This window comes from Hibiscus syriacus, unplaced genomic scaffold (assembly GCF_006381635.1).
Source record: "Hibiscus syriacus cultivar Baekdansim isolate YM2019G1 unplaced genomic scaffold, ASM638163v2 tig00111715_pilon, whole genome shotgun sequence".
In the NCBI taxonomy this organism is placed as follows: Eukaryota; Viridiplantae; Streptophyta; class Magnoliopsida; order Malvales; family Malvaceae; genus Hibiscus; species Hibiscus syriacus.
The window spans coordinates 6,500-63,279 of NW_024063160.1; the positions used below are offsets into that span (position 1 = coordinate 6,500).

Consider the following 56,780-nt stretch of genomic DNA (forward strand, 5'->3'; position numbering starts at 1 on the left):
CTCCCATCTCTTTCTGTTTGTACAACAACCAACATTCATTCATTCAACACCTGCATTGATATGGAGGTATACAAGTTTCAACCCTGTTTAAATCTCATTGCATTTTTCGATAGAGGGGGTTCTACCATCGTTATAGATATATGCAAGAACACAACTAACCTGCGTAAATGGTAGAACAGTTTCCTGTCTGAGTCCATGCTTCCCCTAGATGAAATTCTAGTTGGTTAAGACATTAATATAGCTCGTCCTCCACTACCAGTAGTCCGCGTCATTTTAAGAATGGCGAGCAGGTCATAAATAACAGCAATAGTAAGTAGCCTAAACTCAACCATGACTCAGGTACTAGTCCTAGTTCTAGTTCAGTAGTTCTAACGATAATAGATGAGGAGACACCTTGAAAGACGATGAAACAAATTACTTGAACCAGTGAAAGCCATTCGTATGATAATCTTCGAGTAATATGATGTTGTCCATAAATGAATACCCCAAAATATAAGTTTGATCCACGCATGAAAATAAAAACTTTCGTAACTGGTCTAACTTAATATTCAAGTGACAGTTTTGTGATAATTAGATAATATTAATGATCAATATAACATTTCAAACATAAGTGACTAAATAAAGTTTATTAATACTTTAATGACTATTCCCTGTTTTACCCTTAAAATGACAACAATTCAATGTAAAGGAGAGAAAACATAGCCAAACTCTTGTTTTTGACGGAGGAGCAAATAGTTGTGATGGCGGAAGATCTGGTGCTGGATACTGCGATCAGAGATTGGGTGCTGATACCTCTATCAGTGGTGATGGTTCTCATTGGCATCCTCCGCTACTTTGTTTCTAAGCTCATGCGCTCCTCTCAAGTTCCCGATCCTAAGATCGTCAAAGAGGGGTATTTCTCTCCCAGCTCTGTTATATATAGAGAGAGACATACATATATAAAGAAAATTCGATAAAGATAAATATGTCTCGGATTCATCGATTCCCGATTTTCTATTTCCAGGCAAGTAATTGTTCGGGCTCGGAATTTGCGAGCTGCTGCTAATTTTATCCCTCCCAAGTCCTTTCGCTCACGTAGGGTTTATTTCAGCAATGAGGTTAGCTTTTTCTTCTTCTTCTTCTTCTTCTTCTTCTTTTAAATCTTCTATGACCATTATTTTTACTAGTAATTCCTCTTTTTTTTCGAAATTTGTCTTTAAATTTCTTCTTCTCTTGTTCAGAAGCTTATTATGCTGTTACCAGATTGCACATTAGCAGTAGATAAATTATGATTTTGTTGGGATTGCAACTAGTCGATAGACTATAGATCCGCTAATATTAAGCTTCGTTAAAATCAGTTTAAATTGATGAAAATGATCCATCAAGTGTATGTTCTTCCCTCTCAGAAAAGGATAAACTAAAGGTAATTTTGTGGCATTTTGTAGGAAAATGGATTACTGTTTGTCCCCAAGGGGCAGGCTCAAAACGCTCAAGCTCAAATGTTCTCTGACCCTAACATGGCTATGGATATGATGAAGAAAAATCTCTCTATGATTATACCTCAGGTATTTTATGGTGCTTGAACTTTTGGTTTCCGTATGCTTTGGTGTAATTGCTCATGATAGAGAACTGACTCTTTTTTTTAAAAACTTGTTGTTGTCAGACTCTCACTTTTGCTTGGGTCAACTTCTTCTTCTCTGGGTTTGTTGCAGGTTTGGCTCTTTATTACTGATTTCATTCCAAATTTCTGAGTATTTCCCCTTTCATGCTACATTTGAGATTGAATTGCAGATCTATTTACAAAATTGATTTAATGCATCTGATGTACGGAATTTGCCAATGTTAACTCTTTTCCTATTAGATTGGATCTGTTCCATTTTCATTCTTTTTGCATGGTGATGGACATAATCTTTTGTTGTGTCATAACATAATCAAAGTCTAACTTAACTGAACACGTAGTGGTATTAAGCTTTTTATTTATTGATACTGTTGTTCTGTTGGTAAATGGTAATGTGGTTGTCTCTTCTATTTGCTTTCTCGTTTGCAGCCAAAATACCCTTCCCATTGACTCAAAGGTTCAGATCAATGTTACAGAATGGAATTGACCTTAGCACAGTTGATGTGAGCTACGTTAGTAGCCGCTCATGGTAATGGTCTTATTTTGTATGCAAGAAGCTTTACATAAATGTCCTAATTGGTTTTTCTTTCTGAGCTCTTCTGTTTTTGAGAAATTTTTTTGACTAAGTATTACACCAATTATTAACAAATTCTTTAATGTCCAGGTATTTCCTCAATTTGTTTGGTTTGAGGGGTTTATTTAGTCTGATTCTAGGAGAGGAAAATGGTTAGTATTGGAAAACAAACTTCCTATCATGTTTTATATTAGATAGCAATCGGAAATTTCTTCGGCTCTTGGATTTATCATCTCTTGTGGGTTTCACTACAAAAGTTGTAGTTTTATTTATTATTATCATTATTATTTTTGCAGCAACCGATGATACACAGCGTATGATGCAGATGAGTGGATTTGGCTTTGATCCATCAAAGGTATCAATTCAATCTGTTTTATGTTGAGTGTTACAGCTTCAAGAAGTCTTAGATGTTTCACATGGTCTTATATTAGTCAAAATCCTGTTATTTATGTCTTTAATGGAGATTATTTTCCTTAAGTGGCATGTATAGTAAGCAAATTAGAATTTTTATTTTAGTAACACTTGGGTTTTAGTCTAGTTTAAATCCTTTTGCAATACTTTGTTTCTTAGGGTTGTTTTGGCAGATAAGTTTAGGATGATGCCTTAAAAGTTATTGAGTAGGGAATTTAGAATAATAGTTATAGGTTTCAGCCTCAGAGTTTGAACAATTTGTCTTCCAAAGAGTCCTTGAGCTTAGAATTCGATTGGTCCTACAGGCAACAAAGGTTTGCTACCTTTTACAAATACACTTATGAGTTATGACAAGTTCTCTACTTATTCCCAAATCATTTTGTTGATGTTACATTTCTTGAGCATGTAACTTGTATAATGTTTGCCCCACGATCTTGGAGGTGGGAAGATGTTTGATATTGTATCCATATATATATATATATATATATTGTGGATAAGCTTTGTGCTTGTATTATATCCAAAAATTAAGCAGTGAACTGCTACAAGTAAGAGCAAGTAAAGAATCTGTACATGCCCCTTTACAACCAATTAAGTTATACCACAAGCTAAACATAATTGTCTATTTACAATATCCATCTTTTTTATTTACGAAGAGCTCTTTATTTATATCTCTTAGGAGAATGGCTTGTGGAATATATATTAGATTCATCCTTACATGTGGGAGAGACATGGCTGTTAAGCTTTTTAGCCAAGGGAAAAATGATTGCTGTTGCTGTTGGCTGGCCAGTTTGTTTATGATTTGGTCTTGTCCGCAATACTTTCTTGTCAATTAGAAAAATTGTTTAGAGAGGGAATTTGGCATTCCATTCCCATGATGATGTGCCCAATACTGCACCAGCAGTGTGCTACCTGCTATTGTGCTGCCACAATCTTTTGTGCTTCTGATTTCTGTGCTGCTTGGGTGCCTGATTCATATAGGTTTGTGCTGATGTGCAAGCGGGTCAGGCTTTTCATCATTTCCATGTTCTATTGCTTCATTAAAAAATCATGCCTGTCTCTCTCTTTCAGGCATTATTGTGAATGACCCAACTTTTTAGGCTAGAGCTTTAGCTTTTTTCTCCACGACTTTAGTAATTGCCCATGATTTTGGGGTTTTGATATTTACCTGTTTAGAATCTTTGTGGTAGGAATTTCAGCCAATGCTTTTCTCAAGATCACCAGGTTGTGTCCCCCTTCCATTTTGCTTTGCTTTGGGGTCAAATCAATAGCGAAAATGATTATAACTACATGAAACTTTTAGTTCAATGAAAATGAACCAAACTGTTTTTGTGGTTGATATGGTTTAAATTTAAGAAATGAAGATTCGTTTTCTAGATACTGCTTGGGAGGCATTGCCTTCTTCATTTGGTTGATATATGGTTTAAATTTATAAAGCATCCTGTAAAGAAAGCCAGAATAAAAAAGATTTTGTTTTATTTCTTAACTTTGCCTGCGACCTAATCCTTTGATTATCATTCTTATTAGAGTCTGGGTGCTGAGAAAGATGGTCTTGACATTGTCCAACATGAGTGGGCGCTCCCTAAGTTTGAGCATCGAGCTGAAGCAGTGTTGAGAAAACTCACCATGTGAACACCTTTGGAACATATAAAACAGCCGTCAGAAGAGGTTGGTTTGAGGTGAAGCTTTCCTATTAGATGAAATACCTTTAGAACCCATGATTTAGGCTTAGACTCGGGAAAAATTTGCACCATAATTTTTTATGCCTTTGTCCACTTCGTTTCCTGTGAGATTATAACTAAAGAATTAATAATCGTCATCATGTTGTCTGAATTCTTTTAAGACCCAAATCATTATTGTTGCATTCGGCTGACTTTATACCGGTGATCCGAAACTTTCTATACTTCATAATATGAATATCTTGTTGGCCCATACCTGGTAAAAATGTTCAGTTCATTGCCAGCAGAAATCTTTAGCAGGCCTCGGTTATTTCTTTGCAGCAAGCAAAAGCAATTTCATTTCACTGCCAGTAACGTTTGAGCATCGGTCCTGTTGATGGCCACTCCTCGTGGCTTTCTGAAAGCATCAGCCCAGAGGCCACACAAAGACCGAACAATTTCATTGAGTAGCGTTAGCCTTGGTGGTACTAATAATTAAATCAGTAACTGGTAACCAAACCATGTTCTCCGACTCATGGAAAAATTTTGTACCAAGTAGTTTTGCACAATACGGTAAAGATTTTGAAACCACCTTCAACAATCAAATTACAAACAGCCTGAAACAAGGTAGACAAACAATATTATCAAATCTGATGACTGTCAAAATTTTGAAGTTAATACAGAAGAATGTGGTAAACGGTACGTAACTTCAAGGTCAACTTAGACTAAACATTTGTGGAGATCTGAAGAAATGTTTATTTGGGTGGATGGTAGTTTTATGGCTTTTTACAATGACAGGATCATGCGTGGTAAATCAGAGGGAAAGCAAAGATACATCTTTCTCATTGTCAACAGTGGATTTCATCTTCTGAAAGCGAAAGGCCGAAGGGGTGAAAGCCATTAGGAAAAGCAGCAAATTTTCAAAATAAATGAGGGAGTGCCGCCGTCCTAGACTCCTCCTTTGCCCGCTCAATTGCTTTGCGCTTTACTAATGTCCAAGTTATGTCTGAAAATTATTATATATTAAAGTGATTCCGATGAATATCTTAAAAGGAAAAATAGAAAAAAATAATTCTGTTGATTCCTTTATTTCAAGTCCAAAGCACTATGAAAGAATTGTCTTCTATCCTTTACAAGGACATTAATTTTATCTTTTAACTTAATTAATACAAAAATTTTAAACAATTATTATAATAAATCATGTAAATATTGAAAACAAAAAAAAATCACAAATATTATCTATCCTATATTTTAATATAAAAATAAAATTGTGATTTATAAAACTCTAACTTGATTCATCATTCAAATAATTAAAATTAGACTGACTATAATTCGACTGAATAATGTAAACCAAATTTAATCATTCACGTAATCAAATATAGATTGATTGAGACTACACTAGCTGATGACACAGACTTGTTTGATGAAGTCAACTATAACTGATACACTGTTCTCTAAGAACATACAAGATGAGATGACGCGAGTTAATAGATATGGTAGTATCATTTTTGACGGCTATTTGTTTTGGTTAATACCTAATTTTATTAATATTGGCATAATAAAGTGGAAGATGATGGTGGTCCTAGCAGGTAGACCCAGCATTGAATTAGAGGGGGATGCATGTGAATATAATGAAGGTGGAAATGGAAGTTTTTCTTCTTCTTCTTCTTCTTCTTTGCATGTGAAAATGGAGGAACGGAAATTAAGCAAGGTTTTCTTTTTCCTTTTTTCCCTGCATGTGACTGTAACTATGAAGAAGGTGGGAAATAATGCAAGTTTTTCTTCTTCATGCAACTGTAACTTGCGAGGAGGAAAGTGGAAACTAAGCACGATCTAAATGCAATTTTTGTTAGTCTCGTCCAATTCTTTCTTTTGCGGATCCATAAATATTTTATTAGAATATATATATATATATATATATATATATATATTAACAATAAAAAAAATTTAAATTGGATTGGCTAAACATGTAATTAACCGAAGAAAATTCAGGTTCCAGAGTGGGCACAAATAAAATTTCAGGGTAGACAACATCAATAAAATAGATAATTATGTTAAAACAAAACCATAATAGATATGAAAACAAACCAAGATCTAATCATGTCAAACCATCAAGAATAAGAAATACTAGATTTGCGGAAGCGTACCTGAATTAATTAATAAAGATTACCCAGAAGCATGAGATCTTTGAATCTTTTTTTGGTTGTGATCTTCCAAGAAGATCGATTTGCTCTTGCCGTAAAAACTCTCTAACGGGATAAGAGTAATGCAAGTTAACCTATTTCTTGGGGACCACCTACCTCTTTATATAGATTGAATATTAGGTCAATCTTTTAAGTATTTATAATTCTTATTAAATTATAAATACAACTTATGGTATCTACACTTTGATTCCATGACACTTTAATACATGTAGCACATGTAACATAATTAGTCACTTAAATTCTGTCATACTTTATGATAACATCATATGTTCCCACAAATATAGATTTTAATCCAACAATCTCCCACAAGGGCAACATATGTTTTCTGACAAATGCACAACTTTAAGAGCTCAAAATTTGTTATCATATAATAAGTATTATATAACAATATCGTCCATCAACTTTATCTATATAGGATCAAAACAGTCTTCGTCATATCAATCATGACTAAACTCATCAGTGGTCATGTATACAAACATAGTCAAATGACATAGATCAATCATGGAGCATATCATAGAAATTACATGCAATGTGAACCGCACATGTCTATTTCCAACTGGTCCTCTTTAAACATTAGTGAGATCAAATTTTACTAAAATCAGAGTGTAGATAAACCAAAACAAACTTTATTTCTGCAGAAAATAACTTTAACATAAATAGCCTTAAATTGAACGAACTGAAATTGTGTCTATCATAAACGAGCATTAAAAATTACAAACTCTCACTAAAACTGAATATCCTTAAATGATATTACACCCAAATTAGTATTGTTCTCATGAAAGACCTTAGGTGACAATTCTTTAGTAAGCGCACAGTTATGAGTTTGTACCAACATGCTCTATAAACACATAATCACTCTGAAATTTCTTTAACAACCAGAAACATAATGTCTATGTGCTCATACTTAAAATGTTTATGTTATATATGAAAAAAATGACTGCAACTTAATAGTCACAAAATAACTTAAGTGATCTTTCTTATCAATCCATAATTAGCAGTTCATGTGACAAAATTTTCCATACATATTTCAATAAGTCGGAGCCCATAAACCTGATGATCTCTTACTTACTAAACATACGATATGTGAATATGTAACATTTTTGTTCTTAGATGTATTGTATGAATCAATTTGACTGCTATCCAACGATTCATACCCAAATTACTTAAATATCTACTTAATATTCTAAAATCATACGTTATATCCAAATGCATATAAATCTGAGTATTCATTAAACTCTTCATTTACTTTTGAGGCATAAAGAACCTTTAATATTTCCTTAGTTTCAAAATCATTCTTAGGGCAATGATCAAGACTAAATTTGTTTCTTTTAGCAATAAGATATATCATTTGGTTTACACCCACTAAACTTATATTATATACAATTGTCAATCAAATTCATCTTAAGACCAAACAAGATAATCTCTTGATGACATGACGAAAGTTGATTAGATCATCTTTCATCATACTACTGTTATCCTTATTTCTTGCAGAAACATAATAATCTAAAATAATATTTCTCTCATCTCGTGGACCTTCCTAATGACACTTGTTCTTTAAGGTTGTTGAGTTTGTTCCTCCATAACAGTTTCAAATCTTAAACTGAGAGTTGTTTCAAAATAACTTTGTTGAGATTTCTAGATTCACTTCTTGATTAACGACATGTATGAACACATGGATATCACCAAAAATAATAATAGGAATTGAGTTATAATCCAATTCTTCCTCAAAATAAATTTCTCAAACCTTATTTCTCCTTCCAAACTCAATATCCTAAAATATAGTGTTATGGATCTCACCTTAATTATGAGATCATAAAACTTATAACCCTAGATTGCTCAAAATAACCAAAGTAGTTGCTTACTATTGTAGAATTCAATTTCTCCTCATATGCCCTAAATTATCTCAAGAGAGAACAATCATTTATAACATATTGTTTGTAACACCCGTAACCCGTATAATTATACCTAAACAGATTATAAATGGCATCCATGTTTCGAAAACAATTTTCTAATTCAAGAGTGATTTAAAATTTATTTTCTTAAAATGGTAAATGATATTATAAAAATATCATATCATATGAATTTTGCTTCATTATAACAAATTTAAGGCAAAATATTTTTTATGAATAGTGAACAGTACCGTGAACAGTGAACAATGTAATGATGCACAAAAACATCAAATTAAAAATGTGTATCGATGCACTGCTACAGTAATTTCAGCAATATATACAAAACTCATAAAATTACCATTTTGTTTCCAAATTTGTACAATAATTCAAATAGAATATTAATAATTACATGCCACTATCTAAGTCAAAATTCCATCATAGGACGTCTTACTGATATTGTAGTGTATTTCTGGATGCTCGGAGTTCCTTGTACTCTTTACTCTATTCTTGGCTTTTTACCTACGCGTGAAAATCATCACACGTTAAGTATATACTTAGTGAGGCAATTTAAAACATTAAACAGTGCAATACAATTCATGCATGAATTTCAATGTCAAAACAAATGTCATAAGATCATGTTACATGCATATCCAATATTTTACCATATACTTACCATTCATTCCATAAGCTCGTAAACTTATTTAACCAATTTACTTATCGTTTAATCCCATAAGCTCGTAAGCTTATTTTACCAATATACTTACCATTTAATACCATAAGCTCGTAAGCTTATTTTATCAATATACTTACCATTAAATACCATAAGCTCGTAAACTTATTTTACCAATAAACCATAAACCATAGTACATAGACAATAGACAATAGCCATAGCCCAATATAACACCCTGAGGACCCTGGGTACACGAGTCAAATATATGCACAGTAGTGCAATCCTGAGTATGACACATAAGGTCGTGTCCACCATCTGTACTAGGTATCCTTAAGTACAGTCCCGAATATGACACATAAGGTCGTGCCCACCATATACACTAGGTATCCTTTAGTGTATTCCCGAATATACAGCCTGCTACTGGACTCTATGGCATGCCAACTATACCCTGTCCCTCAATGACTTACTTAGGCATACAGTCTATTTCATTCATCCATGGTATCATATAACCATATATTTAACATTGGGCATACATACCCGAAAACATTCATGGTAAAATATCATGCATTATCAATGTCATTTCAATTTATAAAAATGACATAATATCATAATTTAACATTGGGTAATTCATAGCCAAAAACATTCATGGTAAAATATCACATTTTCCATGATCAATGCATTATAATTTCATATTGTGACAGATCAATGTCATGTCAATTTATAAAAAATATGACATAATATCATGCTGATATAAACAAGGTAGACTTATCGCAAGTCTTCCTGATGATGTATAAAACATCCATGTATAATGTCATGCATGTATTGCACTCACCTTGACACTTTATATATCCAATATATGTACTTCACTATGTTCCACAATAAACCCTTTTTTATACTTGACTTGCTTCAATCGCAAATTAATCACAATCTGTATAAATCACAAATTCATAATGATACATATGTTAGTATTTTACTAACATAAACATATCAAAAAATAACTCCATAATATACTTGAAACTCATTTTCTATCAAAATATTTAACACTTAATAATTCCTTTTAACATTGGAACCAACTTTTCCAATTTACTCAAAACGATTCTTCACCATTTTATCACTTAGATTCTTAATATCAAAAATTCCAGCATTGAATTTATCACTATTCAAATTCTTTTACAAAAGCATAATTACATTTAAGTACCCCAACTATGCAATTGTTGTACTTAAATCACTAATCTTTTCAAACTTTTAAAATAGTCATATTTCACATCTAAACACACATTTCAATCCCAAAAGAGAAATTTCCAGCATAGTACATCAACTATTAGACAATTATACAACCATTATCAACTTTTTCCAAAATTATGAATTGGTCCCTCAACTTTTTGAAAATTACAAAATGGTCTCCAAATTTTCTAAGGCCTGTAGAATACTTCCTATATCATTTCCAGACCTTATATAATTTTTCCATAATTTTCTCATCCTTTAAGACCAAAGCCTAATGGTTTAAAGATAAAAAAAACTAGGTCTTTCAATCACCTTATAACATATCTATAATCAAATCCTTTATCAATTCTCATCAGAACACAAAGTTCTACAAAGTTATTCTTTTGGCCGAATTTTTAAAAATTATTATAAGAAGATTGAACATGTTATAACTATCAATCAAGCTTGAAAATGAATCTACAACCTAAAAAACATCAAGATTCATCATCAATTTCATGATCCCTTATGTGAACACAAATCCTTGGATTTGGGATCTTTGAAATCCAGCAAGATTAGAAAGTAACATTGGTACCAAATGATAGCGTTTTTCTCGTAGATCACTTTCCTATTTCACGACATAACTCCAATTCCAAAGGAATTAGCTCAAAAATTGAAAATAAAATATTTTTCTTACCTTGGAAGCTTTCTCACGTGAAGATGCTGGAGAAGATGAACATTTAGCATGATATTTTAGATTGATATCATATTTATCATCTTTTAAAATAATATTTAATTCATTAACTTGGAAAATACCAATTTACCCTTAATAAAACTTCATAATCACAATTAAACCAAGATATTTATCCTTATCATCATTCAAATCATATCATCTAAACCTTAACTTCATCCATAAGTCAAATATGAACAAATTATATCTTAGTTTACCGATTTGCCTTTGTAATTTTCTAAAAATTGCAATTCAGTCACTTTAATCAAACAATTCAAATCAAACATGAAATTAAACCATTAAATATTATTTTCCAACATTTTAAAAATGTGAAAATAATATTTTTAATTACTTATTTTCGTGACCCATATGTAACTTTTTAATATTACATTTTGGTCCCTAAACTTTTCAAAGTCTATACTTTGGTTACCAAACTTTAACAAATTTATAATTTAGTCACTAAATAAATCCATTTATGAAATAAAATTATTTTTGGGAAAATTACCACTTAATTCCTTAAACTTTTCCTAATTTTCTAGTTTGACCATCAAACTTTCAAAATTTGCATTTTGATCATTATCTAAATTTTGGGGGTATTACATTGTTGTCTCTTTTGAGCTGGATCCTTAACAACTACATTCTGATTTTATTTTTTCCCTTATCTTTATATGCACTTTTCAAATGAGTATTTTAAAACTTATTATGCTTCAATCTTTCTTCCTCTTTCACACAATGAAAATGAGCTCATTCAGAGTTTATTTCTCCCTTTAAGTTGATTAAACTTAATAGGAAGCGATACTAAAATTACAAGAGCAATTAATTATGTAAAAAAAAACTCGATCTTAAGTGGCTTAAGTCTTAAAGCAATATGAAACATATTCATAATGTACTCCCTCACATTTCCTTGACATGTATAATTTATAGACATCAAAGAGACAAAAGTGATGTCATTTAAACCTTATTATTTTTGGGAAAACATTTCTCAATTTCGTTTAGGAAACTATTGACCTAAGTAATCTTTTCAGATTATGTGACTCTAAATACTTCTAAAATATTGTGCTTCATGACCATTAAATTCATGGAATTTGAACAAATTTCACCTCTCAAAATCCAATTAAGGATGTTATCCCCCATGAGAGGTGGAAATTGTTCTTTCCTTAGTGCATAGTCTTTGTTCGTACAACCAAAACCTTGTGAAAGTGCATTTTCTCATTTTTTTTAGATTCGTTTTCTTAAGCATGAACAAAAAATGTACAATAGCAGATATTGTGTTAGCAATAAATAAATAATTAGCTGAATATAGAACAAAACATAAATAAAACTGAAGCTCGCATCTTAAGTAAACAAATAAATTCAAAATAATAATTAATTTCCATCACAAGATACCAAACACTACATCAATATCAAGTCTTTGGACATTAATATTAACAGTAAACGATACTCTTGTTGTAGTAATCAAACATAGACAATAAGATATGTCGAACAAAAGACTAATCTTTGGACTAATGTAATGCTCACATAAAATAAATACCTTATAATTGTCACATGTTATTACGACAAGTGTTGCTTGTAATCCAACCAAATATTAACTTTCATTTGGACCAATTAATAAATGCATGAATCACAAGAAATACATAATCATCTTGACATTTCAAATAAATCAGTCTATACAAAAGATGTCACTTTGGCGAAATTTTGTTTCAACAAGTCTATTAAAATATTAGACTTAGCCAAAATATGAACGAATTTATTTCAAAATATATATTATAATAACCAATAACCAAAACTGAAAAATCGAATTGAATATACATATATTGCATTAACAATATATATAAAACCATAAAAATGTTGTCAACCAATCAATTTCTCTTAATTTATCTTTTAAGTAAAAGATAACCAAAATAATATTAAATTTGAATATACATAAACCTTATCTCAAGATATCAAATACTTCTTAATATTTCCTTTTTAGACAAAATATTCACTTTAAGTGATATTTGATGTGGTAACCAAACATTGATAATAAGAACATGTCAAGCAAAAATCTTTTTTTGGGTCGATTTATTACTCACACGTTAAATCGAATAATTATCACACGCTTATTATCAAAGTTGTACATGTGATTATGTTAATTACCACTTGTTAAAACCAAACTATAATATATATGAAAACAAACTAGGATATAATCATGTCATACCATCTAGAACAAGAAATACTAGATTTACGGAAGCGTACCTGAATTAATTGATATTACCCAGAAGCTTCAGAAGCTTGAGATCTTTGAATCTTTCTCTAGTTGTGATCTTCCAAGAAGATATGTTTGCTCTTCCCGTAAAAACTCTCTGATGGGATAAGAGCAATACAAGTTAACCTATTTCTTGGGGACCACTACATTTTTATATAGATTGAATATTAGGTCAATTTTTTTAATATTTATAATTATGTCTCTCATCAAATTATAAACACAACTTATGGTATCTATACTCGGATTCCATTACACTTTAATACATATAGAACATGTAACATAATTAGTCACTTAAATTTGTGTCATACTTTATGATAGCATTGTACATTATACATATATGTGCCCACAAATATGGATTTTAATCCAACAAATTTATCGAAGAAAATTCAAAATTTAAGGTGGGCACGTGTACACCCTCAACCCTCAATGATTCAGTCATTGATTCTCTACTTAACTGTTTTCCTGTTACAAGATCGAAAAAATTATTATAGGTAGATAAATAAAATTATAAAATAATAATATAAACTTACATAAAAAATTCTAAATGAAAAAAATATGAAGATAAAGAAATTTTACTATATAAAAAATAGATTATAAAAAATTACATAAATCATAATTATTGCGACACATGCATATTAATCCACACAAATTTTCTCTCTCATATAATCTTAAAAAACCTTATTTAAATATTTGCAAGTGTATAGACATGAAAAATCTTAAAATAAATTTAGGAACGATTAATGTCAAATGATTAAGAGTTATTTGATCATATATTATCTTATATTTATTCCAGATTAATAAAAAATAATTATTATTTTAAACATTGATAAAATAAAAAAAAAATTAATCATATTTTTATCAAAATTAATTATATACATAAAATTTTAATTTTAATTTAATTTTATATATACAAAATTAATATTGATTTTGTAACAAAAAAATTAATATCGATATCAATATGCAAATTTAAGAAATAAATACATCAATTATAATTCAATGTTGGATAAATAAAATTTTTTGTATATATAATTTGTAAATTTTAAATATTACTTTATTAAAAACAGTAATAAAAATCAATTTAAATTTAAATTTTCTGTTGTGGATGTATCCTTATCCATGAAGCAATAACAAAAGCATTATTCATCTGAACTTGTAAAAATTATAGTAAAAATACCTAATTAATTTCTGTGGAAATTAGAAAGTCAACTTCTCCTTTGAAAATTTTTGATCCAAACTGAAAAAACCTGTAGTAAAGCCACACCCCACTTTTTACTCGAATTGGTTAACGTGTCAATATGTTATTGGTCCTACTGAATCTGTGATGTTGTGTAATCCTATGTCGGTCCGCAAGCGAAGAGCACTAAACACACGGCTGGGCTGAGCTGAGCTGAACCCAAACTAAAACAATGGCAAATCGGCAATGAGTAACCGACCAACCAACAGTTAGCGTGAGTGATTCATGTGCAAGCAAATTCAACGGCAGCCGTTGGATGAAATAGCAGTCAATCACAATAACCAAATCGCGGAAAACACCGGGAACAAAAGCCAAACGCACCATCATTCATCACTGTGAAAAGAAAAGAAAAACATAATCCAACGTAATAAACTGAGTGACTTTTTGTTGAAAGAATAGGAATCTGTATATCGAAGCAAGGCGGTGCGGCTAGCAGAGCCGTTTAGCAGAGCCGTTTCTCAGAGGCTCTCGCAACCAGCTGCGCCGCCAAACACCGCCACTACCGCAAACATCTGCGACGAGTCATCGCCTACCAACATGAAGGGCCTCTTCAAATCAAAGCCGCGAACTCCCGTTGACATCGTGCGGCAAACGCGTGATCTCCTCATCTATGCTGATCGCTCCCCCGATAGCCGTGAATCCAAGCGCGAAGAGAAGGTTCTCTTCATCAAGCATCTTTAATTTTAGCACATTAATTATTTCGATTTTTTCTTTGTCGATCTGGCTGTACCTTTTTTCCTCCTTTTTTTTGGAATCTAAATGTTTTCGAATTTTGGGTCCGACATGAGTTAAAATAACTGGAGCTAGGGATTTTAGTTACCACGCGAATTAAATGTTTGCCAATTTCTTTTATGTGGCTAATATTCGGTGTGGATTTTCAGAGCTTGAGATGTTGATTGATCGACTGAAAGTAGCATGGTTTCAGCCTCGAACTCTAATCCTAACATTTGTTCGTAATTTTGATTCAGATGGCAGAATTATGTAAAAACATAAGGGAGTTGAAGTGTATTCTTTATGGAAATAGTGAATCCGAGCCAGTCTCTGAAGCTTGTGCGCAATTAACTCAGGAGTTCTTTAGAGAGAACACGCTACGGCTCTTGATCACTTGTCTTCCTAAATTGAATTTGGAGGTAACGGTAACACCAATGGACTGTTAGTTTATCCTAATCGTTGCTTCTATGATAATTTGACAAGTACCTTCCTTTACAGGCGAGGAAAGATGCAACTCAAGTTGTTGCAAATTTGCAAAGGCAGCAAGTGCAGTCGCGGTTGATTGCTTCTGATTATTTGGAGGCCAACATAGATCTTATGGATATTTTAATAGCAGGGTAAGTGGCAATCAAAAACGGTTTGTAGAAGTTATGATTACCATTTCACCATTCTGATTCTTAGATGTTATTTCTCAGTTATGAGAACACAGACATGGCTTTACATTATGGTGCAATGTTGAGAGAATGCATACGTCATCAGACTATTGCAAGGTAAGCATAGGGGTCCAATTATTTCTTCAAGATTTAGCTTCTCATCCTTTTAGTGAATCTAAATGGAGAACCCAAGTCATTCCTCTTGGTGTTGCACTTAAGAGGCACTCTTGCCTGTTATTTACCTTTTATCTATCTCCATTTTGTAACAAATTTTCTCTTGATATATTGCTGTCTATATATGTCATGTTTGTCTGATTTACAGGTATGTTTTGGAATCTGAACACATGAAGAAGTTTTTTGACTATATACAACTTCCAAATTTCGACATTGCTGCTGATGCTGCCGCAACTTTTAAGGTTGAAATTTGAATACCCCCTCTCAAACACAATTTTTTTGTTAGTCTCTTACTGTTTCACTTCTGAATCTGTATTTATCAGTGGAATCTAGTTTCAGAACTACTTGCTGTTTGCTGTAATTTTTAAAGTAGGGGCAAGATTTGCTTTGCAATTTTAGCATTAAAAAAAGAAAAACATAGTTGTTTGATGTTGAGTCAATCCTGCTTTTCTTTCATCGAGTGCTTTACGTGGCTACTGCCAATTGTTACTGTCATGTAATATCTCATTTTCTTACAGGAGCTTCTGACAAGGCATAAGTCCACTATAGCTGAGTTTCTTTCCAAGAACTATGACTGGGTGAGTTCTACTCCTTTATTATTGTCAAACTATAAATTGTGAAGTTTTGATGTTAAATACTTATCATGGTAACTAAATAATTAGTTCAGCTCAGAAGTATCAGTATCTTTTTTTCTCTCCCCGGTTCTGTCAGCGTTAAATTGTCAGTTAGAATTATTTTATTTGCTTTGTCATGTTTGATTAGATATTTTTATCACATGATTGTAAACTGTAATGATGGTACAATAGCTATATCAATAGTCTCTGAATTTATTCTTCATGCCTCTTTTTATGTTGAAAGTTTTCATTGACTAGAGTTCAATAAAGAGCTTGTTTTTGGTTTCAGTTTTTTGCAGAATATAACTCAAAGCTGCTAGAATCTACCAACTACATTACGAGAAGACAAGCTATTAAGGTATGACACTTGAGAAAGAAACAGCATGCGTTTAAGTGGTTCATTTTCAATCAAAATGAAAGCCGGGTGCTTTTAAACATGCTTGAGTTCATATCAGTTAAAAGGGTTTGTTTTCTGATTTCAAGCTGAAAATATGAGTTTTGAGAAGTACATGGAGTAGAAAATGTTTCACACTTCTAGGACCTGAAACATCAATAATTTGTTAAGAGAAGAATCTCTCGAAGTGTTGCGTTAGATTTGATCACAACTCAATCCAATTGAAGTACCGTTTTTAAAATGTCAAAATCATGGTAGTATGATAGCTCTTTTATTTTAAAATTGTTGAAATAAGATGTGGCAGTGTCACTTGCTGCTTAACTTTTTGTGGCTTAGGAGACATTTTATATATTGTTTTCCTCTATTCTCTTCTTATGTTACAGTTATTGGGGGATATTTTGTTGGACCGCTCAAATTCTGCTGTCATGACCAGATATGTGAGCTCAAGGGATAATTTAAGGATTCTTATGAATCTTCTAAAGGTAAGATACTTCCCCAGATTTCTTTATTTCATGTTTGATTATTCGAATGTTATTTTTCTGATGTTTGATGTCGTGGTTAGTTGGTTTATTTTACTCTAACAACATACTATTTCAACATGAAGCTTTAGTTGCCACTGACTATAGTCAAGAATGATAGGCCTACGTCTGGAAATATTGTTATTCATTTAGTTTATGGGTTTAGGGTTGAAGTTTAGTACTGGACTGTTGATATTACCAGCACAGTAGCTGCAACCACATAGATTTTCCTTGTTCAAGTATTAAAACACAGACACAGAAGTCAAACACTAAATAGTGAAATCCTTTTCTGCAGGAATCAAGCAAGAGCATCCAATTAGAAGCTTTTCATGTTTTCAAGGTGTTGTGTTAATTTTTCCCCCCTTGGATCACTTAGATAGTAATATGAAACATGAAATGGCTCTCCATTTTCTTTGGTTATATATCTTTGTATGTTTCTACAGTTGTTTGCTGCAAATCAGAACAAGCCTCCAGATGTTGTTAGCATACTGGTTGCAAATAAAAGCAAGCTTTTACGTTTGTTTGCTGACTTCAAACCTGATAAAGGTACACTACGGTAACAAAACCTTTTTCCATGTAAGTTTACATGTTTGGCATTTTATTTATCTTTCCGGTTGAATGTCTTGCAGCTGACGAACAGTTTGAGGCAGACAAGGCTCAAGTTGTGAAAGAAATTGCCGCCCTTAATCTTTAGGAACGGCCCAGCATAGTTAGCTCTAATACATTATATTCTTGTTATTTTTGGTTTGAATGTTATTAAAACAGTTGACTGTGATTCACATATCGTTGTTGTCCTTTTAGGACCTGTGTGCAATATATATATATATATATGTATCTGGTTCTTATTATTAAATCTTTCTTCGTCGTTATCTGTAATTCTCAGTGGTTCCGAATTGGATGGATGGGTACATTAGCGTCTTGTCTGTGGAAGGAAAAGGACGAATAGGCTGCACATTGCCATATTCCATGGATCTTCTTATGACAAGGACACAACTGGACTTAGAGACTAGACTAGAATAACCTTCAACTTTCTAAGTTTCCACATCAGATTTGAATATTAATCTTCATTATTCGTAATAGATTCAAAGTATTTATATTTATTATTTGATTTTGCATTACTTTTATTAATAACATATTTAAATATGTATTTATTATCTGAGTTCACAAATAATGAATACAAATATAGACACCTGAATTCATTATCTTCTTTTCTTCTGTAAGATTTATTATTTTAATTTCTTTAACTTACTGAATGCAAATTTAGATTGGATAAAGAAGTGTATCTGGTTTGCTACTATTGCTATATTTCAACTGCAAATTGCTGTGCAAGTCCCCCACGTTAGGAAGGAATGCTTAGCGGATGGCATTTAAACGTGGATGGCAACAAACCTAGAGCGTGAGAAAACTAGAGAGAAGAAAATTCTAAGGAAATCCAGGGGCATTTTGTTTCTCTGGTAGCATTATTGTGTTATGTGAACTCAAAACTCATGGTCTCTTTTTGCTACCCGACATGCTCCCAAAATCATCCATCAATTTTCCTAACGCTTACTCTTACCAGATGATCTAACGCGGCTGATATTTTTTCTTGTTTTATTTAGTTGTTTCTGTAAATTCTTTGGAGTTCAGGTTGTGTTGAAGAGTTCTTGGCCACTGAAGTCGATGCAGCTAAGAAAAGCCGGCGAGGTTCATTTCTTTGATAGAAGAAAACAAGACCTCAGTCGGAGCATGTGGGGGCGATTATACCACCTTTGGTATCCCTTCTTATCAACGGATCCAGCATATGCAAGACAGATGCACTAACAACCCTTTATAAGCCGTGTTGGGCAAGGCAGAGCAGAGCAAGAGATGGTTATAGTTGATTGAATTACTTTGTTGATTAAACATTGTTATCTACACCATAAAATGCAACATCTATCTCATGTAAAATGCTTAGTTTTGCATCGTATGCATTTATACGTTGAACATCAAGTAATGTTTTCTTCATATCGACAATTGATGTATTCGTTGAATGTTAATTTGGCAGGCTGAAAGCTCTTCTTCTATTATTTAGCTGGCAGAGCAAGTGTGTTTTGTCATTCCGTACCTTGTGGAGACTTCATTATATAGAATATGCAAAAGAAAACGGTGCAACATATGAATTATAAACCAAAAACCGTTTGTGGGAGTAAATATCAAGAAATATTTTCATTAATAAGATTTCTTGTACAACATTTATAAGGTTATCAATGGACAGTAAAAGTAAAACCGAAATTGGGATATCGGGTGGAATTACAATACTTAAACAAGCTAATTTATATTGAAGGCCAAGGCCGAGGAACTAAGCAGGCGTGGGGCTACCCCTCGACTTTCTCCTAAATTCTTTGGGCCTGTAACCAGTCTCTAGCATCTTCTCAACCTCCTCGAACGGAAATCCTTTAGTTTCAGGCACAAACGCGTAGATACAAATAAAGCCAGTCGCACAAAACCCAGAAAAGAGGATGAAGGTGCCAGGCGAACCAATAGCTTTGGTTAAGGTCAAGAAAGTCTCGCTGACAATGAGATTGGAGATCCAGTTGGACATGACAGCTATTCCCCAACCCAAACCTCTATACTTGAGTGGGTAAATCTCAGAGTTGACAATCCATGGCACAGTTCCCATGCCAGGGGAGAAGCAAATGATGTACAACCCTAGAAGTATGATTGCAACGAACCCTATTTTGCTCGGGCAACCCACTCGAACCAAGCACGATTCCCCCCCCCCCCCGACATGCATCTTTCAGCTCTGTAGTCGCTGCCAGGCAAGTTCCTGGAAAAAGCTGAAAGAGCAACAATCCAAGTGAATATGAATATGACACAGGATTTTTAATGAGTGTAAAAGAATTGGAGTGGTAAAATATGCTTACTTGATTGGCTTTATTATCACAGAAACCGCATTCAGCTTTCAGGCAAGACATGCAGTTCCATGATGCTGGGTTAGCAGCTGACGTATAGCTGGGTCATGTAGCATTTAGAACAAATAACGTGGATTCCGACGGGTTAATCATGGGAGCGTGGAGAGGAGCCTGCCAGAACACTGCGGACAACCCTGCGAGGCATACGATGATACCCACCATTGAAATGAGCATCATCTACCTCCTGCCGGTTCTGTCAACAAAAAACATGCTCGCCACAGACCCCAAGAGCATTAAGACCCGAAGTGACCAGAGAAAGTGTCATCGCCGTCTTGTTCGATGCAAACCCCGCAACTGAACTATCACTGGGCTGTAATACATCACCGTGTTGATGCCTGAGAATTGCTGAGCCACCTGACTGTCACTCCAGCATACAACCCCCTTCGGACTACAACATTTCCAAAAGCACCCTTCAACTTTTGCTTCATAGAGTCCCCAATCTCTTGCTCGTCAGCCTTCTCAGTTTCCACAGAGATTCTCAAAGTATTTATCTCCTTGTTAACTTCGTCACCAGAATAGATCTTTTGCAGTATGGCCTTGGCCTCTTGCACCTTGTTCTGAAGGGAACATAATAAACAATCATCATCATCATTATTGCCTCATAAACATCAATCGGACAAGATTTTAACCTGTCTGTAAAGCCATCTAGGAGACTCGGGAAGTGTCAGCATCAACATAAACTGAACCTGGGCAGGGAGTCCAGCTACACCAAGCATCCAACGCCAGGTTCCTGGAGTCAAACACAATAAAAATTGGTTGTAATTGGAGAGGAAGTTGACTCCAACTTCCCTATACTAGAACTTGAGACAATAAGAGATGATAAATTTCGAACTATAATGTTCTTTATGACATACACGAGTGAAAGCGAGATTGACTACGCAAGCCAGAAACTGGCCTGTTGTAATAAGCAAGCCGTTTCGTGCTAACAAGTGCACCTCGGATTCTAGCAGGGGGAAGCTACCGAAATGTAAAGAGGTATGGTCATAGAAGCCATTCCCACTCCTAAACCAACGAAAACCGGTCCTAACCTGTAGCCATGTCTTCTTGTCAACTTCATTGAAGTCATATAAAGTAGAGCACCCGATATAACTCCTGGAATCCAACATAAGAGAAAATAACCTCAGTGATCAAAAATGCTTTATAATATACGATTTTAACCAACTTTTTTGGGATTTGCCAAAATGACCAACAAAATTGCAATGTGATCGCTAATTCGTAATGCAATCTCAGGTATCGCAAATCAGTTTCCAGATTCGCAACGCGAACTTCGACTATCGCATTGCGATTTACATATTCGCATTGCGATAGTCCAAGTTCGCGTTGCGATTTTCCAAATTCGTTGCGATAATCCAAGTTTGCTTTGCGATTTATTCCAAATTCGTTGCGATAGTCCAAGTTTACAAATTCGTTGCGATAGTCTCCAAGTTCGTTGCGATAGTCCAAAATCGCAACGACTGGTGGTATTGTATTTGTTTCTTAAGAATTTTCTCTAAAAAGATAGTATTTGCGCAGACGTGTCGAAGACATGTATGACCACGACCACGACCACGACCACGATCACGACCCGACCCGAGACGGACGGCAGCGGCGCGCGATAATCCCCCTTGTTCTCTATCACTCAACAAGGAAGTGGGAAAATCAAGCCTTAAATACCATTCCCAATAGTGTTTCCAATACTATGTGGGATTGAGCATTACCAACACTTGTTCCCAATACTTGAATTTATCTTATGCGTTAATTATGGTGTTTCATGAGTATAATAGTTGTTATAATTTATCGGTGCTTTGGTGATAAATAAATGTACAAATTTTTATTATGGTGTTTCATGAGTGCAACAGTAAAACAATAAGGTAAAATTCTATTATTGATTAAATTTAGTTTCATTGATTATGGTTTCGTAAAGTATACAATATATATTTGTATTGATTGTTGATTGCACGGTTAAGAAATTTTATTACAGTTATGTACTGTTTATTTTATTAAATTCGAATTCAATATTTGGCTAATCATATAGTTGGTTTTAGTTTTTTGTATCGTGTTCTAGTTTATTTTGATGAATCTATAATTAAGAAATTCTTGAAAGATAGTCAAATATTAAGGTTTTTTTATTTTTAATGGTGTCATTTAGACAAAATTATTTTGACTTATTTTGGAAATCGTGATGTGATAATAAAATTTATGTAATCTTTGATTCTTATTAGAATATTAACTTCTTTAGTATATGCTTACTACTATTTCAGTTACCAAATATAGATATATATGATGCTAATGTTATGAATTATGAGATATATATTTGATTAAAGATTTAATTCATTAGTATTGAGAACTAGTGTTGGTAATGCTCAATCCCATATTGTATTGTAAACACTATTGGGAATGGTATTTGAGGTTTGGCTTTCCCACTTCCTTGTTGAGTGATAGAGAAGAAGGGGGACTCTCGCGTGCCGTCGTCCGTCTCGGGTCGGGTCGTGGTCGTGGTAATACGTGTCTTCGACACATCCGCGCGAATACTATCTTTTTAGAGAAAATTCTTAAGAACAAATGCAATACCACCAGTCGTTTCGATTTTGGACTATCGCAACGAATTTGGAATACGCAAACTTGGACTATCGCAACGCAAACTTAGACTATCGCAACGAATTTGGAAAATATATCGCAATACGAATATGTAAATCGCAATGCGATAGTCGAAGTTCGCGTTGCGAATATGGAAACTGATTGGCTATACCTGAGATCGCGTTGCGAATTAGCGATCGCATTGCGATTTTGTTTGTCATTTTGGTAAATTCAAAAAAAGTTAGTTAAAATCGTATATTATAAGGCATTTTTGGTCATTGAGGTTATTTTCTCCAACATTAATTATCTTTTATATCGTTTAAGTGAATTGTTTGATTTGCGTAGTTGCAGAATGATTATTAATTATAAGCAAGTGAATGAGTTAAATTTTCTTTGTTTTCAACGTCGAATAAGCCGATGTTGACAGTGTTTTAATAATGTTCGTCACTGTCTTAAATTAACTCGTTTCTTTTACTATGTTTAGAGTAGTAAAATGTAGCTGTCTGAGATTCAACACAAATTTCTCCGTCGGACAGACACCATCAATTTTAGGGCTATTTGATATAACTGACACCTTTTTTTTTAAATTTTCCGTTTCTGATATCGTTTGACCAATATTTCCAGAAGTAGCACCATTTCTACTGAGTTGGCAAAGGCGCGTCCCCGGGAACGCGCTTTACCTGTGTTTTCGCTGAGTTGGATGCCACGTGTGGAAGGCGCATCCCCGGGGACCCGCCTTTGCCAACTCAGCAGATACGTGTGGAAAGCGCATCCCCGGGGACGCGCCTTCCATTAAATGTCATAAATGCCCCCATCCATTTTTCCTAACTACCCCTCCTCCTCCCCTATATAAACCCCCTCAACCCTCCCTCATTCTTCACACCAAAATCATCTTCTCCTCTCTTATATAACTCAAATTCTCCAACTATTTGAGTTTTAAATTTGTTATTAGTGGTAAGAAATTTATTTTTATGTTAATATTTTTTTAAATAGTTATTATTTTTTATTAATATATTTATGTAAATATTATATTTTTATTAAAATAATATTTATATAATTATTATTTATTTAGAATTATTAATTTTTTTTGCTAATTATATTGTTTTGTCTACAGTTATAATGGAAAACGAAATGCTGTTGCGATTGGATATTGATCATATCTCCAGACATTTTAGCGATATGATAATATTTTTTATAATTAATGTTAATATTTAAATTTATTTTTATTTTAAAGTTATTATGAATTTATATTAATTTTTATTTTTTATAATGTATATTATTTAGGATGTTGATCGTATTTTAGAGACTTTTATTAAAATCCACGTATACCGACACCGGAACGTATTTTGCCATATTTGGCTTCTGCCGGGTTCGGGTATATTGCAACAATTATAGGCGGTTGCAAACTCGAACCTGTCCTAATTTCTGCACTGATTGAGAGATGGAGGCCCGAGACACACACTTTTCACCTTCCATGTGGAGAGGCGACAATTACATTGGAGGATGTCTCTATGCATCTGGGGTTTCCCGTCGACGGAAATATGATGTGTGGTATGGCGGATGGTGATTGGCAATCAATGTGTATTGATTATCTTGTAGCTGCTCCGCCAGAGTTTAATGGAGGTAGAATAGCTTTATCTTGGTTGAAAGCTAATTTTGAGGTTTTAAATGAAAATGCTTCAGAGGATCAAGCAAAGGCATGTGCTCGGGCATATATTCTACGAATAATTGGAGGAATATTGATGCCCGACAAATCTCGCAACCAGGTGCATTGTATGTGGTTGCGGCATCTGATCGATTTTGATGAAGCTGGAAGATATAGTTGGGGTGCTGCAGTTTTGGCATTTCTCTTTAGAGAAATGTGTCGGGCGACGAATTATAAGAAAACTGCTATCGGTGGATGTCTTATGCTTCTACAATCATGGGCGTGGTTCCGCATGCCTTTCTTATGCCCGATCGTGAATGAACCATACGTATTCCCCTTATTGTTGAGGTAATTTTCGAACTAAATTTTGATTTAAATATTTTCAATTAAATAGGGTGATATTTAGTTTATATTTCATAGGTGGTCGATGAAAAGAAATGACCATAAAAGTATACCTACTGGGTTAGAGGAAATTCGTTTACTTATTGATACGAAAGCTGGGTCTGAGGTATGTTTTTAAATTTGTTTAATTATTAATATTTTAATTTAAAATGTTAGATATAATTAGAATATTTTATTTATTTGAATTGTATATTTATATTTCAGTTTCAGTGGATACCTTATGCGAGCGATGAAGTGAAAGCTTGCATCCCACCCCACCTTAGTGGGTCATTAGAGGTATGGATATCGGTTATACCTCTTATATGTTATGCTATTATTGAGTGGCATCCAGTTGATCGCGTGCTCCGTCAGTATGGTTGTACGCAATATATTCATGGAGCTCCTAGGAATTTAGACGACGTGCATAACATAGATAGACGAGGGAAGAAAGATGTTAACTGGGTGGTGAGAAACAGAGATTGGATTGCGCTTTGGGAGAACCGATATACACTGGTGGCCCCTCGACAATATTACGCTGAAACTGGTCATATGGTTACGGATAACTATATGGACTGGTTTAATGAAAATGGGAAGCCGTTTCTACTTTCGGCGGAAGCACGGGGGGTTAACATTCCTAGGCGTCGAGAAAGACGTCAACCGTCTCAATATCATCGTCCCCCGACGCGTGGACGGAGAGAAGGCGCTACCGGTTATGCATCAGTCCCACCACAACATCCTTATCCGTCGATGCCGCAGGGGTACATGCCCAGCCCTCCACTTCATATGCCAAGCCCACCAGTTTATATGCCATCTCCGCAGGGTTACATTCCGAGCCCGCAGGGTTACATTCCTAGCCCGCCAGGTTACATGCCTAGCCCGCAGGGTTTTATACCATATGGAGGTGCATATACGACTATGTTTAATGATCCAGCATATGGTTCATATGCATCTTATTTGGCTGGTGGTGCTTCTCCGCAGACACCTTAATCTCCATCTGGATCACAGACATCGATGCCAATGTTTCCACAGTTTTCACAGTTCCCGGGGAGCGGTGGGATTGTTACTAGCACTCCTCCAGGGTCGTTATTTTATACAGGCCCTTCAGCCCCTTCAGCGTCATCTACACCAAATGAAGAAAATGCTGCTGATGATGATAGTGAAGATGATGAGACTGAAGAACAAGTTCCACGAAGAAATCCTCCACGAAATAGACAACCACCGCCATGTGGAACTCATTCGAGAAGACGACATCGGTGATCCAGTTATATTTAATGTTATTTAAATAATTATATTTCAGAATTTTATGTAATTTGGTTATGTTATTTAAATGTTTCATTGTTGTTACATACATATTTTTTAATGTTATTTTTTATTCACATTTAACATTAAATGTTTGATAAATGTTTTTAAAATGCAAATTATATTATTAGAAATTTAAAATAAAAATAAAAATAATATTATTCAAATTTAAATTTAAAATATAAATTATAGTATTCGAAATTTAACATTAAATTTCAACTTAATATTCCAATTGTATTCGAAATTAAAAGTTATATTCCAATTATAGTTCACAATACTTAAATTGAAATTAAATTTATCCATACATATGATTTTATCATTAACATATATATTAAAACGTATACATTAAAATCAACTTATGTTGAGTTCATCGATCGACGGAATCGGCCAAGAGGGGGTGAATTGGCAATTTATTCAATGTCACATTTCAATGCTCATTCCATACAATTTCAATGTCACAATCAACTTATCACTTCTAAATAATTTATATAATTTGTATAATTTGTCAATGTATGTACACCTAAATAATTTTTTTTAACTTTTAAATACATAAATATATTTAATATATTTATTTAATATAATAATTAATATTATTAGTTATAATTTTTTTTAAAATATAATAATAATTCCACCTTCTAAGTAGAGAAAAATATTAAATTAAATAAATTAAAAGTTATTAAAAAATTTATGTATACGATGACACATTTCATGTTCTGATTGGAGGATTAAATTTATTAAATTAAATTTTCAATAAGACTAATTTTATAAAATATGTAAGTCTTGAAGATTAAATATGTAATTATACTAATTTATTAACTTATACATCAATATTTTCGTTAAATATTGATATGATATGACTAGATTGATAACATTTAAATAATTAACTGATAAAATTAATAGATCGATAATCAAAATCAAAAATAATAATATAACCATATGTGTAATATTATAATTTCATACATTTTTCCTATAATCGAAACATTTTATAATAATAATAAAATACGTGTCTGCTGATTCTTACATTTGATAATTCTTACATTATAATCGAAACATTTTACATAATATATTATTAATTTATAATAATAATAAAAATAAACTATTTATTATTAAATAAAATACGTGTCTGCTGAGTTGACAAAGGCGCGTCCTCGAGGATGCGCATTCCACACGTGGCATCCAACTCAGCGAAAACACGGGTAAAGCGCGTCCCCGGGGACGCGCTTTTGCCAACTCAGCAGAAAGGGTGCTACTTCTGAAAATATTGGTCAAACGGTATCAAAAAGAAAAAATTAAAAAAAAGGGTGTCAGTTATGTCAAATAACCCAATTTTAGGACATGACAATTATAGGACGTCCTTTAGAACTGCCTTTTACTTTTTCTTTTGAGGTTGAATTCATGTGCTGGATGGGATTTTGCTTTTACTGCCAAATCAACACAACAACTCTCTTCGATTTTATTTGGATAAGTGGTGCCTTTTATTCCTCCAAGAAGTAAGCAAAGGTTGCTACTGCCAATATTAACAATACTTTGATGCTTCTAATTTAACAAGCCAAGTCTCATCCCTAGTCTTGCGGTTGGAATTAAATCAAATGATATTTGATTTACACTATTATTTTACTTTATATATAATATGTAGCTATTGGGTTTTCCAGTTGGGCCATCTGAACTTTAGGTCTTTGAGAGGCGCCCACTAAATGAGGGCTATAAAGCAACACAAGATCACCTCCTTCGTTAGCACCAATAGACTCTTTTCTTCAATATTCTCGGCAAAATCTTTTAGGCGTTTCGATTAAAGTTGATCTGCGTTGGAAAAGTTAATAGTATGTTTTCCTGTTTACTTTAAGCATAAAGCGTTTCGAATTTTTGTATTTTTTTTCCAATTTTTCCCTACTTCACTTCTTATTGTTTTTCTTCAAGATTTTCTGATAAATCTATTGTGACGGGGGTTTTAAACCCTAATCTTTGAATTGGGGGCAAACCTGATTTTGTTTATATATCTCTAAGATAACGTCACATGAAAATGATCATTGATGTAGACGGTCCTTCCTTTGGGTAGTTCCTCCATCGATAAGTTTCTCATATTCCATCGCCTTATGGAGCGGCGTCGCTGCTTTTACCATTTTGGACTTGCCATGGGACGTATATTCCAATTAAAACCCTTTTAGATAATTCGAGATTATCTTTTTTTTTTAATTTCACACTATGTAGCTTTGATTTGGTTTTACTTATGGTAGTATGAATATGACCGGGTATCAAAATCCCTTTCTTCGTTTGGGGCAAATCGATAAATTATCTTTGTATATCCCAAAGATAACGTTGTATACTAACGATGGTTGACGTTGTCGGTCCTCCTTTGGGGGAGGTCCTCTGTCGACGGCAGTTTCACATTCCATTGCCTCGTGGAGCGGCGTTGCTGCTTTTATCATGTGGGATTGGCCATGTGACTTACATAGCTATTTTGCTTGTTTTATTTAAAATAAGAGAATTGGTTTGATGTTGTGGGCAATGAGGATAGCAATCACAAAATACCATCTTTCGGGACTGATTGTCTTCTTAAGCCTTGATGTTTTGTCTGCAATTCTGATGCCCTTTTAACTTACAGCCTTTTTGAGTCCGTGTTCTTTATATGTTCAGAGTGAAATATGTTTTCTTGCAGTTCGTTTGCTTGTTGCAGGAAAAGAAAGAGAGAGAGAGAGAGATGGCTTTGAGAAATATTATGGGCAAAAGGGTCGGGATTGGGCTTATGGGGAGTAGGGCGCTTTCAACTGCCACCTGTGATGTTGAGAGCGGCAGCGCTAAATCCATCAACCTTTACTCTGCAATCAATCAAGCCCTCCACGTTGCGCTTGAAACTGATCCTCGTGCGTTTGTTTTTGGAGAAGATGTTAGCTTTGGTGGGGTTTTCCGTTGCACAACCGGACTTGCTGATCGATTTGGTAAAGCTAGGGTTTTCAATACACCCCTTTGTGAGCAGGGTATTGTCGGGTTTGGAATTGGCCTGGCTGCAATGGGAAATCGTGCCATTGCGGAAATCCAATTTGCAGATTACATTTACCCTGCTTTTGATCAGATTGTAAATGAAGCTGCCAAGTTTAGGTATCGGAGTGGCAACCAATTCAATTGTGGAGGATTGACAATAAGAGCCCCTTATGGCGCTGTGGGTCATGGTGGACATTACCACTCTCAGTCACCTGAAGCTTTCTTTTGCCATGTTCCTGGTATTAAAGTGGTCATTCCTCGCAGCCCGCGGCAAGCAAAAGGGTTACTGTTGTCATGCATTCGTGATCCAAACCCTGTAGTTTTTTTTGAACCAAAGTGGCTTTATCGGTTGGCAGTGGAAGAAGTGCCTGAGCATGATTATATGTTGCCGCTATCTGAGGCAGAGGTCATTCGACAAGGCAGTGATATCACGCTGGTAGGGTGGGGAGCACAACTCTCCATCATGGAACAGGCCTGTATTGAAGCAGAAAAGGATGGAATTTCTTGTGAACTTATAGATCTGAAAACTCTAATTCCCTGGGACAAAGAAACAGTTGAAGCCTCAGTCAGAAAAACTGGAAGAGTTCTTATTAGTCATGAAGCTCCAGTTACAGGAGGATTTGGTGCAGAGATCTCGGCTTCCATTGTTGAATGTTGCTTCTTAAGGTTAGAAGCTCCGGTAGCTAGAGTGTGTGGCCTGGACACCCCATTCCCTCTTGTTTTTGAACCCTTCTATATGCCAACCAAGAACAAGATATTGGACGCCATCAAAGCAACTGTGAATTACTAGAAAAATTCCCAAATAAAACTTGCGTCACCTGGATATATCAGTGTTGCGTACAACAAGAATTATATATATATATATATATATATATATATATATATATATATCTCAACTCTTATAATAAAAACAATATTAGAGTTGAGATCCAAAAAAATATTCGCTTCCTCGTATGAATGTTCGTCGATATTTGAACTTGTTATCCAGTACCTGGACAAAGCCGTAATAGGTAATCTGCTTTCTTTCTTTCTTTGTTAATGGAAGTCCTTAAGATCCATTGTCAGCTTCCAATTTCGTACGCTATGATTGTCCTGAATGCATTGCATGGTTTTGAAGAGCGGAGATGGAGATGTTACAAAGATATTTTTAACTAGTCCTTAAAATTTTATAAATTTATCCTTCTAAATCCTACATTTATCTCTGACTTTTTTTTTTTTGATAAGCAGATTTTTATTATCCAAGGAAAATTACATCAGGAACATCCCAAATGAGGTATAAAGCCTACTTACAACAAAATATTCAATCAATACCCCAATAATTACATAAGTTTACATTGACATAGTGAGTTCTATTGAAATTTCTATCACTAAGTTTGATACGAACAAGATCCTTAATGGTCTTGAGGACTTGATCATGTGTTCTTGATTCACGTCTGAAAATTCGTCTATTCCTTTCATCCCAGATCGAGTAAATGTAAGTTGTCCAAGAAAGTTTCTGAATGATGTTGAGAATAGATTTACCTTTCCAATGATGAGAAGTCCAACAAATCCTTGAATCTCAAGTGTTGTGCGTGATGTGAATATTATTGAGACGCATGATAGAGTTCCATAGTGAAGTAGCAAAAGGGCAATCAACGAACAAGTGATTACGCGTTTCTGTCGAGTCGAGACAAAGGATACAAGAATCATCAGAAGCAATACCTATTCTAGAGAGTCTGTCCCTAGTAGGAAGACGATCCAAAATAGACATCCATGTAATAATACTCAATTTTGGAATGTGAAGAGGGAATCATATAACTTTGTGCCATGGAACCTTTGCTTTGTGTTCTCTTATTTCCTCCCATAAGTCTCTGGTCTTTGAAATACCATTGCTAAGGATAGGAAGGACTTCGCTTCTAAGTTTAATAAGTTTCCTGAAACACCAGCTATAAGAAGAGCTATCATTGACATCAGTGAAGTTAAAACTTTTAAGCACATAGCAATGAATCCATGCAACCCATAGTGAACCTGCTCCTGCAAGAATTTTTCGAATGAGATTAACCATACAGGTTTTATTCCAAGTTTTTAGGTCTTTTAAGCCTAGACCACCTTCGGATTTGGGGCAGCATAATTTATCCCAACCGATTCTGGCTCCAGCAGCTGATGTATCAGAACCTTTCCAAAGGAATATGGAGCAGAGTTGGTCCAGTCGTTTAAGAACTTTCTGAGGCAGTAAAAACTGTCTAGTCCAATAGTTAATCACACTGTGAAGGACAGTTTTAATCAGCTCAAGTCTACCTGCATAACTGAGAAGTTTCCCAGACCATTGATGAAGCCTATTTTTGATATTATCAAGAAGAGGCAAACAGTCTTTTTCAATTAACTTTCTAGTAACAAGAGGAACACCAAGGTATCTAATAGGTAGGTAACCATGTTTGAAGCCTGTAACAGATTTAATGTTATCCAGGTTTCTAGAGGTAATTCCGGTTGTGAACAACTCTGTCTTACAAATGTTAAGCTTTAAACCAGACAGATCATAGAAGTGATTTAGGACAGTCTTAACACCAATAATTGAATCGAGGTTTCCTTTGCAAAAAATTAAAAGATCATCAGCAAAAGATAAGTGAGTAATGCCAATTTTTTTGCATTTCGGGTAATAGCCTAATATTCCTCTGTTTGCAGCAATGTTAAGTAAATTTGAGAGTATATTCATTGCAAGAACAAATAAAATCGGTGATAAGGGATCACCTTGTCTTATGCCTCTTTGACCCTTAAAATAATCTATCAAGCTCCCATTGAAGGAGATAGAATATCTAGCTCCTGTGAAACAAGCTTCGATCCACTTTATAAACGTGAGAGGCAACCCAATAGCATTAAGAACGGAAGAAAGAAAATTCCAGTGGAGGGAATCAAAGGCTTTATGAAGGTCAATTTTAAGGGCACATCTAGGGGAAATGTTTTTTCTACCATAACCTTTCACTAATTCTTGAGCAAGAAGAGTATTATCGAGTATCGATCTACCTTTCACAAAAACTGATTGATTTAGAGATATAAGATCAGGCAATAGTAGATTCAATCTTTTGACAAGGATTTTAGTGATGGTTTTGTATATCACAGAGCAACAGGAGATAGGTCTATAGTCCTTGACTTTACTGGGGTTAGGAATTTTTGGAATCAAAGCTATTATTGTGGAGTTGAGAGCAAGGCTTATGTAAGTCTCTTTAAAGAAGTATTTAATAGCGTTAATGACATCATCTCCTGTCACAGTCCAAGATTTTTTTAAAAAAAAAGGGGTGTAACCATCAGGGCCAGGTGCTTTATCATTACCTTGGCTAAAAAGAGCCTCTTTAATCTCATCATTAGTGACAGTTTTGATAAGAGCAGAAAAAATCTCACTAGGTAAATTTACATGGAGCAAGCTTTTCAGGTAGGCAGGATTAGTATTATGAACTTTAGGATCGGAAGTACCTAATTGTTGTTTGAAAAAACCAGTTATTTCAGAAGTCATAGCATCATAAGAATCGAGCCTTTTACCATCATTGTTAACAAGAACTCTGATGGTATCTCTCTTGTTTTTAGAGGCTATGACAGAATGGAAAATTTTAGTGCATTTATCACCATCTTTAATCCATTGCATTTTAGATTTCTGTTTGAGGAACATGTGCTCATTGTCCTCTAAAACCTTCAGCTCCTTTTGAGCAATCAATTCTTTATCAATTGAGATGGAGCCTTTAAGAGTTTCAATATGAATTTGTTCCAACTCCAACTTCTTTTGAATTACCCTAGCAGATATATTACTATAATGATCTTGGTTAAGCTTCTGTAAACAGGGTTTAAGGCATTTGAGTTTAGTAAATAATTTCTGCATTGGGTTGCCTTGGGAAGGATGATGCCAAGACTGATGAACGACGTCAAGAAAGTTAGTGTGGTTAGACCAGAAGTTAAAAAATTTGAAAGGTTTGGGTTTATTGATTTGACTCTGTTTGTTTATCCATGCAAGACCCATACAGTGATCAGAAGGTCCAGGGGCAGTGAATTCAACAAAAGAATTCTGAAAAGTGGTAGCCCAGGGAGAGTTGATGAGAACTCTATCAAGTTTCCTTGCAAGGAAAGAATCTCTTTGTTTGTTGCTCCAAGTAAAAGTTGGACCAAAGAATGGGTGGTCATGTAAAGAAAGGTCTTGGAGAACATTTTGGAAATCAATTATATCATAAGAAAGATAAGGACCTAAGAGATCGAAATCAGTACTTTCTTTGTAGTCAAGGAAGATATTGAAATCCCCTCCTATGATCCAAGGAAGATAGCCATACTTATGATCAATATCTCTAAGAGATTGCCAAAGAATTCTACGGGTAATACCACAATTAGTGCCGTGAGCTAAGCGTGAGAATTTATTTATAGGGTGAAATGTGTTTAAGATTGATCTTAATAATAATTTATGTCTTTTGGAGAAAGAAAATAAAATATACTGAATAAGAGAAAAAAAGAAGTGAAAGTCAAAAACATGTACAAGTGAGAATGTAATCTAATTTAAAATGTCATGTCATCACCATCTAGTAAATTAACTTAGTGATAAGAAATCGGTCAAATTAAAAAAGGGTAAATTATAAATTTCGTCACTGAACCTTATTATCTCTCTTATTTTACTCATTAAACTTTAAAAAAAATTAATTTCCTTAATAAAATTAATACATTGGGTTTTTTATTCACTGAACTTTACTCTCTTTCTCTCCCCTATTTTGGCCACTCCGCCATTAAATGTTTAACGATGTTAAAACTATTTTGCAATTTATATAACAACCCATTTCAACGTCGTAATTATTTAACAAGTGATTAACCAAAAAAATCCAATGTGTTAAGTTAAGTGAGAAAGTTGAAAACATTGAAAGTACAGTGAGTGAAACATGAGAGAGATTAAAGTTTAGTCACCAAAATTGCAATTTATCCTAAAAACCCATTTTTAGTAACCAAAAGAAGAACGAGAAAAATGTTGAATGATGAAATGTGTGATTTAACCTTTCTTTATATAGTATACGTGATTTCAGCTCGAGTTAAACTAAAGCAGTACCATAATTTGTGTTCCGGAAATAATTAAACTAATAAAAGTAGGCAATTACAGAAATATTAATAGCGATTAGAATGTGTGAACAATGTTAGTCTAATAATAATATAAAAATCAAACCGACTCGAGTTGACCCGAAACCTAAAGTCTTGTCTTAGGCGGTGGGAGGCAGCATGTGTTTTACTCATAGACAATAGAAGGGAAGTTGACATGTTGTTCAACTTGTCTCCTTCTAATTTTACCACAAAATCATTTAGTTTCGTTAAATTACATTGAATTACCACTACTCAATAAGATCAAGATGTGTTGAAATGTCATCAGCCACTTGCGATTAATCAAGTGTAGCCACCACGAAACATCGCAAATCCAATAATCAAATTCTATACATTACTATAAATAACATAGCCAGAATCACCCAGCAGCTTGACTTTGTTTCCCCCCTAATTAAATGACGATATATAAAGCATTAAGTTGGAACTCAGATTGATAAAGTCGTATTCTCGTCTTTCTTCGTAGGCCTGGAGCCGACCACTTGCCTGCCTGTCAGAATTAATTAATTAGTTCCTCATACGGGATAGTCCAATAATGAAAATCTATCCAATCATTATTCTTATTTAATTTGGAATAATTAAATTAAAGAACACTTCATTTTGGTGCACAGCTAATCCCACCCGTCTTTAGCATTTTATTTTATATTTGTAATTAATAATTAAGGTTGGATACAAAGCTATTTATTACGGTATAAACTAAATATAATTAGTTCTCCAAATATTTCAACCGCCCATTTTAAAAGAAATTCAAACTTGGAAACACAGAGGAGTTACCCATCGTCTTTCTTGTAAGAGAAGGGCCAACGTCATTCCCTTTGTGTCTTATAAATTTATATATAAATACAAACATTTCATATCCATTCTGTATCCGCTCTCAGCCTCTCTGTTGGATGCACAGAATCCATTCATTTACACCACAGGCACACGTGTTTTTTCTTCTTATTTATGCATCACAATTCAATTGATATTCAAACACAGTAATTGCCTTGTTGGAAAGAAAGAAAACAAGAGAGGAAAACGACGGCCATTCTGCCCTCTGTTATTGTTATGCTTCCTCTCAGATCTTAGATTATCTTGCTTTCCCTTCTGGATTCCCCCCCTGGTACGTCTCTCCTCAAAACTAGATTAAAGCTGCTCTATTTTTCATTTTTTGGTTTCTGGGAGTCCTGGATTGTTGGTCGATCCGTAATCGGTCTTATGTTTTTCGATCGAACCCAACAACATAAATAACCAAGCTTGGGTTGATTTTCGTGTCCCGACAAGGCACAGTTATCTTCGTTTAATCTACATTACGATGTTTATGTTGGAGAAATGATGATCAATCGCGTGTTGCCTTTAAATTCAAGAAAGCAAAGCCTCGATTGTATCTGACATTATTTACATGAAATTACGAGTCGGATTCTAGATCCGATGTTTTCCTTCTTCTTTTGTTGAACATGTTTTCTTTATAGTGATATGTTTATTCATTTTGTTTATGATTGACTGGGAATCCAATATTCAGCAAGATTATATTGATCTTATTGTGTTCAGAATGGAAATGGAGGTTGGCAAGCTATTCATCGGCGGGATTTCTTGAGGCACAAACGAGGACCGTCTTAGACAGTATTTTGAAACTTTTGGGGAAGTTGTGGAAGCTGTTATAATGAAGGACCGGACCACAGGTCGTGCCCGTGGGTTTGGGTTTGTTGTTTATGCCGACCCGGCTATTGCAGAAAAGGTTGTTATGGAGGAGCATATGATAGATGGTAGAACTGTAAGTTCCTAACCTTTTTTTAAAACACCCTTGTAATATGGTATGTTCTAAAAATATACTTTTGCTTTGATAATATGAATTGTATAGCCTGCAATTCTTGGTGTAGTTGATGGCCGCTAATATGGTCATTTCTTTTTAATCATGATTGGTTAGCTTTTTTAATTAAGACATGACTTTGTTTTATTAATTTTGATTTGATGTTTGTATTGTACTTGTACATTTTGAGGTTTGATTGGCAGCATGTTGCTATTGACTAAGAACTACTCAAGTAACATGTATTTACCCCTTCTGAGGGCAATTGATGGTGATAGATTCCCAAACATCAGTCGATGTCGACAGCTTCATTCTGCAGTTTGATCGCCAATACGAAATCACTTTAAGTATTAGAATAAATTTTACATAGACCGAATGCTTATCGTAGACTATACTTGAATGGAAGAGATCTTCTTCTTTCAGTTTCATTGAGATGAATCAGTGTATTCAGAACACAATTTGATCAATTGCAAAATGAACCATTGGTAATTATTTAGCATCAAAGAGATAATGTGAACATGTAATTTGTATGATGAGGAAGAAGAATGTCATTATAGATCTTGTGTCCGAGTTCCTCAATCATAAAATACTGAAAGTTTCCAAGATCCATAAAATAAATTCAGGGGAAGTTATCAGCTTTAGGTGGATCCTTTGTTTATGATTCAAAAAGATTGTGCACTTCTGATGCTATTATTTATGTTGCGAGGTAGAAATTGTGTTTAACTCCATTTTCTGTCTGGTTTTCTCTTCAGGTTGAGGCAAAGAAGGCAGTTCCTAGGGAGGACCGGAACATTCTCAACAAAAACAATATTAGTGTTCTTGGATCATCCGGTCCTTCTCGTACAAAGAAGATATTTGTAGGAGGCTTAGCATCCACGGTCACTGAGAGTGACTTTAAGAGGTACTTTGATCAGTTTGGTACAATCACTGATGTTGTTGTGATGTATGATCACAACAATCAGAGGCCACGTGGTTTTGGATTCATAACTTATGATTCAGAAGAAGCAGTGGATAAAGTCTTGCAGAGAACATTTCATGAACTCAATGGGAAAATGGTTGAGGTCAAGCGTGCTGTCCCCAAAGAATCATCTTTAGGTCCAAGTCGGAACCAGTTAGGTGGATATAACTTTGGTCTCGATAGTGTCAATAACTTCCTTAATGGTCACATTCAGGGTTATACTACTAATTCAGTTGGAGGTTATGGTGTTAGAATGGAAGGTAGATCTAGTCCAGGTACTATTGGTCAGAGTGGATTTTTCCATCGAGCCCCAGTTATGGGTTTGGACTGAATTTTGAGTCAAATTTGAGTCCAAGCTCTGGATGGAACTCAAACCTTAGTTCTAAGCTCTGCTATGAACGGGGATTGAACACTTCGTTTAGGGGAAATTCAGACCGGTTTGCCAGCCCTTTTGGGTATGGTGTGGGCAGTGGAATGAATAGTATTTGGGGAAATGGAAATCTTAGCTATGCTACTAACTCCACAAACTCTAGTCCTATTGTGGGATCTCGAAGTTGGAAAACAGATGTGAGTTCCTTTGGCAGCATTGGATCCCTTTTGGATCCCTCTCCTAAGTCAGGTCCAGGTGGAGGTGCTCCTTCTGCTTACAACAATCTTAGGTACGGAAGTGGAGATTTTGGTGTTGCGTCCAGAGTGATAGGCCACGAGAGAACCAGTGATGCCCGTGCATCATCCCATGGTTATTCCGATATTTTTGAAAACGGTTCATTTTATGGGGATTCTACATGGCGATCTATGCCCTTGGACCTAGAGCTGTCTGGCTCTTTCGATTTCAGTCTGGGAAATACAACTTCTGATGTTATAGCTAATAACTCTGCTGGTTACATTAGTGGTTCTGGTGTTACAAATAGGCAGTCAAATGGGGGTAAGACTTGATTTGTTTTCTAATTTACTGTTCCATTAGTCTACTTTTCTTTCCCCCCCTCAGACATAGCCGTCTTTAACAAATTAATGTCTCTGAATCTTTCATGACATAGAACATCATCAACAGATGTTTAGTAATGAAAAGAACTCCATTTACCGGCCATTAGTCAACAGATAGGCAGATAATTTTAGGTGCTTCATTCTGGTGTACTCATTTTCTGTTGATTGCCATATTTTCCAGGAATCGCCGCATAGGCCGATGATGATATGATAAGGTAGGATATTTAGTGGGTGAATGACTGGATTTCTACATTTCCCCGGGTGAGACATTTCGGTTTTATATGAAAATACGAGTAGAGCTAATCCGGTTTACCTGTCTTGATGGACCTGTTATAGAGACAGTTGCATAGAAGTCATGTATGTGCTTGAGGTTTTTCTTTTCATTTTCTAGCACAGTTTTTCCTTTACGGGGATCAAATAAATGTAAAATCAAATTGTGGGCATACGCTGGTTATTGTATTTTTCCCCTTCATTTGGAATTTAGAGTAGTTCCAATTGTTATGGTGAGTGAAGTTGCCGGGTTCATGTATATTGTAGATATTAGTGAGTTGTTTCTTTCTCCTTCAATTAATACCAGAATTGTGTGGCCAATTTGCTCTCTTATCTTCTTATCCTTTCCTGGAGCTAGCTTTGAAGTCATTTTCATCACCTTCAACTCCTATGACGAGGGGTCTTTGTCACCATCTGACTGGTCCTTCATTCAATGCACCAATTAATTCATAGGAGAATAAAGTGTTAAGAGTTTACATTCTTCCCAGTCTGTCGCTTAGCTTACCGGATATATATATATATATATAACAGTTCAATTAACAACTACTTGATGTCAGCAAACACCATTAAATTACCGTTATTAGAGATTTAAATTACGATTATTTTTAATTATATTATATTTATTATAATTACAAATATAATAAATATTATTATGATTATTATAAATATTATTATTGTATAATAACCATGATATACGAAATTTTCAACAATACTAGTAAGCGTTGCCGGCCTGAACTTAACGCCATCGCACGTGTTGTTAGGATAACGGCAATTTGGGCATTGTAAGACTTAGGTTAGTTGTCCCCAGACAAACGCCTTCAAATTATTTTCTTGTCCCTTCCGCAACTTGTAAGACCCTGTTTGGTTATCGAGTTTCTCAAAGTCGTCGTTTGTTTAAAGGGTGGAGAATGGAGAGATGCGGGAACCAAACACGTCTCAGTAAATTTGATGGATCGGATTAAACGTTGGGGAGAGGATATTTATAAGTGATTCAAAAAGAGAAGAAAAAGAGAAGAGAGGAGCAAAATAGATCGAGTGTTATCTTTTTCTCTAATATCTAATGGCGGATAAAACGAGAGCCTCAGCTTACTACTCTCATTGCTTCAATCTTGCTTCCTCTTCTTCTGTTTGATCTCTCTGTTTATTTCTCCTCTTTGCTTCTGCTTCTTTCTCCAGCTCTATAATTATAGTTGCTATGGCTTCTGCTGCTAATTGTGCAGTATATTTAAGCAGCAACACTAACTGCCTTACTGTATTTGAAATCAAAAACCATTCTTTGCCTGCTAACGTTGTTAGCAGACAACCCAACACTCTTGGGAGAAGAAGGTATGATTATGTTAAATCTGAACTTTATCTTTTCTTTTTCAGTTTTACTTCTCTGGGTGTTGGAATTGTTGGTTGGGAAATTCTATATGGTGTTTCTTATGCCGCTTGAAGTGAAACAATTTAATGCAGTTGTATACCCTTTGGAATTGGATAAGCTCATTTGGATGATGTAGTTAATTTAATCTACTTACCCAGATTTAATACAGCTTGAGGGTTTCTTTAGAACAAAAATGAGTTATGATATTAGGAATCGAATCTGAGTATGATTCTGGTGTTAAAATCTCCCTGTCCGTTGTAGTTTTAAACCGCGCCGCAGATTTCATGTCTACCTTTGGGATCTGGCTGCAATTTTTCTTCCCAAATTTTCTTCAAATGCTAATGCTACTGTTTAACTGGCTTTGCACTTGCTAACATTGTTTTTATCTTGAGTTTTAATCATAACAGGCTCAGATTGTCATCATCAACGACCAGAATCAATCCACCATCAGCCACTGCCATAGGGGTATGGAAGAGCTGTAATATATTTGATTGATTGTTGATTGTTTGTCAAACTCACTAATGATCCGTTTCTGATGGTTTTATGTTTGAAGAATGATGGGAGTTTGCTCGATACAGTTCCAACCCCCAAAGTTATAATTGATCAGGACTCTGATCCAGATGCCACTGTTGTGGAAATAACCTTTGGGGATCGCCTTGGAGCGCTTCTTGATACCGTATAAATCCAATTTTACTTTACCACTTTAGAATATCTATATTTTTCTTTCCATTAACAATTTTGTATTCTCTTTCCATTTACAATTTTGTATTCTCTTTTGTGAAATGAAATTCTTTTATGTATAATCTTAACTATTAGCTAATGAGCTGCAGATGAATGCGCTTAAAAGTCTCGGGTTGAATGTTACTAAGGCAAATGTCTATCTGGATTCATCTGGGAAGCACAACAAGTTTTCCATCACTAAGGCGTAAGTTGTATGCCTTTTAAGTTATTTTCAGTATGCATTTTCATGGTACTCGGTTAAGCCTTTCTAGCAGATTACATTTCCTGCCACATTTTGTTATCTGAAAGTTAGTGAGTGTAAGTTTTTTCTTGTTTGTGATTAATGCTTACCTAATTCAGCATAAGTCAGTTTTTAGGCTAGAATTATTTTCAAATGAGGTTGAAACTACTAGATATATCTCTAGAAACATCAGAAATTATTTAAGCTGTATTTATACTTACTCCTAGAAACACAGATGTGACAACGGTATTATAAGCATAACACATTACATCTTTCATGGACTGCAAGCTGGTGTAATATCTACTTCATATTGGTTTTGAATCTTCAATAGTTTAGATCACCATTTTGCTTGAATTATTGGAAAGAAGTATGGTTATTCGTTCCCCTTGAATGAAAATCATGTTACGTCGCAAATCAATCAGAATCTTTTTGTCTGATTCATAAAGTCAATACACTTAGAGCAGTTAAGGCCAACTTTGGAAATTCAATGCTGTTATTAACAAAACTCAGATAAAAATTGAATGTTCTGTCTCAGTTGTTATAAATGCTATTTCAGATGCAGTTTTACTAATATAGTGACGATATCTGTGTCTGCAGTAGTACTGGAAGAAAAGTTGAAGAACCAGAACTGCTTGAGGCAATACGTTTGACGATTATAAACAACTTGCTTCAATATCATCCGGTAATCATCGTTTCTTTTTCCTTATTCCTGGTGAGGTATCTCCTAGTGAAGTCTATTGACATGTTATGTGGTCCAGGAATCAAGCTCCCAGTTAGCAATGGGTGCGACCTTTGGTGTTGAGCCACCAAAAGAACCGGTATTCCACTTGCAAAATATCGCTTTTCATGCTTGCTACTGTGATCGGTGCAACTGGTCATAAGTGTTGCAAATTATCAATCAATTATTGAGCTGAGTATGATATCCCACATTAATCTTGGCTTAAATTTTGCATTCTTGGAATTCCTTAGGTTGATGTGGACATTGCAACCCACGTAAGAGTTCGCGACGATGGTCCTGACCGAAGGTAATGGTTACCTTTATAGCCTTATACAATGCAATCCCTGCCCTTGAAATTTTGATAGCTTAGGACCTTGGCCACATATTGAAATTTTTCTAGTTGGCTCTCATGCCTGACGATTCTTTGGTGTATTAATGTAAATGAAAGGGTTGATATCTTTTCCTTTTTATCTTCTTCATTTCCATAAAATCTTATTTAGCTAAAAAATTCGGTTCAGCTTGCTATTTGTGGAAACAGCTGATCGCCCAGGGTTGTTGGTGGATCTTGTGAAGACTATCACTGATATCAATATTGCCGTCGAATCTGGGGAGTTTGACACCGAGGTGATCAATTAGTTACCATTTTCTTTTTGTCACCTACGAAATACGATTTGACGATCAACTTTCCACCTTCTTTTTGAAGAATCGTATTAGTAACTCTATAAAAGCATAATAATTAATTTTGTCTACTTTTTGGACCTTTGCCGCCTAGGGTTTGCTTGCAAAGGCAACGTTTCACGTCAACTACAAGGGTAAAGCCCTCATCAAGCCTCTGCAGCAGGTAAAGAACAAAATAACCTAAACCACAGTTACTCATTGTCTCCCTGCTCAAGAGAAATGTGATCATTTTAAATAACATTCCATAGGGTTAACCATTAGGGTAGGGGGGGGGCATAGTTTTGCTATATGAAAATTTCCAATGCGTTCTTATGAAATCTGGCAGGTTCTTGCTAATAGTTTACGATATTTCTTGAGGCGTCCGAGTACGGAGGAGGCAAGTTTTTGAGCCACCATAGCCAAGTTTAGGAGCAAATTACCGATACCAATGGGGTGAACTTTAGAATGTTGTTGCTGCCAATAATCTCCTCTTGTAGCAATTCTACATATACTCCCCAATTACTTTTACTGCGATGATACTTGTTGTGTAACTATTTTAATTCATTTGATCACATCTATGTTGGCTCAGTTTGTGGATTTTGTGAGTAATTTGATGCCATTCCCACTTTTTTATATTTTCATTTATTTATGTTTCTTAAAAGACCGTAACTTTAAGTTTGTGTGTACTTAAATTAATTGCTTTTTTAATCCACCCATTTCATATATAAATAATTGTATTTACTCAATATAAAAATGGTTGTATTTTATTGTGCGTTCGTAGGGTAAAGATTGAACAGAAGTGTTAACGTGTTATGCATTTACTTGCCTTAAAAAAAGTTAAACGACGCAGGCTTAATTACAGGAAATAACATGGACTGGAAAATTGACTACCAGGAGACTTTTGCACCGGTTACAAAATTGAATACCATAAGAATATTGTTATCAGTAGTTGTTAACATGGACTGGAAATTGCATCAGCTGGACATAAAGAATATTTTTTGAATGAGAACTTTGAAGAAGTATACATGGAGGTTCCCCCGATTAGAAGGAAAAGTCACTAAAAAAATTGTGTGCAAGCTCAATAAATCCTTATATGGCTTAAAACAGTCTCCCAGGGTTTGGTTTGATCGATTTGCTAAGGTTATGACACAGAATGATTTCAAACAAAGCCACACATTATTCAGAAAAATTACACCGAGTAGTAAGATAACCCTCCTAATTGTCTATGTAGATGATATGATTATAACTGGCAGTGATATAAAAAAAATAGAAAAGCTAAAGATGAATCTTGCAAAGGAGTTTGAAACCAAGGATTTAGGGAGTTTGAGGTATTTCCTGGGTATGGAAGTTGCAAGGTCCGAAGAAGGGCTGGTCATAAACCAGCGTAAGTATGTTTTGGATCTTCTTGCAGAAACAGGGATGCTCGACTACAAACCAGTTGAAACTCCAATGGAGCCAGGCTTGAAATTTTGTAAGGACCGAACTGGAAATCTAGTAAACAAGGAAACCTACCAAAGGTTAGTTGGGAAGTTGATCTACCTTTAACTGACCAGGCATGATATTGCATACTCAGTGAGCATTGTCAGCCAACATATGAGTGATCCTCGAGAAGAACATTTGGAAGCTGTTAACAGAATTCTAAGGTTCTTGAAGTTTACCCCAGGAGTTGGACTTATATTTAGAAAAAAATCAAAACAGAACAGTGAAGGTTTATACGGTTGCAAGTTGGGGAGGTGAATTAACTGATAGAAGGTCAATTAGTGGCTATTGTGCCTACGTTTGGGGTAATTTTGTGACTTGGAGAAGTAAGAAACAAGCCGTCGTCTCTCGAAGTAGTGATGAGTCAGAGTTTAGAGCAATGGCTCTCGGAATATGTGAAGGACTGTGGATTAAAAGACTGCTCACAGAACTGGACTTAGATGACAAGAAGAATTTTGAGATTTTTAGTGACAGTCAATCAGCTATGAGTATAGCAAAAAACCCAGTGCAGCATGATAGAACGAAACACATTGAGATAGACAGACATTTTATTTACGAGAAGGTCAACAATGGAGTTGCACAACTGCAGTACATTCCAACGAAGAAACAGCTTGCAGATATCTTCACCAAAGCCATTCCACGAGTGACTTTTGATGAGATGTCATTCAAACTGGGTATATACAACATATATACACCAGTTTGAGGGGGAGTGTAGGAATTATAGAAATGAGCTGTCAAGAGATTCTGTAATTATTTTCTGTTTTTCAAATCCCTTATTTCAAGGGATTACATCTCCTAGGATTAGTATCTTTTCTAACTTAGAGTTTCCTAGTTTAGAAGCATAATTTGTATATAAATATGTAATATGTTTTTATTGAAAGTATGCAAGAATAAAATAACAGACTTGATTGTTTCCTACTGTTTGTTTTCTACTATACAGTCTGTTTTCTTTCTATAGTCTGATTTCTACATTATTGAGAAGGAACAACAATCTTATATCGAAGGGTTTTCCAAACGGAAAGATGATTTGTGTACCTTACGGCAGATTCTGAAACCGTGCTGCATGAACTTGATCCCGCCAAAGTTTATATTGTTGGCAGATTGGTGGACAGAAACCGGTGGAAAGGTATAACTATGAAGAAAGCCGAGGAACAGGGAATTCGTACAGCAAAATTCCCAATTGGGGATTCTATGAAGATGTCCAGTTCTCAGGCATGCCTCTACTTTCTTTCATCACTTAGAATCTATTGGGTATTAATAATGCAAAGTGAAAACTGCATATTATATCTTGCAAGGAAAATCCGAAAAGGCAATAGTTAGCCTAGAATCTCTTGGGCATTAACAATGCAAAGTGCAAACTGCATATTATATCTTAATGATTGCATGCTATAGTTGTACAACTTTTAAAGCATGATTAGGATGTAGATTGTAGGGTGTGATTATTGTTTCAGATGATGGTCATGCTTGGTAGTTCGCTCACTAAGCAGACTAATTTTCTAACAAACAAATAAAGAAGCAAATGTTTATTCTATAAGCTTTTCTTCTCTAATTACCATTTCTTTCCAATGAGTGCAGCTCCTTACTGTGAACCAAGTTATAGAGATACTCCTCAAGTTCCTCGAGACTAAAGACTGGAAAGCTTCTTTCTTTCATGTAGTTCCTCAGAGGTGTCTTGAAGTGCTTTCTCATGACTAGAAGAGCTACCTGGATTTTGGTTTATGTTGACAGTTATCCCATTACATGCAATGGCTGTACAAGTGAAAAAATAACGACACGGAAAATTTATTGGCTTTGTAGTTCGATCACTTACCTCTCCATTTGTCGATGGTGCTTCGATTTATACATTTAAAACTTTGGCTAAAGTTGTAAAGAAGTGGGTGCTCACTTTTGAATTTGTAAGGAAAAAGGTAAAATGTAAATTGAGTTTGCAAGGAAAAAGGTAAAGTAGATGATCCAACTTTGACTTCATCTTTTCCATTATTTTTGTCTCTCTCCGATATACAAGGGTTAGCTAAAACCTGCAAAGGTGTATTTGTAAATTGATCAATCGATGTCCAAATGAGAAGCCAAAATGCATAGGAAAATGGATGACTTCTTGTCATTTCCAGATGCAGGACGGAGATATATAACTGCTATTTTGCCATTCAAGTCACTTTCTTTACCTATCGCTATCACAACTACAAAATAAAAAGGCTAAGCTAATGTTTCTTTAAGTTTACATCAACACTAAAACGCCCTTGCTCTTAAGGACTTCAACAGAAAACTAGAAAACAAACAAAAATATGTACTGAAGTTACATAATGCATGGAGTAGCAGGCTTTCACCTCCAAGCTGAAAATGTCGACATTGCTCTATTTACCCAGCCAAGATAGATGGCCCCATCCCTCTCTGCAAGTCTATAGTTATTGTCATACTCCTTCAACATATCTCTTACAGCCGTAGTGACTGAAGAGCTCAACGGATATTGTGAAAAACCAGCCATCGTTAGCCTTGACCTCCACTTTCCTAGAAGTTCATGCCTTTCCACCCTCTCAGTCCCCTCACAAGCAATCATATTCACGATATCACGAGCCACACATTGCTGCTCAGCATTGATCCTTTGTTTATCATCTCTTGGACAAGCTGCATCAATGGATTCAAACATAGCTGAATAATAGTCCAGTGTCTCAAGATACCTTGAAAAGAATGGAGATGTATTAGTATTGGACTCTTGCTCAGAAAGAGTCACAACCTTGGGTGACAGACTCTTGACCAGCCTCAACAGTCTATCTCTGTGATTCGAGATGCTTACACTCTCATCTGGCATGTGATGCAATATGTATGGAAAGTTCACGGCAAGGGCTTCCCCAGGTTGAACATTAAGATGCTCTAGTTGAATTTCACAACCAGACATAGCGGCATCATGAAAATCAAACGGCACATTGTACGACCGAGCAAATTCTGATAGCCTCTGCCCCACAATATCAAGTCCCCCACCTCGAGCATGAATTGATTGAGAATCATCAATGCCAGTTATGCGGATGGACGGTGGCCCACCAGGACGTTTTGCAAATGCTGCAATAAGTAACATCCACTGGGTGCCCTGTGCTATTTGGAAATCTATAATGTGAATTTTTTGTTCATATTCCATGACTTCCCTGATAACAACATTACCCGACGTGTATGCAAACTTCCAGTATGGGCAGATCCTGAAGAGAATATGCATGTACGACATCAGTTCTGAGCTCGTTGGCTCTTCGCATTTTAGGGCTTTGTAGATGTTACTACCTGAGGATTCCAACCTCGCTCTAAGCCCTTCCAGTACATAAGCACCCAATCGTTGGATAGGTTCCCCAGACACTGAAACTATTTTCTCCAACTCATGCATTAAACATGTCACTGTCAACATATCACCATCGTGCAGTGCTTGACCACAGGCAACAAGGATCTGCTTCAGGTCTAGGTTAGGGATCATGTCCACCAGTTGATCACAGTTGAAGCTCGCCATTGAAGCAGCTTGGTGGGACCCAGTAATGAAGCAGCCGTTGCAGCTATCTATAGTATTTGATTCAGGCCCCAATAATGAAAGTTCCAGCTCCCGAAGCTTGTGCTTCAATTCATTGCTATCATCAACAACAGAGGATCCACTGAATGGTGATCCGTAAGTGTTGTCAGGGGAATGATGAGGATCAGACAGGTATGATTGAGAACCTTGTGGGGAGAAAGGACTCCTGCTTGATGAGATGCTTACGGCGGAAGGGGAATCAAAACCAGCAGCTGCCGTAGATGATTCCAGGGTAAAAACCTGGTCCTTGTAGGTCTGAAAGGAGACATCAGTTCCTCGGCCGACCATAGCTAAACATGCATTGTTGTCTAATATCTGGATATGAGACAAACAAAATGGATCGTTTTCTTTAACAGTTTGTTCACACAACCTCTGTATAGTGGCTGAAGTTTGGTGTTTCCGAGTTGTTCGCATCTAACACTAATAGCATCAGTTGATTGATTGAGCAGAATTACTTGTTAATGGAAAATAAACAAGATTGTGCAAGTCTCAATCCCCATCATCAATGTGGACCATCAATTGCTTTGGTTGTGCAACGCAGAAATATCAAGGAACAAATGCAACCTGGTAAAACAAATCCAAGAAAAAAACAAAGAATAGACTATGTAACTGATAGAAGCACAGTGTACTAGTCCAGAGAACCAGAGGAGGGGACAAAAAAAGAAGCAATAACCAAAAAAGCCTACATGGTGGAGATGGAGAATAAGATAAGAGGGAAAAGTTTCTTTAAGCAACAATGATTTGAATAACGAGTTAATCAACCAAAACCATATTCAAGTGAAACACTAAAAAAAAGACAATATAAGAAACCGACAATTTGATGTTTAAAAACTGCAATCCTCAGTATTCAGAGATCAAGCATAGTACCAACTTAAATCTCTCTCCAATGAAAATAATATAAATTAAAGAGGATATATTATAAAGGCCCAAGGTTATAGTCGAAGGGTACCAAGCCAGCCAAAAGGGGACTATTATGAAAAACAAAGGACGAGCGAAAAAAGAGAGAGAAACCAAAACCAGGTGACAATGAATGAAATTGGGCATACCAAAAGCTTAAAAAAATATATCAGCTACCGGATTCACTATTCATTTAAATCTGTAGGGCTGCAAAGAAATTGAAAAAGCATACATAACAGCTCTGTAAAGTGGTTTATATAAATTCAAATGAAGAATAAGAAGATGTTTTTTATGACGTTAGAAAGGGCCAAACTTTCATTTTCTTCAGCAGCGCCTACCAATATGAAATCTTGTTGACGGCGTAAGAAACGCAGAATAAATAAAATGAAATTGAAGGCTAACCAAACCAAGCCATTATTCTTCCCCAAATCATGAGTTATCAACAAAATCGTTTGAATTGATGGATCCAGGAAAGAACTGAAGATTGTAATGATCAAAGCATGAGCAGATAAGAAGGGAGAGGAGTTGGCATACCTTAGTAAAACAATAATCAGCGTTTTAGCTTTGGGTGTCTTTAAGTTTCTTACTCAACCACCATCAAACAAACCAAACCCGTCTCCCTGTCACCTTGTGTTGTGTGTGTCTCTGTTTCTCTCCACAGATATCTGATGGCTCTGTTTATGGGATTCTCGCGGTAGAACTCGGAGTATAGATGCAAGCGGCCCGGAACTTGTACACAATATTAACAAGTCTTTATTTTAAATTTGTCTGGAATTGATGTTAACAAAAATATTTTTAAAAAATAAAAAATGTTAGTTTTAGATATTAGATTATAAATTATATCAAAATTAATATTATATAGTAAATATATCAATTTAAATTATAATAAAAATGTTTTATGATAATTTATTATTAATATATTTATAAATGAAATATCAAAAATATAAAATCTAAAGGTATTGTAATGAATTAATATAATTAGTTTATCGATTTTAATTTGAATATAATACCCATGATAATTTTTTTGAACAAATCATAATAATTGATATTAGTGAGTATATAAATGATAATAATCAAATAATAAAACATTAGATAAAATTTATTAAGCCAAAAGTGGTAGCTTTTCCTGACTTTGGCTTCATATTTTTTAACAGTCCAAGGAAGGATTTGATAAACAAGTTGGAGAATCTTGGACTTGGTGCTTTTCCTTTACACTATTAATACACTTTAAACAAAGGGCTAGGCAACTTACCAATATATATATATACATATTGGCCCACTTTCGTTATCTTGAATACTCAGCAGAGATGAAAATGGAGAAAAAGTAGTGGCAGATGCTCTTATCAGACCGTCCTCTGGTGGCAGATGCTCTAAGGTCGGCCCTGCAATTCAGTTGTGAAAAGGTATTGTCGGCAACATCTTCGATCAAATTTCATAAAAGGGAATATTCCCATATCACTGCATATACGTAGTTCATCGGAAGTTGTTGTTGGGGGGTGGGGGGGTGGTTAACAAATCACATGAGAATATATATAACCCTAATCAGAGGTACTGACCTCACTCCATATGTAATTTAATTTCCTCCATTTCTTTACTCTTTCTTGCAAAGAAGAAAAGGTCGTATCACGTGTGTGGAATAATCTCCCTTCTTTTCCAAAGAATAAAGGACGATCCCGAGACTTTAAGTTCAGAAACAAAGGCTACTGCCGCGTGTCACTTGCTTGTTTTAGAAACATCTTTTCTTCTTCCTCAAAGTTCTACTCCACAATAGTATTATTGTGAGGTTATTTATTCATCTTTTTTAAATAAAAATGTATGGTAGATGTGTAGTGTAATAATTTTTAAATTATTAAATCATTTTTCCTGATGTAGGAGTACTTTTTATACTCTTTTTCCTATTCAAATTTAATTATTAAAATGACAACCATGTTCTCCTACATCCAATGACAGAGAAACAGAAACCTTTCAAGGCCTAAAACTATCAGTTATCTTCTTTTGATGATTCTAAATAGGGCCAGGCCTACAACTGCTAAATTTGGAATATATGGTCAATAATGGGCTTTTATTTCGGTAGGGTAGGACTGATATTTGTTCAAACAAACTTCTAGAGGTCACAAATGACAATCATTCACTTACAATCAAACTAAATGTTTTATGTGTGTAATTAAATATATATTAAATTTTTATATCAATTAATCCATGATTAACACAAATCAAAAGACCCATTTCTTATCCCAATCAAATTGCCTTTTGACTAACCTATTGAGCATAGAAGATAAGAAATAGGTCTTTTGATTTGTATGTAGCCCTAGAAGATAACTCACATAGCTATGACGTACATTAAAGAATATTTTCAAACATAAATAAAATATAAAATCTATACATTTTATATGCATATTAATGTGATAAATATACTTACCAAATACAAGTATTATTTACATATAAAAATTGAAGACACTTAATTTCGTCCGATGTTATATCATATTGTATTACAAACTATATTATATAATTCTTCATTTATATTATATTTACATTCATTTACATTTGTTTTCAGGCCCAAAATTACATTACACGTGGCCCAGCAGAATATACAATGGTCCAACAAGCCCGCGAGAAACCCTAGCTCACCCCACACTCTTGCTTCCAGCCGCCAGCAGCAATGACCGTTGGATCTAGATGAGATCCAACGGTCCACAGAAAATGACACATATGGTTTGTTTGGAAACCCTAGTCGCTTCAGCATCATCCCAACGCCGCAAACCCTCACCTGCGCCTCTGATCCTCACGGCTACACGTCCCAACGCCGAACCTTCCGGCGCAAGGATCTCACTTAATCAACAAGCAAATATTAGAGTCATATTAGGACTCAAATATGTCAAAAAATAGCAAAAATCTAAGCTATAAATAAGTGTAACCCACACGATATCACGCATATTACACACAAATACACACAGAGAGATCATAGAGAGTTGCACACAAAAACATTCGAAAAAATCACAAGGCATTTGTAAAGCTTTTCGAAGAGAAATAAAAAGGTATAGATTTTTTTACCTTTATTCGGTTGTCCCGATGCATGCATGTTGATGTATACGGTTCGTCTTTAACACACAAGGTGTTTGGCCGATGACCGGGGATGGGTTTGCTTTCGAACTTTTTTTAGATCCGCCCCTCTCGAGGCCTTTTTTTTAAACCATTCACATATTTACAGTGGGGAGAGGAATAGTTTTCAAAAAAGGTAATTTTTTTTAAATTCTGCCGCCGATGAACGGCTAGACGGCAACGGTGGCCGAAATCTGGATTGAGCGGCGATGTTCAAGTGTTCTTCAAGAACACAAGAACATTTTGAGAGGAATTGAGAGAGGGGGGCTCTCTCGTGTGAAGAAGAGAGAAATGAAGATTTTTTTTTAAAAAAATGGCTTTATACTCGGCCCATGGTCGATCCATGTCCCGACCTGCACCACATGAGGATCCGCACGTTTTTGCCCCTAAAATGGGAAAATCCTATTTCAGCCCCCTCGTTTTTAAAATGTTTAATTTTGCCCCTAAACAGAATTTAATTCTCAATTTTCTTTTTAATTTACCCTTTAATTTTGCTTCTGTTTTAATTTAATCCCCCACTATTATATATGTTTAATTATATTTCCATTATTATAATTCTATATTTTATTCTATTATATTTTTATATACATTATCTTTATTTTATTTACATATATTTACTTGCATTTTTCTATCTTTTTATATTTCATTTTTTTATTTTCTTTTATTCTTTCTTTTTTTGGTTTTTTTATTACTATTATTATTATATATATTTCATTTTTATTATTATATATTTTACATGTTTTATTTTGTTTTCATCTTCATCTTCATTTTTAATTTATTATTTTATTTTATTTTATTTTATCCTTAACATTTTATTTATATGCATATTCATTTTATCTAGTTATTTACTTTTTTTATTTCATTTTTTATTTATTATTTTTATCTTGCATCTATATATTGTCATTATTATTTTTAATTTTTATTCTTTTTTATTATTTTATTTGTCTATTTTTTACTTTATGTATTTTATTCACTCTTTACTTCTAACATTTTCATCTTTTAAAGGTATTTAAATCAATCTAAGGTAAGTAATTTGGGATCATTATTTTACCTTTTTAATTAAGCTTACAATTTTCTTAATTTAAGACAACTGAAAACTACATAGTACCGAAAGGGCAGTTCAGGGGTGCTAACCCTTCCTGGACTGTAACCGACTCCTGAATCCGACACATCTTTGGTAAGACGCAGATCATGTAAGAAATAAGGTATCCGATCAACCTATTTATTTTTAAATAAATGATCAGTGGCGACTCCTAATCCATTTTCCTAAGTCAAAATCCCAATTTCGGGCCCACCCGAAAGACAGTTCCGACAAAAATATATATACTAATCTACGTAAAGTAAACAAAATGAAATGAAAATATATATTAATATATAAACATGTATATCAATACACAATCAAAGATATAATGATTAAAATATGTCAATATGTACAAATATAAATTTAATACATAACAAAAATACTTAAACCAACACTAACGATATAAAAAACATATACATACTAAAATATAAGGATCAAAAATCAAAGAAAATAAAATAGTAATATGAACATAATAATAAAAGAAAGCATGGACTAAAAAGGAAGACAGGGAAAACTAACACGTCCAAAATGAGAAAATTAAAACTTCATTCAGTGGCTAAAGTGAGAACTTTACAACACATGAGACCTTCTTGCGTAAATAACCCCTAAATTTTGCATGGTCGCCCTAACCCAAAACTATGTCGTTTTGGGTTTCATATAAATACCCCTTTATAACCAAAATTTTAACCCTACCTCTCATTTTACTTCTATTATTTTTTAAAAGAGAGAGTTCACAAACTCTCTCAATTCTCCCCTCAACGGAGGCACGACCACCATCCATTAGTGTCCTCCACCGTCGCTTACGGTGGTTGAAGGGAAAACAAACAGCTTAAAATGCTCATATTTCCCTCCTTAACCAAAAACCAAAACCCCTATTTCTTAAATCTCAACACAAATACTCATTTCTAGTATTATACCTTTCAGAATCTTCAAAAACCTATGACCCTCTTACTTCCTGGCGAGCATTGAACACAGTAAGACCTTCTCTTTTTTTGCTTGAGTTCTTGGCTCTCTCTATTTTTTTTTATTTCAGACTCTCCTCCTTCTTTTTTCCTTTTCGAACCTTTCTTTTCTTCTCTCAGTTGCCCTCTTTCTTTTCGTTCCAATAATTGAATTTTATAGTGAGGATTTTCACTTTTCGTTGTAAGCCAAGATGATAACAATGGGATGGTTGAAATGGCAGCGTCGATGAGTGTCAGAAGCCAGTGATAAAGGCGGTGACGGCTCAGTAGGCCACAACATCAAACTAGGGCTAGAGTAAGATTAGGGTTAGGTTTAGGTTTTGGGTTTTTGGGTCAGTTTGTTGCTTGTAATTGGGCTCTGGTTTGGGTCTTCGTAACTTACAAACAAAATAATAAAAAATACTTAATAATAATAAAATAAAAATATTACTATAATAATATTAATAATAAATAAAATAAAAATGTATTATACTACATGCATATGCTAGTGGCATAGGTATAAAGACATAAGATGTTGATATGACTTGATGAGGTAGGCATCATAGTGTGGCTGAGAGTTCTACATCTTGGAGCACACACCCCTCTAGCATTTCTAAAAATACCCTCGGGTATTTAGGGTGAGATTAGGAACTGCATTGAAAATGTACACCCGACCAATTTACTTCGTCGAGTCTTAGGGCATCTATGCATAGTTAGCAACTAAAATACTTTGACACTGACTAGGATATATTCGAACTATACGATCGTCGTTTGCTAAAGTGACTCAGGTGTCCTATCTGTTTCCCAAGAATCAAACAAGACTAGTCGTATGTCATCTTAGATGTTATTGTTGCTAGCTGTTATGAGTTTATTAATGTTCTTACTTGTAGTTTTATTTCATGGCGTTTTGGTATAGTTGGGCCCTTCGAACTTATCCCTTAAACCTTTGGGGTTTTTACCCAAAACTATACATGGGTACCGATACTAAACCATTTAGTATCGAAACTAGCCTATGGGTATCGATACTAACCTCTAAGTATCGATACTGCTGACTATTGAAAATTGAGAGCAAAGGGCTATATCAATACTTCTGGTATGTGGTATTGATACTATATTGAGTATCGATACCAAATTTGGCTTCGATGTTTTGAAAAATGCCTAAGTACCATTACTTCTAGTGGGAGTATCGATACTCCCATGAGTACTTATACCAAAATTGCCTACTATAATATGCTAAGTGTGTTTGGTATCGATACTACCCTACGAGTATCGAAATTGGGCCAACAGTATCGATACTCTATGAGTGAGTATCGATACTTTGTGAGTAGTATCGATACTTTACTCTCAAAACTCTCTTATTTTAAGCTAATTGTTGAACGATATCAATATTGTTCTTTCAGTACCAATACTCAAATCCATAAATGCTCTGTCTGGGCATGAAAATGACCTCTCATTTCACTCAAAAACCCTACTGAGGTTCTCAAATGTTATTTAAGGTTTTATGTACATTAATAGGGGTCATAATAGGTCCATAAACATGCTTAAAAACACCAAATACTTTTGCAAGCTAACTAAACACACCTACTGTCCTACATGTGGTAGAGTTGAGTTAAAAGTGAGTTATCTTGAATTTCTAAGTTGCTAGAAGTGTCCAAGGGTACTTTTTCTTTCCATTTGTTCTTGGAGCTTTCTCTAATCTCTCAATATGCAAAGATCAAAGAAGGTGTTACTAACTTGTTTAAGAACTTGAGAATAGACTAAGAATAATTTCTAAAACCTAAATCTTAGATAACATACTGGATTGTTTGGGTTTCCATAAACCCCCACTAACTGCTATTATAGCAATCATGGCTAAAGCTTGCAAAGGAGGGCTTGAATGAAAGCTTAGGTGAAGAAGATTAAGTTTCTTACCTTGAGGTTTTCACTCAAAGCTTACAAGATCATAAGGTTTCAATATTTCTAAGTGTCTTGGTGAGGAAGCAGATGAAGAAGAATGATGGAAAGTGTTGAAAACATTTTGTTGTTTCGATATAACAAATTAAATTAAAAGAATTTTAATTTTGAAAATGATTTTTCTAAGCATATTCGATATATTAAATCAAATATCAAAGTATTTCAAAGTTCATTTTAAATCCTTACTCAAGTGTAAAATTAAGTTTTAATCTTAAAATAATTTCAAAACGATTTTACAAAATATTTCGAACCATTTTAAAGCCAAAAATTCCATATTGCTCAGAGGGAACCGATTCCCCCCTGAATGGTTTGGCTCCGAGAATTCCAGTATGCTCGGAGGGAACCGATTCCCCCCCAGGGGTACCGATTCCCCCATTGTTCAACAGTCGAAATATTTGAATTTTACACTTAGGGAACATATTTCCCATCAGGGGTACCGATTCCCCCCACGCTCCAAGCAGAAATATTTATTGTTTTCACACTTAAACGGCTACAATAACTTCATTAATGATCCCCAACGTTCAGAAGTGATTCAAGGTGTATTTAAGCAAGCTTAGAAGCCATTGATAAAACATAAGAAACATCAAGCAACTAGAATCAAGAGAGAATCAAAGAGAAAGCATCAAACCTCAAGTTTGAGCATTTCAAGCTTATTTTTCATTCAATATTCATTTTGTTTTCAAGAACACTTATTGTGCTCAATCGCATTTATTCTTGAAGTGTTCTTTCTTTGTTCTAGAATTGTGCAAACATATTTGCCTTGTGAGGTTTTTCTTGTAAGTTTGTAAATTTGTAATCTTCTCTTTGAGAAAAGAGTGTTCTCAAGAATTGGGGTATATTCTTGAGGGAGTTGTAAGGTTATCTCTTTGGCCTCAAAAGAAAGAACAAATTAGTGAATTTGTTGGAAAATCCTTAGTGTGGATAGCTAAGGTAGTGGACATAGACTTTGGTTGATAAAGTCGAACCACTCTAAATCGCTGTGTAATTTCTTTTAATTTTCTGCAAAAGCTTCCATAAAATTTTTAATTGCCAATTCACCCCCCTCTTGGCCAATTCCGTCAATCGATTAACTCAACAATTGGCATCAGAGCCTAACTCATTTGAAGGTTTAATCGCCTCTTGAGTCGATTCGGGAAGAGTTATATCGATAATCAAAGTCATCAATGGCCTCCGCTTCAAACTTTGACTCCGATCTCGATTCGATTCCCGTCAACAAGCCTCCTTTCTTCAATGGGGCTAACTATGCCTATTGGAAAAATAGAATGATGTTCTTCATTCAAGCAAGTGACATGGGAGCATGGAATATCGTAGAAGAATGATACATCAAGCCTCTCACTCATCCAAGATTGTGAAGTAAATGAGAGACAAAAATGTTCCAACTCAACTCCAAAGTCATCCATATCATATTTTGTGCTCTTGGACCAGATGAATACGGAAGAGTTTCATCTTGTACAACCACCAAAGAAATATGGGACAAACTTTAAGTCACTCATGAAGGTACCGATGAGGTAAAGAAATCTAAAATTAGTATTCTAACGCATAGCTATGAAAATTTCAGGATGAAACCAAATGAAGATATAAAAGCTATGACGGATAGATTCTCAACGATTGTCAATGGTCTCAAATCATATGGAGAGATCATTCCAAATGAAAAGCTTATGAGGAAGTTAGTTTACTCCCTTCCAAAATCATGGAAATCAAAGAAGACGGCAATCATCGAGTCTAAGGACCTAAT

The 56,780-nt window shown here is 34.7% G+C and overlaps 6 protein-coding genes, 1 long non-coding RNA gene and 3 pseudogenes across 8 annotated transcripts; 7 read left to right on the plus strand and 3 right to left on the minus strand.

The window, feature by feature from the left end:
* Window positions 1-708: 708 nt before the first annotated feature.
* On the plus strand, window positions 709-4,457 carry LOC120168225 (ER membrane protein complex subunit 3-like). The gene is made up of 8 exons (XM_039177020.1): window positions 709-892; window positions 1,004-1,097; window positions 1,425-1,544; window positions 1,643-1,691; window positions 2,027-2,126; window positions 2,262-2,323; window positions 2,468-2,526; window positions 4,107-4,457. Exons 1-8 carry the CDS (start codon window positions 741-743, stop codon window positions 4,209-4,211), a joined length of 741 nt encoding a protein of 246 aa, XP_039032951.1. The 5' UTR covers window positions 709-740; the 3' UTR covers window positions 4,212-4,457.
* Window positions 4,458-7,479: 3,022 nt separating this feature from the next.
* LOC120168193 lies at window positions 7,480-14,714 on the minus strand. Its single transcript, XR_005520103.1, has 3 exons — window positions 14,575-14,714; window positions 9,151-9,156; window positions 7,480-7,491 (listed from the first exon to the last, which is right to left on the minus strand). It is a non-coding gene; the product is annotated as an uncharacterized LOC120168193 (long non-coding RNA).
* On the plus strand, window positions 14,714-18,197 carry LOC120168192 (putative MO25-like protein At5g47540). 2 transcript variants are annotated; one of them, XM_039176994.1, is made up of 11 exons: window positions 14,714-15,066; window positions 15,378-15,539; window positions 15,619-15,737; window positions 15,816-15,890; window positions 16,096-16,189; window positions 16,466-16,525; window positions 16,851-16,919; window positions 17,339-17,437; window positions 17,769-17,813; window positions 17,917-18,019; window positions 18,103-18,197. In XM_039176994.1, exons 1-11 carry the CDS (start codon window positions 14,947-14,949, stop codon window positions 18,165-18,167), a joined length of 1,011 nt encoding a protein of 336 aa, XP_039032925.1. In that variant the 5' UTR covers window positions 14,714-14,946; the 3' UTR covers window positions 18,168-18,197. The 2 variants fall into 2 exon arrangements, with proteins under 2 accessions (XP_039032925.1, XP_039032926.1); XM_039176995.1 differs by lacking the exon at window positions 17,769-17,813.
* Window positions 18,198-19,790: 1,593 nt separating this feature from the next.
* Window positions 19,791-21,460, minus strand: LOC120168158 (annotated as a pseudogene).
* Window positions 21,461-28,784: 7,324 nt separating this feature from the next.
* Window positions 28,785-28,873, plus strand: LOC120168248 (annotated as a pseudogene).
* Window positions 28,874-28,967: 94 nt separating this feature from the next.
* On the plus strand, window positions 28,968-37,811 carry LOC120168199 (2-oxoisovalerate dehydrogenase subunit beta 1, mitochondrial). Its single transcript, XM_039177000.1, has 2 exons — window positions 28,968-30,076; window positions 37,799-37,811. The coding sequence occupies exon 1, from the start codon at window positions 28,983-28,985 to the stop codon at window positions 30,051-30,053; it is 1,071 nt and encodes a 356-aa protein (XP_039032931.1). The 5' UTR covers window positions 28,968-28,982; the 3' UTR covers window positions 30,054-30,076; window positions 37,799-37,811.
* Window positions 35,885-38,637, plus strand: LOC120168198 (annotated as a pseudogene).
* A 563-nt stretch (window positions 38,638-39,200) lies between these two features.
* On the plus strand, window positions 39,201-42,683 carry LOC120168200 (ACT domain-containing protein ACR11-like). Its single transcript, XM_039177001.1, has 10 exons — window positions 39,201-39,678; window positions 40,123-40,180; window positions 40,269-40,391; window positions 40,546-40,640; window positions 41,274-41,358; window positions 41,435-41,494; window positions 41,646-41,701; window positions 41,913-42,018; window positions 42,167-42,235; window positions 42,398-42,683. The coding sequence occupies exons 1-10, from the start codon at window positions 39,548-39,550 to the stop codon at window positions 42,458-42,460; spliced, it is 846 nt and encodes a 281-aa protein (XP_039032932.1). The 5' UTR covers window positions 39,201-39,547; the 3' UTR covers window positions 42,461-42,683.
* Window positions 42,684-43,470: 787 nt separating this feature from the next.
* LOC120168159 (tRNA methyltransferase 10 homolog A-like) lies at window positions 43,471-45,225 on the plus strand. The gene is made up of 4 exons (XM_039176977.1): window positions 43,471-43,568; window positions 43,705-43,835; window positions 44,576-44,742; window positions 45,106-45,225. Exons 1-4 carry the CDS (start codon window positions 43,471-43,473, stop codon window positions 45,223-45,225), a joined length of 516 nt encoding a protein of 171 aa, XP_039032908.1.
* A 469-nt stretch (window positions 45,226-45,694) lies between these two features.
* On the minus strand, window positions 45,695-48,648 carry LOC120168142 (scarecrow-like protein 13). The gene is made up of 2 exons (XM_039176967.1): window positions 48,506-48,648; window positions 45,695-47,638 (listed from the first exon to the last, which is right to left on the minus strand). Exon 2 carries the CDS (start codon window positions 47,486-47,488, stop codon window positions 45,851-45,853), a length of 1,638 nt encoding a protein of 545 aa, XP_039032898.1. The 5' UTR covers window positions 47,489-47,638; window positions 48,506-48,648; the 3' UTR covers window positions 45,695-45,850.
* Between the last annotated feature and the right edge of the window lie 8,132 nt (window positions 48,649-56,780).

Coding starts and splice junctions, on each gene's coding strand:
- LOC120168225 (XM_039177020.1), top strand. CDS start 741: ATGGCGGAAGATCTGGTGCTGGATACTGCGATCAGAGATTGGGTGCTG. Junction 1,692..2,026: donor CTTCTCTGGGTTTGTTGCAG/GTTTGGCTCTTT, acceptor TCTCGTTTGCAG/CCAAAATACCCTTCCCATTG. Junction 2,324..2,467: donor GATTCTAGGAGAGGAAAATG/GTTAGTATTGGA, acceptor TTATTTTTGCAG/CAACCGATGATACACAGCGT.
- LOC120168192 (XM_039176994.1), top strand. CDS start 14,947: ATGAAGGGCCTCTTCAAATCAAAGCCGCGAACTCCCGTTGACATCGTG. Junction 15,540..15,618: donor TTCCTAAATTGAATTTGGAG/GTAACGGTAACA, acceptor CTTCCTTTACAG/GCGAGGAAAGATGCAACTCA. Junction 17,814..17,916: donor AAGCTTTTCATGTTTTCAAG/GTGTTGTGTTAA, acceptor ATGTTTCTACAG/TTGTTTGCTGCAAATCAGAA.
- LOC120168199 (XM_039177000.1), top strand. CDS start 28,983: ATGGCTTTGAGAAATATTATGGGCAAAAGGGTCGGGATTGGGCTTATG.
- LOC120168200 (XM_039177001.1), top strand. CDS start 39,548: ATGGCTTCTGCTGCTAATTGTGCAGTATATTTAAGCAGCAACACTAAC. Junction 40,641..41,273: donor AAGTTTTCCATCACTAAGGC/GTAAGTTGTATG, acceptor CTGTGTCTGCAG/TAGTACTGGAAGAAAAGTTG. Junction 41,702..41,912: donor GACGATGGTCCTGACCGAAG/GTAATGGTTACC, acceptor AATTCGGTTCAG/CTTGCTATTTGTGGAAACAG.
- LOC120168159 (XM_039176977.1), top strand. CDS start 43,471: ATGCTCGACTACAAACCAGTTGAAACTCCAATGGAGCCAGGCTTGAAA. Junction 43,569..43,704: donor AACAAGGAAACCTACCAAAG/GTTAGTTGGGAA, acceptor AGGTTCTTGAAG/TTTACCCCAGGAGTTGGACT. Junction 43,836..44,575: donor CTATTGTGCCTACGTTTGGG/GTAATTTTGTGA, acceptor ACCTTACGGCAG/ATTCTGAAACCGTGCTGCAT.
- LOC120168142 (XM_039176967.1), bottom strand. CDS start 47,488: ATGCGAACAACTCGGAAACACCAAACTTCAGCCACTATACAGAGGTTG.